Source organism: Dama dama, chromosome 13 (assembly GCF_033118175.1).
Source record: "Dama dama isolate Ldn47 chromosome 13, ASM3311817v1, whole genome shotgun sequence".
Lineage (NCBI taxonomy): Eukaryota > Metazoa > Chordata > Mammalia > Artiodactyla > Cervidae > Dama > Dama dama.
Genome location: NC_083693.1, coordinates 74597786 through 74668001, shown reverse-complemented (window position 1 = coordinate 74668001; position 70216 = coordinate 74597786). Strand labels below are relative to the sequence as shown.

General features: G+C 51.4%; 1 protein-coding gene across 4 annotated transcripts; it reads left to right on the top strand.

Annotated features, from left to right (window-relative positions):
* The first annotated feature begins 43448 nt into the window (after nucleotides 1–43448).
* On the top strand, nucleotides 43449–63974 carry LOC133068521 (uncharacterized). Of its 4 annotated transcripts, none has more exons than XM_061159734.1 (13): nucleotides 43449–43746; nucleotides 49128–49689; nucleotides 50091–50190; nucleotides 51754–51846; nucleotides 52965–53065; nucleotides 54599–54694; nucleotides 55109–55232; nucleotides 56095–56208; nucleotides 56611–56766; nucleotides 57072–57199; nucleotides 60090–60251; nucleotides 60419–60541; nucleotides 63924–63974. In XM_061159734.1, exons 1-12 carry the CDS (start codon nucleotides 43590–43592, stop codon nucleotides 60498–60500), a joined length of 1875 nt encoding a protein of 624 aa, XP_061015717.1. In that variant the 5' UTR covers nucleotides 43449–43589; the 3' UTR covers nucleotides 60501–60541; nucleotides 63924–63974. The 4 variants fall into 4 exon arrangements, with proteins under 4 accessions (XP_061015717.1, XP_061015718.1, XP_061015716.1 ...); XM_061159735.1 differs by lacking the exon at nucleotides 63924–63974 and adding an exon at nucleotides 60908–61716 and having other exon boundaries at nucleotides 57099–57199; XM_061159733.1 differs by lacking the exon at nucleotides 63924–63974 and adding an exon at nucleotides 60974–61716.
* The last annotated feature ends 6242 nt before the right edge of the window (nucleotides 63975–70216 follow it).

Genomic DNA, 70216 nt, shown 5'->3' with positions numbered 1-70216 from the left:
AAGCCAGCTTTTTCACTGTCCTCTTTCACACTTACCAACATATATCTAACATATCTGTATATATACCAAATATATAAAACCTCACATTGCCACAATTAAATATGATATACATCATAAATATTGTTAACAATTACATGTATAGTTTTATAAAATTTGTTCACTGTTTTATGCTTTTCTGTATTTTTTAAGTTAAAAAGTTCCTTGGCAAATATAAATAATTTTAGCTCTGACTTTCTGTGTGACTTGGTGCTAGTCTTTTTAGCATTCTGAGCTATTATTATCCTGTAAAATAGGGACACTAACTCTACAGGGCTACCAAAGAGGGAGGGAGAGTTAAAGACATGAAATAGACTCTGCAACACAAGTGGAAACCAAAGTAAATTGAGATCACCCCTTAGTGGGGTTTACAGTGTAAAGGAATCAGTGTGATTCTGGAAATTTCTTAGTCCCCTAGAGCAAGAGTGACAGCAAGGTATGAGTCAGGTAGTAAGGAATGGCCGGGACTGTAGATACTGTGGCTGCCATGTGTGCTCAGTCGTGTCCAACGCTTTGCTACCCCATGGACTGCAGCCCGCCAGGCTCTTCTGTCCATGGGATTTTTCAGGTAAGAGTACTAGAGTGAGTTGTCATTCCCTTCTCCAGGTAATCTTCCCGACCCAGGGATCGAACCCTAGTCTTCTGCGTTGCAGGCAGAGTCTTTACCGTCTGAGCCACAGGGAGCAACCTTATTTTTTTTAAACATAGAAAAATTTATTTAATTTCATCTTACTGCCCAGATCAAGTCATCCCATAGTAAAAAATTTTTTTTATTTTAATAATAGCTGCCAGTTCCCAACAAAATCCAATGCTCAATGGTAGGCAGAAAATTTTATATACTTACTTTATGCCAGTAGCTTTTAAAATTGCAGTTATCTGGGGCTTTCCTGGTGGTTCAGTGGTTAAAATCCATCTTGCAATGCAGGGGGCACTGACTCGGTCCCTGGTCAGGGAAGACCCCACATGCTACAGGGCAACCACGCCTGTGTGCCACAACTACTGAGCCCGCGTGCCTCAACGTGAAGCCTTCCAGCCACAGAGCCCATGCTCTGCAACAAGAGAAGCCACTTCAATGAGAAGTCTACACACGGCAGCTGGAGGGTAACCCTGCTCTCCGCTACCAGAGAAAGCCTGTGTGCTGCAATGAAGACCCAGTTCAGCCAAAAATAAACAAGTATTTTTTAAAAGCTTAAAGAATTGCAATTATCTGTATCTGGTTGTTTGCATTAAAATGCCAAAAGGAGTTCATTGGACATCTTCAGGTCTCTGCTTCTGCTGGCCTTCTGAGAGATTTTAACATGTCTTGCAAAAGACAGATTTTTCTCTGGCTCTTCGGTTATTAACATCTGTTGTGAGAATTTGGATTATTCTAAGAAAACTCTGAACCAGCGCGAGCTAGCCTACCTAGAATGCATATGGCCCCTGCAGGTGTGTTGAGCTTGGCGAGGAGGGGAGGAGGGGAATGAAATGCCTGAGGCCATCACGTGCTCTGGGAAGACCAACACACTCCTCCACTCCCCACTAATGACTTTCTGTTTATTTACTTATGGCAGTGTTGGGTCTTAGTTGCAGCACATGGGATCTTCGCTGGGGCACCTGGACTTCACTGACCCTTGGTATGTGGGATCTTAGTTCCCCAACCAAGGATCAAACCCAAGTTTGAAACTCCTGCATTGGAAGGTGATTCTTAAGCACTGGACCACCAGGCAAGGTCGTGATCTGTCTCACTAAAGCAAGATCACAGTGCCGTGCTGTGAAATTGAGATTCTCTAGAAGGAGAGTTCAGAGGTCAAACGTGTCATCTGACCATGTCTGGACAACACCACGTGCGGTCATTGGACCTGGCCCCCTGGACAGGGAACAGATCCATTTATTGCTCTGCCTCTGGCCGTGTGGCTCTTTAGCCAGAGCTTTGGAAGTTGTGTCCTCATGGAAGTGGTGAGCGCCGAGGAGACTCAAAGGAGACCCTCATTTAGGAATGGAATTTAAAACCATTCTGATCCCATGCAGCCCAGTCAGCATTTATGGAAGACATCCCCAGGGTCAGGCACTGTGGGGGCCATCAACATGAATAATCTTCCTAAAACAGTGGCCCATGGCTATTCAACTCCTGCAGATTCTGAGCAAGGTTCTTTTCAAGGGTTAGAAGTCAGACTCTGTGGTGCTAACGGAGCTTTGGCTGCGAGGGGAACTCCGGGGAACAACTCGTCCCAGTTTGCTCAGGACTTTCCTGGTCTTTCCACTCCTCTCTCTGTCCCAGCAAACCCCAGCAGTGAGCCACCCTGGGGAGGGCACTCGTTTTATCTAAATTATCTGGTATGGCATCAAGTGGAATAATAATAAAAAAGAGGGCCAAAAGTATGATCAAGATCAAGTTCTCTAGGACGTACACTGCAGGTGATGGCCAGGGGTAAAAGCCGTGTAGTGAGGCCAGAAGAGTGTTTGTTAAAATGCTTATTTTTAATTATTTTAGAGCAGCTTTGGGCCCATGGTAAACTGAGCAGAAAGTACAGAGAGCTCCCCTCTACCCCTCGCCTGCCATAGGCTCCCCACAACCCACCCCACACGCACACCCCCACCAGGCGGGACTTCTGTTCCAGTCGATGAACCTCCAACGACACATACTTAGCCCCCAAAGTCCATAGATTGCTTTGGGTGTCACTCTTGGTGGACATTTTATGTGGAAGAGCATCTCAAAGAAACTGGAAGGACGTAAACTGGATCACTGGTCCCTTATCAAGCACACCTGTGCCGGGCGGTCACCTAAGATTCTTTCTAACTGGGTTGTGGTGACAGGTGGTCGAGATGCGCTGCTTAGAGTTGAGGGGCCAGGGACACATCAGGCTGGGGAGAACCTGGAAGGCTCCCTGGGGTAGGGAGGAATCCCCGAGAAGCCCCCGGGGAAGGGACTGAAGAGACAGCTGGGAACGTGGAGGGAGGAAGGCAGGACGGGGCTGGAGGACTCGGAATCTTGGGGCCTTGGAAGTCGGGGGTGGTGGTGTCAGGGTTTGACGCCTGCTCTGTGGCTCACTGATGTGTGACCCCAGCGCATACTGTACCTCTGGGGACCCCTGCTTGTCAGCCGTGAGACGGGGGTGGTCATGGCGCCTCCAGGGCAGGTGGCGTTAGTGTCAGGTGACGCAGTGCCTGGAGTGTGGGAAGAAGCTGTAATATACCTGCTGTTACAGTCAGGCTTTGTTTCGGAAGGTTTGGGGGCAGCCACTCCTAGAAGAGCTGAGGGAGGTCAGAGATGGTGTCTGACCAGGTGGCCGGCAGGTGTGGGGTGCGGGTGGGGATGCCGAGGGCCCAGATTGAAAGATCTGAGCTGGGGGAAAATTTGTTTTGGCCATTCTTTCATGTTCTGCTTCAAGGGGCAGAGATCGCCCTGAGGTCACCGTGTTTGTTATATTGACTTGTCCATGGAGTGGAGGTTTGACCTCAGGGCCAGGGAGGGATGTAGATTTTGGGGGCTCCGAGGAGACTCCTGCGGGACCCCAGGCCTCCCACTGTGACATGCCTGGCTCTTTGCTCGCGTAGCTGGAGTTCCCCAGGGGGGGCCCAGCACAGGTCAGGATGCCTTCAGCAGTCAGATGCCATCTTTGGCCACTTTCTCTTTTAAACCAAGTGACCAGGGATGTTGCTTCTTGGCCAGTTCAGCTTGGTCGCCTTGGATGGAGCCTGTGCTGAATTGAGGGTCCCTGCCGCCCCTGGACTGGAATGGGTACCACGTCTTCTTCCAGATGACGCTGTGTGCCTTCTCTCTGCCCTGACAACCCCTCTAGCTCTCGCCAGGCCCCTCCTGGAGAACGCCCGTGTTCCCTCCTCCACCTTGGCAAGCCCGTTTTTGTGCCTGTTTATGGACTGTTATCCCCTTCATGGATCACAGCCTTGTCCTTGTGAAGGGGCTTGCACAACTCAGTGAAGCTATGAGCAATGCCAGGCAGGGCAACCCAAGACGGACGGGTCATAGTGAAGAGTTCTGACACAATGTGGCCCGCTGGAGAAGGGAATGGCAGCCCACTCCAGGATCCAGGACGGTTACGGCTATTTAGGGAGCCCCACATCCACCCAATAGCTTCCTACTGCTCTTTTGAGAAACGCCATGGCCAGTGACTTCCCAGGCTGAACAACCGAATCTGCTACTTTGAGAGATCTAGACTTTGAAACAAAAAGATTTATTTATCATGCTTCATCCTCCCAAGGGCCATCAGGGGACCAAAGGTTTCTCTGATCTTCTTTGGGACACTCCATTGCTTTCCAGCCAGTTTCCTGGTGACCGGATGCTACAATTGGCGTCCAGGTCACTGTGGCACCCAGAAGGTGTCCTGCCGCATCAGCTACTGGGTGCTGAGTATCAGGGTCAGTGATGAGACTCCATCGCCTCAGGGGACAGGGTATAGTGATACTTACTACTCAAACAGCTGCGAAAGAGTCATCCTCAGCTGAGGGGCAATGGGCCTGAGACAGCATCTAATGCTAACCTTCAAGGATCTCCCCCAGTGGCCCTGACTTTCCATTCATCCAGCAACACACCTTGAGTACCTCCTCTGTGCCTCCAAGAACACCGACTTTCTATGTCTGATGCAACGTGACAACTGCTAAATCCAGAATACCTCGCGTTCAGAGAAGCACCGCGGGCTGGGGTGGGCAGGAAAGGAGACCCAGCCTCGGAGGGAGAAGGAGGGGTGTTGGCATCTGTCCTGGGGTGGTGAATAGCAGGAGCCAACCACTGGGGTGGAGGTGTGGAAGCAGAGACCGCGTTTGGAAAGAACGTGAGTAGCCCCAGCAGTGGCAGGCAGGGCTTAGAGTGTGCTGGGGAGGAGGGTGGAGCCAGATGCTTGTGGGGCGTGCAGTGTTGTAGCCACCGCTTTTGATGGGCTAAGAAATCGATGTTTATCAGCCACCTCCTGAATACAGGCCATGCGTGAGGCCCCAGGATACGGCGATGACCCGACGGCTGTGGTCCTTCCTCTCGGGTATGGACAGACCTAAGCCAGAAACAGTGGGAACCTGATGAGCTGAGCGCAAAGCGGAACGCAGCTGACTTGGGAAGTGACAGATTCCACAAAGCCGCACATTCTGAGCAGCAAGTGGCCAGAGGAACAGAGAGGGGGGCGTTCCAGGCAGGGAACAGCAGGTGTAAGGGCTCACAATGAAACAGGGACACGGGCTCGTGGAGGATGAAGAAGCGGTGACGTGAAGTGTGAAGGGTGACCGCAGGTGTGTGCCTGAAAGCGGTGGAGGGAGAGCTCCCCGACGCGCCTAGCAGGGCGGTGGCCGCAGGGGAGCTAATGCTGGGCAGCGTCTGCCCTTCTGAGGCCTGTGGCGGGGCGAGAGGAAATGGGCCTTGGTCTGGGTGTGGTGAGGGACCAGGAGGGTGGATGAGGGGAAGGCGGGGTGCAGGGTGACAGGTCCTCTGGTGTCAGGCTCTGGGAAATCCCAGCAAACTGGCCGCTGTCCCCACTCTTGGGACCTGGGGCCCGTGGGGGACTCCGAAGCCCCCAGGGGCCGCCCTGGACCTTGTACAGGGCAGGTGGAGGACAGCTGGGCCCAAGGCAGATTTTTTTTTTTTAATATTTATTTATTTGGCTGCCCTGGATCCTTCAGTTGTGGCAAACTCTAGTGGGATCACTACGGGACCACTTAGTGTGAACTCAGGCTGGATCTGAGTTCCCTGGGCCCCTGCATTGGGGGTGTGGAGTCTTAGCCACTGGGCCACAGGGAAGGCCCATGACAGGTTTTTATAAAGGGCACCTGTGTGCATTCCTTCCTTACAGGCCACAAAACTCTCTGTGTGTTACCCACTGGGCTCCAGATCTTTTACCTCCATGTTGTTTTTTTTTCTGTCAGTATCTGAAGGATCGATATCTGAAGGATGAGTTGAAATCTCTTCCTAAGACAGTGGCTCTGTGCCTTTCTCTCTTAAGTTCTCTCAGCCTTCACTTTAGAGATCTTGAGGCCGTGTTATCACTTACACATTTTATTTTCATTGAAGTCTGGTTGGTTTACAACATTGCTGGTTTCTGCTGTATAGCAAAGTGACTCTGTTATGCACACAGACACACACACATATATATATATATTCTTTTTTAAAATATTCTTTTCCATTATGGTTTATCACAGAACATTGTTCCCTGCGCTCTACAGTAAGACCTTGTTGTCTGGTACACACTTGTTTAAAGTCACATCACTGTCTTGGTGACTTGGTTGTTTTTCTGTCATTTACTGACCATGTCTATTCCTGGCAAAGCTGAATAATAATATCTGTGTGTGTGTTAGTCGTTCAGTCATGTCTGGCTCTTTGCGACCCCATAGACTGTAGCCCGCCAGGCTCCTCTGTCCATAGAGAATCTCCAGGCAAGAACACTGGAGTGGGTTGCCATGTCCTCCTCCAGGGGATCTTCCCAACCCAGGGATCGAACCCAGGTCTCTTGCATCACAGGCAGATGCTTTACCGTCTGAGCCAGCCAGGGGAGCCCAGAGCCACCAGGAAAGCCCAGTATTAAGGTGTAACTAAATACAGTAAACTGCACATGTTTAAAATGTATAATATGATAAGTTTTGACATATGTCTGTGCCTGTGAACACATCCAAGATGACAGAGCAGAAGGACGTACACTCATCCTCTCCTTCGAGAACACCAGAATCACAACTAGAGGCTCACAGCCATCGACAGGAGAACGTTGGAACCCGCCAAGAAAGATTCCCCATGTCTCAGGACAGAGGAGATGCTGCAACGAGATGGTAGGAGGGGCGCAATCACGTTAAAATCAAACCCCATACCCGCCAGAGACTCTTGGAAGGCACAAACAAAACCTTGTGCTCAGCAGGACCCAGGGGAGAGTAGTAACACAGGAGACCGAGGCAGACCTGCCTGTGAGTGTCTGAGGGTCTCCTGCGGAGGCGTGGGTCAGCAGAGGCCTGCTGCGGGGTCAGGCGCACTTACAGCACCAGTCAGGGGAGGTGTGGCATGTTAGCTTCAGTTCTCATGGTGTGGGTTGCCGTTAGCCTTATCATGGAGGCTGTAATGCTACCACAGAGACTGCGGACTGGGCCACCTCAGGCCAAGCTACAGGGAGGGAGCACAGCCCCACCCATCAGCAGAAAACTGGATTAAAGATTTACTGAGCTTGGGCCTGCCCACCAGAGCAAGACCTAGTTTTCCCCAGAGTAACTCCCTCCCATCAGGAAACTTACACAAGCCTCTTATTCTCATCTGTCAGAGGGCAGACAGAAGAAGGAGGAACTGGTATCCCATGGCCTTCAGAATGAAAACCACAGAAAACTAAGCAAAATGATCACATGGATCACAGCCTTGTGTAACTCAATGAAACTACGACCCACGCATGCAGGGCCATCCAGGACAGACAGGATCACGGTGGAGCGTTCTGACAAAACGTGGTCCACTGGAGAAGGGAATGGCAAACCACTTCAGTATTCTTGCCATGAGAACCCCATGAACAGAATGAAAAGTCAAGAAGATATGAAACTGGAAGATGAGCCCCCCAGGTTGGTAGGTATCCAATATGTTGCTGGGGAAGAGCAGAGAAATAGCTCCAGAAGGAGTGAAGAGGCTGAGTCAAAGCGGAAACGACGCCCAGTTGTGGATGTGTCTGGTGGTGAATTAAAGTCTGATGCTGTAAAGAACAGTATTGAATAGGAACCTGGAGTGTTAGGTAAATTGGAAGTGGTCAAACAGGAGATGGCAAGAGTGAACATTGACATTTGAGGAATCAGTGAACTAAAATGGATGGGAATGGGTGAATTTAATTCAGATGACCTTTATATATACTACTGTGGGCAAGAATCCCTTAGAATGAATGGAATAGCCCTGATAGTCAACAAAACAGTCCGAAATGTGGTACTTGGGAGCAGTCTCAAAAACGACAGAATGATCTCCATTCGTTTCCAAGGCAAACCATTCAACATCATAGTAATCCAGATCTACACCCCAATCACTAAGGCCAAAGAAGCCAAAGTTGAACAATTATATGAAGACCTACAAGACCTTCTAGACCTAACACCAGAAAAAAGTGTCCTTTTCATTATACGGGATTGGAATGCAAAAGTAGGAAGTCAAGAGATACCTGGAGTAGCAGGCAAGTTAGGCCTTGGAGTACAGAAAAAGCATGGCAAAGGCTAACAGAGTTTTGCTGAAAGAATGCACTGGTAAGAGCAAATACCCTCTTCCAATAACACAAGAGATGACTCTACACATGGACATCACCAGATGATCAATATAAAAATCAGATTGACTATATTCTTTGCAGCCGAAGATGGAGAAACTCTATACAGTCAGCAAAACCAAGACCTGGGTCTGACTGTGGCTAAGATCATGAGCTCCTTATTGCAAAATTCAGACTTAAATTGAAGAAAGTAGGGAAAACCACTAGGCCATTCAGGTGTGATCTAGATCTTTTCCCTTATGATTATGCAGTGGAAGTGACAAGTAAATTCAAGGGATTAGATCTGATGGACAGAGTACCTGAAGAGCTATGGACAGAGGTTTTTAACTTTGTACAGAAGTGGTGACCAAAACTATCCTCAAGAAAAAGAAATGAAAGAAAGGCAAAAGAGTTGCCTGAGGAGGCCTTACAAATAGCTAAGAAAAGAAGAGAAGTGAAAAACAAAGGAGAAAGGAAAAGACATACCCAACTGAATGCTGAGTTCCAAAGAATAGCAAGGAGAGATAAGATAGCCTTCTTAACTGATCAATGCAAAGAAATAAAGGAAACAATAGAATGGGAAAGACTAGAGATCTCTCAAGAAAATTAGAGACACCAAGGGAACACTTCATGCAAAACTGGGCACAGTAAAGGACAGAAATGGTATGGACCTAACAGAAGCAGAAGAGATTAAGAAGAGGTGGCAAGACTACACAGAACTGTGCAAAACAGGCCTTAGTGTCTCGGATAACTATGAGGGTGTGGTCACCCACCTAGAGCCAGACATCCTGAAATGTGAAGTCAATTGGGTCTTAAGAAGCATTGCAATGAAAGCTAGTGGAGGTGATGGGATTCCAGCTGAGCTATTTCAAATCCTAAAAGATGATGCTGTGAAAGTGCTGCACTCAATATGCCAGCAAATTTGGAAAACTCAACAGTGGCCACAGGACTGAAAAAGGTCAGTTGTCACCCCAATCCCAAAGAAGAGCAATGCTGAAGAATGTTCAAACTAATGGACAATTGAGCTTATTTCGCATGCTAGCAAGGTAATGCTCAAAATCCTTCAAGTTGGTCTGCAATCGTATGTGAACCAAGAACTTCCAGATGTATAAGCTGGATTTAGAAAAGGCAGAAGAAACAGAGATCAAATTGCCAACATCTGTTAGATCATAGATAAAGCAAGAAATTTCCAGGAAAACATCTATTTCTGCTTCATTAGCTATGCTAAAGCCTTTGACTGTGTGGATCACAACAAACTGGAAAATTCTTAAAGAGATGAGAATCCCGGACCACCTTACCTGTCTCCCGAGAAACCCGCAGGCCAAGAAGCAACACTTAGAACCGGATGTGAAACAATGAACTGGTTCCAAATTGGGAAAGGAGTACGTCAAGCCTGTATACTGGCACCCTGTCTATTTATGTTATATGCAGAGTACATCATGAGACATGCTGGGCTGGATACATCACAAGCTGAAATCAAGATTTCCAGGAGAAATATCCACAACCTCAGATACAGAGGTTCCTTGGTGGTTTCAGATGGTAAAAAATCTGCCTATGATGCAGGAGACCTGTGTTCTATCCCTTGGTTGGGAAGATTCCCTGGAGAAGGAAGTGGTAACCCATGACAGTATTCTTTCCTGGAGAATTCCATGGACAGAGGAAGCTTGGAGGGCTCCAGTCCGTGGGGCTGCAAAGAGTCAGACACGACTGAGTGACTAACACACACTTCAGATATGCTGATGATACCACCCTAATGACAGAAAGCAAAGAGGAACTAAAGAGCCTCTTGATGAAGGTGAAAGAGGAGAGTGAAAAAGCTGGCATAAAACTCAACTTTCAGAGAACTAAGATCATGGCATCTGGTTCCATCACTTCACAGAAAATCAGTTCAGTTCAGTCTCTCAGTCTTGTCCGACTCTTTGGGACCCCATGAACCACAGCACGCCAGGCCTCCCTGTCCATCACCACCTCCCGGAGTCCACCCAAATTCATGTCCATCGAGTCGGTGATGCCATCCAACCATCTCATCTTCTGTCGTCCCCTTCTCCTCCTGCCCTCAATCTTTCCCAGCATCAGGGTCTTTTCCAATGAGTCAGGTCTTCACATCAGGCCAAAGTATTGGAGTTTCAGCTTCAACATCAGTCCTTCCAATGAGCACCCAGGACTGATCTCCTTTAGGGTGGAGCATATCTGAGGTTATTGGTATTTCTTCCCCAATCTTGATTCCAGCTTGTGCTTCATCCAGTCCGGTATTTCTCATGATGTACTCTGCATATAAGTTAAATAAGCAGGGTGACAATATATAGCCTTGATGCACTCCTTCCCCAATTTGGAACCAGTCTGTTGTTCCATGTCCGATTCTAACTGTTACTTCTTGACCTGCATACAGATTTCTCAGGAGGCGGGTAAGGCTGTCTGGTATTCCTATCTCTTGAAGAATTTCCCACAGTTTGTTGTGATCCACATAGTCAAAGACTTTAGCATAATTAATTAGGCAAAAACAGATGTTTTTCTGAAATTCTCTTGCTTTTTCTATGATCCAACAGATGTTGGCAATTTGATCTCTGGTTCCTCTGCCTTTTCTAAATCCAGCTTGAACATCTGGAAGTTCACAGTTCACGTACTATTGAAGCCTGGCTTGGAGAATATTGAGCATTACTTTGCTAGTGTGTGAGAGAACTCAATTGTGCAGTAGTTTGAGCATTCTTTGGCATTTCCCTTCTTTGAGATTGGGATGAAAACTGACCTTTTCCAGTCCTGTGGCCACGGCTGAGTTTTCCAAATTTGCTGGCATACTGAGTGTAGCACTTTCACAGCATCATCTTTTAGGATTTGAAATAGCTCAGCTGGAATTCCATCACCTCCACTAGCTCATGGCAAATAGATGGGAAAACAGTGGGAATAGTGACAGACTTTATTTTCTGGGGCTCCAAAATCACTGAGGATGGTGACTGCAGTCATGAAATTAAAAGATGCTTGCTTCTTGGAAGAAAAGCTATGACAAACCTAGATAACGTATTAACAGGCAGAGACATCACTTTGCTGACAAAGGTCCTTTTTTGATTTGTAATTTCCAGTCATGGCTGCAATAGGTGTGTCATTCAATACATTAAAATCAGGGTATAATGGACTCAGGGTCTCCTGGTGGTCAGATTCAAGGCCATATTGATTCCAATTTGTGCCATCTGGTTTTTGTTTGTCTCTCTCTAGAGCTTCCTTTCTTATCTCTAGAATCTGTGGCTTAAAGATTTATTAACTCATGGTAAAGGTGGGGGATGGTAGGTTTTGAGCAAGGGCCTGGCACAGCTCTGGCAACAAAATTGGCCATATTTAAAATTTATTTTCCTTTAAACAGAACACCATTTAATTAATTAATTTATTTTAAAAATATTTTACTTATTTATTTGTGTGTACTGGGTCTTAGCTGTTGCATGTGGGATCTTCCATCTTCGTTGTGGCACGCGGGACAGTTTTCTGTTCTCTTTTCTTTTTTTTAGTTGTGGCATGTGAGATCTAGTTTCTTGACCAGGGATTGAACCTGGGCCCCCTGCATTGGGAGTGTGGAGTCTTAGCCACTGGACCACCAGGGAAGTCCTTTGTCCATCTTTTTAATTTCAGCCTTTCTAATAAGTGTTTAGCAGCACCTCATTGTGGCCTTAATTTGCAGCTCCTTAATGACTAATGACGTTGTGCCTCTTTTTATATGCTTTTTGCCATTTGTGTGTCTTCTTTGGTGAAGCGTCAGTTCAAATTTGTTGGCCTTTTAAAAAATTGTGATGTTTGTTTTCTAAGTTTCAAGAGTTCTTTATATATTCTGAACAGAATTCATTTTTATTTTATTTTACTTTCGTCCCTCTCAGGACTCGGCTTATTCTTTCACCGTGAAGACTTGAATCTCTTTTCTGCTCTGAAAAGTTTTATCGTTTCTCCCCTTTATTTTCCTCTTCTGAAAAGTCCTAGGAGATGACGGTGTAAAGATGCTTAGGTTTTCCCTCCTCTGCTCCATCGTCCCCTTGTTGAATGCAGGCACCCTTTCTGGTTCCTGGGGTTTCGCTGGTAAGCAAACTGATACCCAGCCCACCTTGTTCTTGTGGAGTGGGGAGGCGGCGTGAGTGATGCTGTGAACTGTATCCTTGTCGCGGAGGAAACTGGAGCAGAGGGAGGGGGAGGGGAGGCTGCCCCAGGAGCTATTGGTCAGGGCCAGGCATCTGGGAAGAGCTGCCGGTGGAGGGAACAGCCGTGCAGAGAGACGGGGGCCGGGGGCCAGGGCAGAGGGAGCAAAGGAGCTGTAGACAATGTCTGGCCAGACAGGAGCAGGGTCAGGCCACAGGTGGAGGTCAGTCTGGTTGCAGCATTGAAGGACAGACTCTGGGGGTGGGGAGCAGGGAGGAAGGGCTTGGCCACTGTCCGGTGAAGGATGGGGTCAGCTAAGGAGGCATGAGGCCTGGCAGATGGTCTCTTTGTTTTGCTTCCCTGATAGCTCAGTTGGTAAAACATCCACCTGCAATGCAGGAGACCCCAGTTCGATTCCTGGGTTGGGAAGATGCCCTGGAGAAGGGATAGGCTTCCCACTCCAGTATTCTTGGGCTTCTCTGGTGGCTCAGCTGGTAAAGAATCTGCCTGCAATGCTGGAGACCTGGGTTCGATCCCTGAGTTGGGAAGATCCCCTGGAGAAAGGAAAGGCTACCCACTCCAATATTCTGGCCTGGAGAATTCCATGGACTGTATATAGTCTATGGGGTCTCAAAGAGACTGAGAGACTTTCACTTTCTAAGAAGCAAGGGAATTAAAAGTTTGAACATGAGCATGTCTGTGGGAGGGAACATGAGGAGGTGGGCAGCCATGCAGGTCTGACCCCAGGGAAGGAGGGGAGGCTGATGGCATTCTGGGAGGTCTGCAGCCTAGGAGAGGTCCTGCCAGGCCATCAGAGGAGCTGGCTCCTAGGAGCAGGCCTGCTTTCTCCACCTTGCTGCTCTAGGTCCCTGGCTGGGAGGAGCATGAATTTCAGACTCAGCGGCTGGGACCCTGGGTTGATTACCATTTTTGGATCTGTGGGGTCCACATTCCCTCGCCCACAACTGGCCTGGACTGGGCCCCTCCCCTCCACCCCTGTGATCCCAGGTGCGGTGGTCCAGGGGAACAGTGGCGCTAATCAATGCGTTCATTTGTCACCAGTTCCTGCTTGCTGCCTGTTGTGCATGTCCTTTGCTTGGAGGGTCAAAGTCCCTGTTTGATGGGTATGGGGGTTAAAATGGAACGTGATTCTATTGCTACATGGAGGTCCCAGCAGAGAAAGAATGGAAAATCAGGTCAGGAGATCTAGGAAAGAATGTGGGTTAATTAAAATTTAAAACACAGATGTCTCTGCAGTGGTTCCGTGAGTCAGCGTGGAGCGTGGGGAAGGAGGCCCAAGATGCAGGAACCGTGATGAGGTCCCGCCTGGGGGTCGCGGCCGCTGGCTGGTGCCCACACCGCTGTCCCCGCTGGGGAGGGCAGCCCGAGTTTGCTTTTAAGAAACATTTAAATTCATCCCTGTACGTCCTGGCCTGCCTGGGAAACATCCTAATTCAAGCCGAGAATCTGGGTCAGCTGCTTGTAAGAGCAGTCTTTGCTGGATGGAGCTAGCAGCTCGGACAGCGGGTGACTTCTTGGGGAGAAGGAGGGGCTGGACGGAGGAGGGATTTGGCCTCTGCTCTGTGCTTTGCTGTTGTTTCTGCTCTCCGGGCCTTGATCTGAGTGCCGAGGCTGCTGGGTGCCGCCGGAAAAATGGCTCCCTGGGGCTTCCCTGGGGATGCGGATGTGGTGGAAGCCACCGGTATCTGCAGCACAGGTGACATAGCGTCTGTGACCTGGTACACACACACACACACACACACACACGGCTCACTGGGGCCGGGTGGGGTTTCTCCACAGTGGTTTTGGGTGAGGCGAGCCCCCGCTCGAGCACCCCGCTTCTGGGCTCCTGCCTTGATGGTCCTGTCTGGATTTGAGCTCTTCTCTGGGTGGGGCTGTAGTCACATCTCCTGGATTCTGATGGGTCCCGGGACTCTGTTTTCTTTGTCTTTTTTAAGATTCAACATCCATCTTATGGACCGAATTGTGTCCACCCAAAATTGGCCGGTTGAGGTCCGAACCCCCAGTGTCCCAGAACAGGGCTGTATTTGGAGACGAGTCTTGACAGATGCTGTCAGGTCAAGAAGAGATCACTAGGGGGGTCCTGATGGGCTACGACTGGTGTCCTTACAGGCAGAGGGGATGAGGACTCAGCTGCACTCAGAGGGAGGACCATGGGAGGTCGCCGAGAGAAGACGGGTGTCCCCAAGGCGAGGAGAGAGGCCTCGGGAGAAACCAGCCTTGCTGACACCTTGATCTTGAACTTTCCAGCCTCTGAGACTGTGAGAAAATTCTTTTGTTTAAGACCCCCCAGTCTGGGGTAAAAGTACCATCCTAGAAAACAGTGCCTGGTGTATTTGGGTAACTTAATAAACATTTGTGGAATAAGTATAGGTGGGAGCAAACTTTTAAAAAAATCTCTTATTTACTTATTTTTGGCTGCGCTGGGTCTTTGCTGCTGTGGGGGCTCTGTCTAGTTGCGGCAAGCCGGAGCTGCTCCGTAGTTGTGGTGTGTTGACGTCTCACTGCGGTGTCTTCTCTTGTTGTGGAGCACAGCCTCTAGGCATGCGGGCTCAGTGGTTGAGGCATGCGGGCTCTAGAGCTCGGGCTCGGTAGCTGCGGCACGGAGGCTTAGCTGCTCCGCGGCGTGTGGAATCTTCCTGGACCAGGGATCGAACCTGTGTCTCAAGCACTGGCAGGTGGATTCCCATCCACTGGGCCACCAGGGAAGTCTGAAACAATTGACATATAGCTAATGCACCATGTCGTGTTAGTTTCAGGTCTACTACAGAATGATTTGACATGCGTGCATTGTGATCATCAGGGTCAGTCTGGTAACCATCTGTCCCCGCGCAGTTATTACAAGATCATTGACCATATTCTTTATCCTGTATGTTGCATCCCAGGACTTATTTACTTCCTAACTGGAGGGTTCTCCCTCTTGATCCTCTTCTTCAATTCACTTCCCTCCACCCTCCAGCACACAGCCCTTGTTCTCTGTGTCTGTGAGTCTGTTTTCATAAGGCAGGAGTCATCTTTAGCAAAATCACCAAGTGACGTGAAAGTTGCTCAGTCTCTTTGGGACCCCATGGACTATACAGTCCATGGAATTCTCCAGGTCAGAATACTGGAGTGGGTAGCCATTCCCTCCTCCAGGGGTTCTTCCCAACCCAGGATTCGAACCTGGGTCTCCTGCCTTGCAGGCAGATTCTTTACCAACTGAGCCATCACCAAATCCTGGTGTTACTCTGCAGCGGAGGCAGGTGAGGTCCTGGGGAGGAATCCACGGCTGAACTGGATGTTCTGGTTGGAGCTCAAGTCCCAGGCCTCGCGTCCCCCCCGAGAGTTCTTTCTTTCTGAGTGAGGAAAGGAGGGGCCGCGGTCCTTGCTCTCCACACTTCCCACTGAGCTTGGGGGCGGGGGGGGGGGGGGCGGCTGCCCCGGAGTGGGGGCAGGGGTGAGGGTCACACCTGGGCCTGAGGGTGTGTGTGCTTAATCACTCAGTCGTGTCCAGCTCTTTGCGACTTCGTGGACTGTAACCCACCAGGCCCCTCTGTTCGTGGGATTCTCCAGGCAAGAGGACTGCAGTGGGTTGCCATTTCCTCTCCAGGGAATCTTCCCTACCCAGGGATTCAGCCCTCATCTCTTATGTCTCTTGCAATGGCAGCCAGGTTCTTTACCACTGAGCCGTCTGGGAAGAAGCCCTAGGCCTGATCACTTGAGCTCAAAGCCGTGTCTCCTGTTGTCAGGCCTCGAGGGCCCAGTGCTGACCCCTGAGTGCTCTGGGTAATAATGGAGGCGGGTTACTTTCCGTGGGTCCCAGTTGAAAGTGATGAACTTGCAGAGGGGCTCTGCCTTGGACTCCATTTCTGTGTGGGTGTGCTCCCCATCTCCTTAAGGCAGAGAACTTTCCAGCAGTTCCCTAGGATGATGAGGGAAAAGCCAGAAGAGCACTGGGAAGACTCACTCACAGGTCTGTAAGGTCTCTATGTCTCAAACTCTCATCAGCACCCTCCCCCGTAGTGTAAGGCTGTTGACGTTTAAGAAGGTGTCCAGCAGCGTGGCCCACACTTTGAACCTGACGGATCACTTGCTTGGGGGCCGTGGACTTGCCTCGGTGTTCCTGGTGACCAGCTTGGACCCAGGCTCAGTCTCTGCCTTTGGCAGTGCTGGGCACAGAGGCAGGAGCCCAGGCGAGGTTCCGGTTGGCCGGGCCTCAGTTGGTTTGAGTGTGGGGTTTTCTCTGGCTGGGAGTGACGGCTGCAGGATCAGGTCTGTAGGATAGCTCTCTATCCTGGTGCTGGCGTGACTGCTTCCTGGTTTGTGTTGGCCCTGTTGGCCTTGTGTACAACCTGGGACAATGTAGTAAGAGTTCTCGTAGGGAGGCAATGAGAAAATTGACTTGAATTTGGGAACTCTAAGGTGGCATTGAGAGTCCCCTGGACTGCAAGGAGATCCAACCAGTCCATCCTAAAGGAGATCAGTCCTGGGTGTTCATTGGAAGGACTGATGCTGAAGCTGAAGCTCCAATACTTTGGCCACCTGATGCGAAGAGCTGACTCATTTGAAAAGACCCCGATGCTGGGAGGGATTGGGGGCAGGAGGAGAAGGGGAAGACAGAGGAGGAGATGGCTGGATGGCATCACCGACTCGATGGGCATGAGTTTGAGTAAACTCCAGGAGTTTGTGATGGACAGGGAGGCCTGGTGTGCTGCGATTCATGGGGTTGCAAAGAGTCGGACACGACTGAGCAACTGAACTGAGCTGAACTGAACCAAGGTGGCATTTGGGCTTCCCTGATAGCTCACTTGGTAAAGAATCTGCCTGCAAAGCAGGAGACCCTGGTTTGATTCCTGGGCTGGGAAGATCCCCTGGAGAAGGGGAAGGCTACCCCACTCCAGTATTCTGGCCTGGAGAATTCCATGGACTAAGTCCTTGGAGTCGCCAAGTGTCGGACACGACTGAGCGACTTTGACTTTCACTTTCAAGGTGGCATTTAGGGTGTCAGTGATTCTCCCCCTGCTGCCTGGATGTTAGGACCCCCGCTCCTCCACCCCCTCCCCAGATGGCTCAACCCTGCATCTTCCCCTGCTCCCACTCCCCTTACACCAGCCCCCTCTGCCTGTCCTGGGCACCCTGTGCCTGGGTTCCCATCCACTCTGAGCTCAGCCCCGCCCCTCCCACCACCCCAGGCTGTCCTGGGGCCCAGCAGAGGGTCCAGAGCCTGGGCTGATGCCTGGTGGGAGAGCGGCTGGTTGACCTGAAATACCAGAGCAATGACTTAACATCGGGGTGCTTGCTGTGAGATTCATGCTTTGAGGTAAAACTCTTTGAACCCTATTGTAAAAAGTCTACTCTACTTGGGCCTGCAGAGAAGCGAACTTTTGGCTTATGAGTGTGGTATCCAGAGGAAGACAAGCTTGACTGACTTTCAAAGCAAACTTTGGAGCTTTTTACTGAAGTATTGAAGAAAACAACAGAAGGGGAAAAACTAGAGATCTTTTCAGAAAAATTGGAGATATCAAGGGATCATTTCACCTAAAGATGGGCACAATAAAGAACAGAAATGGTAGAGACTTAGTAGACACTGAAGAGATCAAGAAGAGATGGAAAGAATACACAGAAGAACTGAACAAAAAAGATCTTAATGAACTGGATAACTATGACGGTGTGGTCAGTCACCCAGAGCCAGGCATCCTGGAGAGCAAAGTCAAGTGGGCTTTAGGAAATACTTCTTTCAATAAAGCTAGTGGATGCGATGGAATTCCAGTAGAACTATTCAAAACCCTAATGGATGATGCCATCAAGGTGTTGTGTTCAATGTCAGCAAATCTGGAAGACACAGCAGTGGCTACAGGACTGGAAAAGGTCAATCCTCATCCCAGTTCCCAAGAAGGATAGTACCAAAGAATGTGCTAACCATAGGACAATTGCACTTATCTCCCATGCTAATAAGGTCATGCTTAAAATCCTGCATGCTAGGCTTCAGCATTATGCGAACCAAGAACTTCTGGAAGTCCAAGCTGGGTTTAGAAAAGAAAGAGGAAACAGAGATCAAATTTCTAACATTCGCTGGATCATAGAGAAGGCAGTGGAACTCCAGAAAAACATCTACCTCTGTTTCATCGACTACCCCAAAGCCTTTGACTGTGTGGATCATAGTAAACTGTAGAAAGCTCTTAAAGAGATGGGAATACCAGACCATCTTACCATCTCCTGAGAAACCTGTATGCGGGTCAAGAAACAACAGTTAGAATCCTGCATGGAACAACTGGTTCAAGATTGAGAAAGGAGTACAACAGGGCTGTCTGCCGTCACCCTGTTTATTTAACCTATACCCTGAGCACATCATGAGAAATGCCAGGCTGGATGAGTTACAAGCTGGAATCAAGATAGGTGGGAGAAACATCAACAACCTCAGATACGTGAATGATACCACTCTAATGGCTGAAAGCGAAGAGGAATTAAAGAGTCTCTTGATGAGGGTGAAGGAGGTGAAAGAGTCAGCTTAAATATTAAAAAAACTAAGATCATGGCATCCAGTCTCATTACTTCATGGCAAACAGAAGGGGAAAATGTGGAAGCAGTGACAAATTCCTCTTCTTGGGCTCTGAAATCACTGCGGATGGTGACTGCAGCCATGAATTCAGAAGACGATTGCTTCTTGGCAGGAAAGCGATGACAAACCTAGACAGTGTGTTGAAAAACAGAAACATTACCCTGTGAATAATAGTTTGTATAGTCAAGACTATGGTTTTCCCAGTGGTCACGTACAATTGTGAGAGTTGGACCATAAAGAAGGCAGAACACTTAAGGACTGATGCCTTTGAACTACGGTGCTGGAGAAGACTCCTGAAAGTCCCTTGGACAGCAAGGAGATCAAACCAGTCAATCTTAAGGGAAATCAGCTCTGAATAACTCGTTGGAAGGACTGATGCTGAAGCTGGAGCTGCAGTATTTTGGTCATCTGATGAGAACAGTTGACTCATTGGAAAGTCCCTGATGCTGGGAAAGACTGAGGGCAGAAGGAGGAGAGGGTGTCAGAGGATGAGATGGCTGAATGGCATCACTGATGCAATGGACATGAACTTGGGCAAACTCCAGGAGACAGTGAGGGACAGGGAGGCCTGGCGTGCTGCAGTCAATGGGGTTGCAAAGAGTTGGACATGACTGGGCAACTGACCAACAACAAAACTGAAGTATGATCTACACGCAGAGTGCATGGCCCCGTGACTGACTGACTGACCCCTGTGGGTACCAGTGCTCAGATCACGAAATAGAACCCTACATCTGCACTTCGAAACCCTGCTCTTGCCCGGCTCTGTCACCCCAAAGGTGATATCCCGAGGTGATATCAGGAAAGGCTGAATATCAGGAAGGCTGATTTTCTCTAACCGTAAAGATGGCTGGACTGTGCCCGAAGCAGACCAGTCCTCCTCCTCCCCAGCTGTGGACATGCCTCCCTGTCCTTCCCACTCAGCGCCACTGCTCCCCAAAGTGTTCATCTTCTTCAAAAGGGAGCCGGCAATGCTTTATCTGGAATGAATTATTTTCTACTGAGATTCAGGAGGCGGACAAGTGGTCACCGATAAGCGGTTCTTATGGACGGGTTTCTAAAGAGGGTAACACTTGCCCCCTCTAGGACATGGCTTGGTTCGTGGGTGTATGTATATGTGTCCATCTGTCTCTTTCTCCCTCCAGCATCTGCATCAGCACAGCCAGTGGTTGCAAAGAAGACACTTCTGTGCCAGGACTGAAGACCCACCATATTGCTAGGTAATGTTTTGTTCATTACTGAATTGAAGGGTTTGAAGCATTTAAATATGTAGTTTTAAAAGTTTAAGAGATTTTACTTAAACTGGCTTGTCAGGGAGACTGAACATCAATCAAAGAAGGCCCCTGGTAAATGACCGTTAAAATTGACTGGATTTATAAAGGGGCTTCCCTAGTGGTTCAGCTGGTAAAGAATCCGCCTGCAATGCAGGAGACCCCGGTTCGATTCCTGGTTGGGAAGATCCCCTGGAGAAGGGAGAGGCTACCCACTCCAGTTTTCTTGGGCTTCCCTGGTAGTTTAGACAGTAAAGAATCTGCCTGCAATGCAGGAGACCTGGGTTCGATCCCTGGCTTGGGAAGATCCCCTGGAGGAGGGCATGGCAACCCACTCTAGTATTCTTCTGGAGAATCCATGTGGATGGAGGAGCCTGGCAGACTACAGTCCGTGGGGTCTCAGAGTCAGACACAACTGAGCGACGAAGCACAGAATATAGAGTTTATAAACAGTAAAAGATTTTAAAGTTGGACGTCAGCGCTTAAGGAAAAGTTATGGTTTTAAATGTAGTATTTTAATAAATTGAATGTTTATTTAAAAAGCAAAGCGACTGCTACTAGTTGTTTCTACACACAAAAGTCATCTTAAAAAAAACTCCAGAGTGCGCGTGGCCACAGTGGCTGGTGTGGGGTTGAGTCAGTCATGAGACCCGGAGCTGTGGACCAGCAGATGGCCCGGCGAACTGGCGACAGAGTGGCGGGTGCGGGGTTCAGGAGGCCTGGCCATGCCTCTGCCACCCCCACCCGCAGCCAGCCACACGCCCTGGGCAGGCCCTGGCTCTGGGCTGTTTCCGATGGCATCCACCCCTGCGGCCACGGCAAAGCACAAGCAGATCCTGTCAAATTCAAAGGCCCCTTCACAGATGCAGTCACTACAAATCTTACTCTGAGAAATCCATCAGATCAAAGGGTGTGTTTCAAAGCGAAGACGACAGCACCTCGTGGGTCCTGTGTGAGGCCCAACAGCGGAATCACTGACCCAGGGTGGACGGTGACCCCAGTGAGATGAGTAAACACAAGTTAATGGTACAGACCATCTTTGCTCCACCAAGCGTTTCAGACATGGAAGCCATGTGGAAAGAGGCAAAACCCCATGAATTAATGGGTTCTCAATTGAGATTCTTGCCTGGAGAATCCCATGGACAGAGGAGCCTGGCAGGCTACAGTCCATGGGGTCGCAAGAGTCGGACACGACTTAGCGACTAAACCACCACCACCACAACTGAGATGTGTATTTGAGATGCCCAGTGCAAATGATAAATAGGAGGACATGGAACCCAGCAAAGCTGTTCCTCTGAACGCTGCGAAGCTGGACGACCCCTGCCAAAGCCGCACTGTGTTACCCTCAAAAAGACCGAGACGAGGAAGCTCATGGAAGAGTGCAGGAGGCTCCAAGGGGAGCTGGAAGAAGAAACCCAGCCCCTGAGGGAGGAGGCTGAGGCTCAGCAAGGGAGCACATCCGGATAAACCCGGATCCAGCTCAGCTGGGGTCTCCAGAGAGAACGTCACCAGTCTCCTGCCTTCACTTCTTGTTGTCACCGCAGCCATCGTCACTGGATTCTTTATAGGGAAGTTCACCTTGAAGAGTGACGTGTACAGAGTGCTATTTCTTTGTTTCCTTTTGACCAGAAAAGAGTCATTGCAAAGACTGAAGCTGAAACTCCAATACTTGGGCCACCCGATGCAAAGAACTGACTCATTGGAAAAGACCCTGATGCTGGGAAAGATTGAAGGCAGGAGGAGAAGGGGACAACAGAGGATGAGATGGTTGGACGGCATCACTGACTTGATGGACATGAGTTTGAGCAAACTCCGGAAGATAGTGGAGGACAGGGGAGGCTGGTATGCTGCAGTCCACGTGGTCACAAGGAATCGGACGCAACTGAACAACAGCTGCCTTACTGGTGCTGTGGTCCAGTGCCCATGCTCTGTGTGCAGCATCCTGTGGGCTTTGCCAGCAACGGTCCCGCGGTTAGAAAGAGACGTGGGCTTGCAGAGCCTGGGTTCCAGACAGCGCCATTGTCACCAGACCATCCCTACCGGGTGTCATTGCACATTCAGTCCTTTATGAAATTCACAAATAAAGAACTGTTCTTTCTTTGTGGTTTTAATAAGAGTCCAAGAATTGTCCAGAGTCTTGCAAATGTTATTTTAATGATCCCTTTGAATTTTATTTGTTGCTGTTAACACTTGAAATATGATCTATTTAGATTGCTAATCCCACTCATTCAGGAAATGCCAGGAGGTATTCTATGGGGAAATGGTGCCTTGTACAGTGTAAATTTTCTCCTTCACCTTTGCTCATATCATGGCAGGATTTTTCTCATCCCTTGTAAAGCGGTTGTTGACTGAGTTTTTCATTTTTCCAATCTGGCCCCATGGTATTTAACACAAAAATAATAAAATTGTTAACAGATTCTTGCTTGATAAAAAAAACCCTGCAAACCTTTTACTGCAGCAAGTGCAGGCCTTTGCAGGGGTAGGGGTGGGGGGGGAGGGGGAGGAGAGTGTGACTGCTGGGAGGGGTGGTGCCCACAGGCTTCAAATCTAGTTCCTGCACTTAACGTGCTTGCTAAGTCACTTCAGTCGTGTCCAACCCTGTGCGACCCCATAGACGGCAGCCCACCAGGCTCCCCTGGGATTCTCAAGGCAAGAACACTGGAGTGGGGTGCCATTTCCTTCTCCAATGTGTGAGAGTGAGAAGTGAAAGTGAAGTCTCTCAGTCGTGTCCAACTCGTAGCGACGCAATGGACTGCAGCCTACCAGGCTCCTCCATCCATGGGTTTTTCCAGGCAAGAGTACTGGAGTGGGGTGCCATTGCCTTCTCCAGCACTTAACTTGGTTTCCCCATAAAAAAGGAAGTGCTGCGGTCCTGTCACCTAAGGGGCCTGAGACTCACTAATGACATCAGGTTAGGGGATTGTGTCCAGCATTTTAAAGGGCTGTCAGGTAAAATACAGGAACTCTGTTAAATCTGAATTTCACACAATGAAGGCATTTTTTTTTTTTTTCCTGTATAAATATATCCCCAGTATTATACAGGGCTTACACATACTAATAAAAAGTCTTTGTTGTTTATCTTAAAGTCAGATTTGACTGGGAGTCCCATATTTTTATGGCTAAATCTGGCAACCCTAAGTGGTGTAGAAGTGAAAGCCTCAGAAAGGGCCTCACAGTGTGGGAGTAAATGTTACTTCAGGTGTCTGTGTGGGTGTGCACAGGGTCACACCTGAGATGCATCTCCTACCATGGACTGGGGTGTGAAAGCCGCTGTCCCGGGTGGCCCTGTTAGTGTCAGAGAACCACAGAGGAGGTGACAGTGCCTGGTGATAATAAGGGCACTGCTGCTGTAATAATCAGTGTTGCCCCATTCTCTGCCCTACTCCACGCTTTTGTTTTGGAGAACATTTCTCTCTTAAAAAAAAATTTTTATTTTAATTTGGTTGCACCAGGTCTTAGTTTTGGCATGTGTTGGCATGTGGGATCTTTTTTTTTTTTTAAGTTGTGGCATGTGAACTCTTCGTTGCAGCATGCAGGATCGAGTTCCCTGATCAGGGATGGGAACCCTGGCCCCCCTAGCATTGGAAGCTCGGAGTCTTAGCCACTGGACTACCAGAGAAGCCCCATGGAGAGGATTTTTCTTGAAAGAACGCTAAGCTTTCAAATGTTTACTGCAATAGTACTCCGAAAGTGTTCCCTGTTGATCACACTCTCAGCTCTCTTTGGAAGGAAAGGGACCAGTTCCACGCTCTGGGCTCACCCGGGAGCAGACGCCCCCATGTGGGCAATGCGCCCTTCCCATCGAACACCTGCACGCTGGACCGCGAGGTGGCGGCCCGAGGCTGCGATCTGGCCGAAGCGACTCCGCCCGTCAGGCGCCGGCACTGCGGCGACGCGCTTCCGGTCGTCCCCGCCAGCGCCCCCGGGCCGTGCCCTCTGCTCACCCGGAAGCTACGGCCCCGGGGGAAGAAGCCCTCGGGAGTCGGGAACCGCCCGGTGAGCCTGGCCCGAGGGCGCCAGGCCTGCGGGCACTCCAGGTGGCGCTCCGGGACGGCCCGCCCCAGGGCAGGGCGGCTGGGGCCGGGTTAGAAGCGAGCGAAGGGCCGCGTAGCCGAGAGGAGGCGCCCGGGGCAGCTCCCCGCCGTCGTCCCGGTGTAGTCCTCGCCTCGCAGCCGCGCCCCCTTCTCCTGGCGCTCCTGCTTCCCGCCACCGGCCCTGTCTTTTCGCTGCTGCTCGTTCCTGCAACGGATCTCCGGGCAGAGCAGCGGAAAGAGGAAAGAGCCCCCGAGGAAACCGGAACTCCAGTCTAGACGGAAAACCTTCAGAAGTCACTGCAATCTTCGCCGACTTAAAATGAAGCTTGCTGACTTTACCTTCGTTTTCCGTTACTCGGAAGTGTAATCATGACCGTGGATTATTGAGTCATCCGGTAGCAAGTCTGATGTTTCCACTTTCCACTTCTTTCACGTTGTCATTTCTCCTTTTGTCACTTAATTGGTTTGAATAAATCCGTGTGCGCGCGCACGTTTGTGTCATTCGCTGCAACTTTTGCATACAGTGGTTTTTTTGGTCTTAATTTAAAAATCTGGTGAGTTGAATCTTTTCTAACTTTCTGCTAAAATAGTTTCCAGATTTGATTCAGGTGACCAAATAACCAACAAAACACCAATATTGTGTTTGATTTATTTAACTCTGTTGAGATAACTAATGGCCCAGCTACTCAACACTGCTGGAAGGGGAGCCTCCTTGAGATATTCAGGTGTTTTGTTCTGGGAGGAGGCCTTTCCTCATTCTAGATCTGGGCTCCCAGCCTCCACACCCCAGCCCTGCACCCACATCTGCTCTACTGCCAGGCTTCTGGGAGTGGAGGCTGGGTGAAAGTCTGGGCCTGGAGGAGAGGCGGTGGCTTCCGGGCGTAGGGGGAGGTGGGGGTCAGTCAGGGTGCATTCACACTCTGACGGGCGTGGAGAGGGGGTGCTGGAGTGACTGCCCACCCAGTGGTGCCAGCCTGGGCCCACGTGGGCCCTCAAATGGGCTCCTCTGCAGACATGAGGGTGGACGAAGGCTGGAGCGTCCACCCCCACCCTCTGGGTGCGTGTTCTTTAGGGTCTGAGGATGGAGAGGGGTGTTTCCCGTGGCCTCAGTCTCTGGCCGTGGGAGCTGAGCTGGATTCCTCAGAGTCCGTTCTTACTTGGGCTGGACAGACTGACCCCGGGCACCTGAGGTCCGTGCTTACCCTGTGTTTCCCACCTGTGCCCACCCTCCACTACCCACGGCCTTGCCTCCACTGGGCCCTACTCAGCTGGCTGGGTGTCACTCTGCTCACAAGACGCCCGCCTGCCTCAGGCAGCAGACCCAGGCGGGGGTGGGGCCAGACAGTCAGGTTTCGGAAAGGAAAGTGGGTGTCAAGATGAACCTTGAAATCTGACAGTTCTGTGGCAGGCCTGTTGTACAATTTTGTTTCATGAGCATTTAAGATGTGGGAGAGATGATCCCAACATGGTTCCATCTTTCCCTTTCCTGGAGAGGCCCATCTCTGTGTCCTGCTGGCTGTTGTAACTGAGTGGACCCCACGGGCCTTCCCTGGACAGACCCCTCCCCCAGGCCCTCTGCTTTAGCTCCTCTTTGAAGTATCCAGGTAATAGTACCTGATGTACATTTCCTGAGTTGTTTTTACAGGTGCTAAAATCACCCCAATGGGTGAAATTAACTATTAATACTTGATGAGCATGAGCACATAAGCCCCCAGACCTCCTGGAGCCTGAGGATTGATAATGTTAACCCTTGTGACATCATCCTGTTCCTTCACCATCAACCAATCAGAACTGTGCATGAGCCATTCACATACCCTACAATTTCCTTCCCCTCTCTTGCCTTTTAAGAGGCCACTCTGGGACTTTCAGGGTGGTACCGTGGATAGGAATCTGCCTGCCAATGCAGGGGAAATGGGTTTAATCCCTGGTCCAGGAAGATTCCACATGCCATGGAGCAACTAAAACCCGTGGGCCACAGCTACTGAGCCGGAACGCTAGAGTCCACGAGCTGCAAGTACTAAGGCCTGCACGCCTGGAGCCTCTGCTCTGCGACAAGAAAAGCCACTGCAATGAGAAGCCTGCACGCTACAGTGGAGAGTAGCCCCTGCTTTCCGCGACTAGAGAAAGCCCCGCACACAGGGACGAAGACCCAGCGCAATAGAAAAGAAATACATAAATAAATTATTTTTTAAAATGACTTTTAGAAAAGGCTGCCTTGAAACTCATTGGGGAATTTGGGCTTTTTAGCATTATCTGTTCCCAGCTCCTTGTCGGGAGCCCTGCAATAAATGCTGTGCTTTCCTTCGCCTCCACCTGGCGTCAGTAGATGCTTTACTGCATGTGGTCAAGCAGACCAACACTGGTTCAAAAACAATTCTGTGTCCAGTGTGGAGCCTGAGTCCCAAGTGGACATCCCCCTGGTGGCACATTGGTTCCTGGGCACTGGTGGCTCCTCAAAGGGGAGCTGCATGAGTGTGTTTGTCTCCGGGACAGCCCCAAGGGCTGGCTGCCAATCAGGTGTAGCTGACCCTCAGCACCTTTGATTTTTTAAAATTAACTAATTAAATTTAATTGGACGATAATTGCTTTACAATATCGTGATGTTTTTTGCCATACAGCGACATGAATCAGCCATGGGTGCACATGTGTTCCCCCATCCTCAACCGCCCTCCCGCCTCTTTCCCCACCGCTTCCCTCTGGGTGGTCCCACAGCGCCGGCTTTGAGTGCCCTGTTTCATGCCTCGAACTTGGACTGGTCATCTGTTTTACATTTGGTAACATACATGTTTCAATGCTATTCTCTCAAATCATACCGCCCTCACCTTCTCCCACAGAGTCCAGAAGTCTGTTTTCTTTTGCTGCCTTGCATATAGGATCGTCACTACCGTCTTTCTAAATTCCATATGTATGTGTTAATATACAGTATTATTGTTTCTCTTTCTGACTTACTTCACTCTGTATAATAGGCTCCAGTTTCAACCGCCTCATTAGAACTGACTCAAATGCGTTCCTTTCTATAGCTGAGTAATTCCATGTACATATCCAACCGTTCCACTATGTATATGTACCACAACTTCCCTAACCTTCACCTCTGCTGATGGACATTTAGGTCGCTTCCACGTCCTGGCTATTGCAAACAGTGCTGCAGGGAACACTGGGGTACACGTGTCTCTTTCAGATCTGGTCTCCTCGGTGTGTATGCCCAGCAGTGGGATTGCTGGTTTGTATGGCAGTTCTATTTCCAGTGTTTTAAGGAATCTCCACACTGTTCTCCATAGCGGCTGTACCAGTTTGCAATCCCACCAGCGGTGTAAGAGGGTTTCCTTTTCTCCTCACCCTCTCCAGGATTTATTTTGTAGAGTTTTTGATGGTGGCCATTCTGACCAGCGTAAGATGGGACCTCATTGTGGTTTTGATGTGTATTTCTCTGATAATGAGTGATGTTGAGCATCTTCTCATGTGTGTATTAGCCATCTGTAGGTCTTCTTTGGAGAAATGTCTGTTCAGTTCTTTTGCCCACTTTTTGATTGGGTTGTTTGTTTTTCTGATATTGAGCTGCACGAGCTTCTTGTGTATTTTGGAGATTAATTCTTTGTCAGTTGATTCCTTTGGTATTGTTTTCTCCCATTCTGAAGGCTGCCTTTTCACCTTGCTTATAGTTTCTTTCATCATGCAAAAGCCTTTAAGTTTAATTAGGTCCTATTTGTATATTTTTGTTTTTATTTCCATTACTCTGGGAGGTGGGTCAAAGAGGATCTTGCTATGATTTATGTCAGAGAGTGTTTGCCTATGTTTTCCTATAAGAGTTTTATAGTTTCTGGCCTTATATTTAGATCTTTAATCCATCTTGAGTTTATTTTTGTGTGTGGTGTTAGAGAGTGTTCTAGTGTCATTCTTTTACATGTGGTTGGCCAGTTTTCCCAGCACCACTTGTTAAAGAGATTGTCTTTTCTCCATTGTATAGTTTTGCCTCCTTTGTCAAAGATAAGGTTTCCATAGGTGCATGGATTTGTCTCTGGGCTTCCTATTTTGTTCCACTGATCTGTATTTCTGTCTTAAACACATTTGGGTAACTCCTTTGGTCTTTACCTTTGGCAAAGCAGTAGAGGGAACAGGGCTCTCGCATGGGCTGACGGAGATGTCTGCGGGGCACTCACAGGTGATGACCCCAGGGTATCCTTCCCTATTGCGTTGGCTTCACCTCCCATAGAGCGCTGGCTGGGATTTTCCCTTTTGAACTTTTGTTCATTTGACTTGGCTGGGAATCTTTTCTGTGGCTGGAAAACTGTGCTCCTGAGAGACCGATTTGCATTGTGCTGGTTTGTTTGTTTGCTATTTGCCAACACCAGCCATGAATAATTAAAGCTCTGTTCCGTCTTGTAGTCCCCTTGGGGTGTATTTTGCAAAACTGGGAGATCTTCAGTTACACTCCCATAAATGAAAGAAAATGATCCTTTGGTTGTAATACTCTTTGGGTTTAGTACTCCCTGATACCTGGAGAACAAAGACCCCAAATAACTCTGCAGTTACAGCAAAGTGAGTCTTTCGGAATTGGCCTGGCTTTGTCTTGGGTACGTGTGTGTGTCTCTGTACCTGAGTCCATATCCTGTTCTCTCTTCCTGGCTAGACATTTGTTAAGTGTCTTGGTAGCTTGAATGCTGATTCATGTTCCTCTGAAAGTGAAGGATGTGAATGTGAGTGAATGATGTGTGTTATTGTTTATTACTGTTAGACAGTAATCGACATATTTGGAAAGTGAAAAAAAATCCCTGAAAATGGCCAAGGTGGCTGAGTTTTGCCCAGGCTGTTAGAAGAAGCCAGTTTTCTAGGATGAACCTACTTTTGGGATATAAATGGTCTACCTGGCTCTCAGGAACTTCTGTTTAATTATCTGTGATCCCTGAGACTGCAGAGAAAAATAAAGGGCTTTTAAAATTTAAGCAGGAAAATTTTGAGTTCTTTGTCTATATGGATGGATGTCAAATTAATTTGCAAATGAGCTCTTTTTAAGTGCCTTAAAGGAAACTGAGCACATATACAAATTCTCAGAAATACAAAAGAAACTGACCAGAATGAATCATTAATACCTTGTATGAAAGCTAGCTTAAGTTCATAGGTTTGATTAATATGAACATGTATTTAGACTCATTAATGTTAAATATAGTACTTCTGTTGTACCTAAGTTTGTGCTGTGCTGTTCTTGGTTGCGTCTGACTCTTTGTGACCCCATGGACTGTAACCTGCCAGGCTCCTCTGTCCGTGGGGATTCTCCAGGCAATAATACTGGAGTGGGTTGCCATGCCCTCCTCCAGTGGATCTTCCCAACCCAGGGATGGAACCCAGGTCTCCCACATTGCAGGCAGATTCTTTACCATCTGAGACACCAGGGAAGCCCAAGAATACTGAAATGGGTAGCCTGTCCCTTCTCCAGCGGAATCTGCCTGACCCAGGAATCAACCCAGGGTCTCCTGCACTGCAGGCAGATTCTTTACCAGCTGAGCTATCAGGGAAGCCCTGTACCTGGTTACTAGAGGTCAAATAAGACCTTATATCTGTTGCAAATTTGTCAGCAAGAAAAGTAATTTGATGTGATAAAACTCAAGAAAATTATATGTAAATAAGATAGTTTTTTTGGGTGAACTCTTTTGGAATAATTATGTCTTAGGAACGTCTACTCAAATATAGTCTCCCCAGATTTTGGCAACTTGCAAATAGCAAAATCTCATTGACTATGTGGATCTCTTCAAAGAGGACAAAATATTGGAACATCAATTACTGGGTGGTTCTAAGTTTACTTACCTTTGCCTTCTTATGAAAAGAAAACTAAGGATGTTTGGGTTTGTTAGACACATGTCTTATATCACATTGAAGAAAGAAATTCTTCTATGAGTAAAGACATATTTCAAGAAGTTAGGGAATATGTTCATAAGTTCCATTCAGGAAATGTTAATATGACAGACGGTTCACAGTTACTTGCTTCTTGTTTTTTCCTGAAGATTAAGGTTTTTAGGGGCTAAAATTGTAGTATATGTAAATAAAGCTACTAAAATAATAAGAGAAACGTTTCAGTATGCCAGCAAAGTAGGATTGAAAGAAAGCATGAAGAATGAAAAATACATTCAAAAAATGTCTTTATTTTTGGCTGCACTGGGTCTTTGTTACTGCGTGCGGGCTTCCTCTAGCTGTGGAGGGTGGGGGCTGCCCTCGAGGTGCGGTGCTCGGGCTTCTCGCTTTGGTTGCATCTCTTGTAGCGCACAGGCTGTGGGCACGCAGGCCTCAGTGGTTGCTGCCCGTGGGCTCAGTAGTTGTGGACTCCAGAGCCCAGGAGATGTGGCGCACAGGCTTAGTTGCCCTGCGGCATGTGGGATCTTCCCGGACCAGGGATTGAGCCCGTGTCCCTTGCATTGCGTGGTGAATTCTTAACCATTGGACCACCAAGGAAGCCCGAAAATACATTGTTCTCAAAGGAAAAAGGGTAATTTTATCCTAGAGCTAGTTGCTTCTGGAAGGAAGAATAAGGGCCAATTGATATGGACACAGAAAGTTGTAAAAGGTTTATAGAAAGGGGAGCCCTGCAAAAGGAGTTTCATGTATGGACAGGCTGAGATTAGATGGAATTTAACTAGGTAAATTGATTTTGTTATTAACAGTAGGCCTATGCAGGACTTGGTTCAAAGTTTTCTTGGAATGCTGCCTTTGATAACAGATCATGTGAACTTCTTTGCCTTTAAGTGATCTGTATTTGCTTTTTAAATCTTTTGTCACTTTGATTAAGTGAATAAATATTCCCAGTGACCCCTGATCTTATTTGACCAAGTGTTTTGAAACTTTGATATTGTTTGACAAACTTCCTATTAAATTCTAATTAAAGTTCTTTTGACCTCCAGCTAACTTTGGAATGCTTCAGAGGGCCCCTAAGGCATGGCAGAGAGAAATATTAAACTAACTAGGATTGGTTGGTATGTTAAATTCAACGGGAAGCTTTGTAAAGGAGTGACAAGCCTCCGTAGATTATACTATATTGGTAAATGCATTAAGATAGACATTCTAGACACTGTGTACATTTCTGAAATTCGGATATGTCCTGGTATAGTGTTACCAGTCATAATTCTAGTTGTTATCTTAAAATATTGTATGTCATAGCATCTTGGTTAAGCTTCTTTGTCAAAAACGTAATCAAATCTTTAGCCTTGTTGTTTTTTAAACACTTAAAAACACGTATTTATTATTTCTTTTGGCTGCGCTGGGTCTTCGTCTTCACTGCTGCTCGAGGCCTCTCTCTCTCTGGTTGCAGCAAGTGGGGCTCCTCTCTAGCTGCGGTGCGCGAGCTCCTCGTTGCGGTGGCCTCTCGTTGCAGAGCGCGGGCTCTGGGCGCGCGGGCTTCGGTCGTTGCCGCGTGTGCTCAGGAATTGTGGCTCACGGGCTCCAGAGCACAGGCTCAGTAGTCGTGGCACACAGGCTTAGGTGCCCCATGGCAGGTGGGACCTTCTCGGACCAGGTGTCAGACTGGTGTCCCCTGCATTGCAAGGCAGATTCATAACCCCTGGACCACCAGAGACGCCCTAAACAATTTTTTAATTGAAGTATAATTGCTTTACAATTATGTTAGTTTCTGCTAATTATGTTAGTTATGTTAGTTTCTGCTGTACAGCAGTGTGAATCGGTCTGACTTTTCAGAGGCTCTCTGCCCTTTCATCGATTTAGATTTAACCTCTCAGAAAGACAAGACTCTCTTGGAGATGTATTTCATCTCTCAGTCAGCCCTGATATCCATTGCAAACTCCAGAAATTGAAAAAGGGCCCTCAGACTCTCCAGTCCAAACTCACTAGACTTTAAGGTCTTTAACAACTGAGGTGAGGATGTACGAAAGGAAAAGAGGGAAGGACTTGAGAACTGAGATAATCTTTCCGAAAGATTGCCACTGCTATCGATCAGTGAGGCCTTCAGGATAAGACTGATCCAAGGCCCCCTAGTCAGCGAGAAGGAAAACAGCCACTGAGCCCCAATGCTGGCTTCTACTTCAGCTGCAAGCAAGTGGGGCACTGGAGTTGAGCTTACCTGGGAAAGCTACCCCCAGGACTGTGCCCACTTTGTAAACTAGCAGGGCGCCGGAAGCGAGATTGCTTCTCCTTGATTCGAGGGGACAAAATCTGCTTCTGGAACCAGCGATGCCCCTGAGGTGACCTCCTCTACCCCCATGACTCTTTGAGGACTTCTACAACCTTCTACCCATCCGGCCCCGATGCTGGTCCTGGCTCCACGACGTCAGATTGACTTGGCCAAGCCTCCGGTAACTCTCTTCATAGCAGGTGAGAAAATCAATTTCTTAACTGATACAGAAGCCCCTCACTCTGCTCTTCTTGAGCTTTCGGGTCCCTTGATTCCCTCGCCTATCACCGTTATCAGAGTAGAAAGCAAAACTCAACCTATGTTCCAAACCTTTGACTTAGTATGCTCACTGGAGGTCAGATCTTCTGGCATCCTTTCCTTGTCTTTCCCAATTGTCCCACCCTACTCCTAGCTGGGAGCCTTATGATCAAATGAAGGACCCAGCTAATTCTCCAGCCACAAGCCTCCTTCCCTGGAATCTTAGGAGGCTCGTCCTCTGATGCTCAGCACTCCCCTCTCCCACTAGAAATAAATAGATTCCCTCATTTGTGTGGGACATCAACCCCCTGGAGAGGGCCTCTCATCTAACTTCCTGTCACTATCACCATGAGGGACCTCTCTCACCCTCAACATCCTATGAAAGTGGAAGATCTGAGGGGGTCTTAGATCTCAAAGACCCCTCGATAACAAATTTCTAAACACTGGACTCCTTGGACCTACCAACTCCCCTTATAGCTCCCTATTCTCCCCGTCAAAAAGGCAGGTGGCACCTATGGCCCAGCCCAGCATCTACTCGTAGTTAACGAGGAGGTGGTCCTTCTCCACTCTGCAGTCCCAAATCCCAATACCATCCTTGGTTCAGTTCCTCCTAACACGCGGGTCTTTACTGTCCTCCCTCTAAAAGATGCTTTCTTCACTATCCCTCTCTCCTGAGAGTCTCAGGATATATGTGCTTTTACATGGACGGACTCTGACACTCTCAACAACTCACCTGGCCTTCCCTCCTTCAGGGATTTAGAGAGCCCCGCCTCTTTGGTCAAGCCCGAGCCTCTGATTCATCCGCCCTGGTGCTTCCAGGCAGCACTCTTATTCAGTATTTTTTTTTTATCAGCAGACTTTATTTTTGCGCACTTAAATTTACAGAAAAAATTGAGCACATCATACAGATAGTACCAATATATTACCCCCCACCTCTGCCCACATTGCTTCTATTAGTGACATTTTACATTAGTGTGGCATATTTGTGACAATTAATGAGCCAATATTAAAGCATTATTATTAACTTGGGGCTTCATTGGTGGCTCAGATGGTAAAGAATCTGCCTGCAATGCAGGAGACCCATGTTTAATCCCTGGGTCAGAAAGATGCCCCTGGAGAAGAAAATGGCAACCCACTCCAGTATTCTTGACTGGGAAATTCCATGGACAGAGGAGCCTGGTGGGTTACTGTCCTGGGGTTGCAAAGAGTCGGACATGCCTGAGCGAATTAGTACATATATATATTATTAAATTAAGCCCACACTCTATTCAGATTTCTTTTGTTTTTCCCTGATGTCCATTTTCCATTCCAGTACATCATCTAAGACACTACAGCTAATTGTGATGCCTCCTTAGGCTCTTCCTGGCTGTGACAGTTTCTTAGACTTTCCTTGTCTTCAAAGACCTTGACGTTTTGAGGAGTACAGGTGAGGTATTTTGTAGAATGTCCCTCAATTTGAATTTGCCTGTTCCTTTTGTAGTTGGAAGACAATTGCTTTACAATGTTGTGTTGGTTCCTGCCATATAACAATGTGAATCAACCATATATATATATATATACACCCTCCCCCGTGAGCCTCCCCCCAGCCACCCGCCATCCTATCCCTCTAGGTCATCCCAGAGCGCTGGGCTGAGCTCCCTTGTTATCCAGCAGCTTCCCACTAGCTATCTATTTCACACATGCCTCGTGTTTTTTATTATGATAACTAGGGTTTTGGGTTCCGGGAGGAAGAGCTCAGAGGTGAAGTGTCATTTTCCTTACGCTGTATCAACAGTATAGATGATCACCATGAGCCGTAACCACCGATCTTGACCTTCCTCACCTAGCTGAAGCAGTATTTGTCAGGTTTCTCCAGCGGGAAGTGACCTTCTTTCCTCCCTTTTCATAGTGTTCTATTTGGAAGGGAGTCACTATTCACAGCCCACACTCAAGGGATGGGTCATCACATCCTCCTCCTTTAGGTGAAGTGTCCACACAAATTATTTAGAATTCTTCATGGGAGATTTGTCCAGCTTATTGATTTGCTCAATCATTTATTTATACCAATACAGATTCATGGATAGTGATTGTATACTTTGGGTCATAATTAAGTATTATTTGCTGATCTTGTTCAATTTCCCCAGCTCTGGCCATTGAGAACACTCTCAGTTGGCTCCTTTGCCACTTTGAAATACTCCCATAAATGTGTTGTTATTGTTGTCATTTGAGAAGACACTAGAAGGCTTGTATATATACTACCCTAGTTGTAGAAGCAGCCATTGATCCAAAGAGCCCCAGTTGCTTCTATTGGATCATGGACTTAGAAACCAAAGTTTGCACAATGGACCTACTTGTTGCCAATAGGTGGTGTTTGCTTAGGCCCTCTCAGCTGACAGGGACAAGAAATATGAGTGTGTACTAACCTGTGTGTGGTGGGCTGAAAATTCTCCCCCACCTCCAAAAAGAAGATATTTACCTTAAATCCCTGGATCCTCTGAATGTACATTATTTGGGAAAATGATCTTTGCAATTGTGATTAACTTAAGGATCTTGCAAATGTGGAGATAACCCTGGATGATCTGGGTGGGCCCTAAGTGCCACAGCATATGTCCTTATAAAAGAGACAGAGAGGAGAGATGCTCAGAGAGGAGGAGGTGATGTGATCCTGGAGGTGAGACTGGGGTGAGGCAGCCACAAGCTAAGGAATGCATGAAGCCACCAGAACCTGGAAGAAGCAAGGAACAGACTCTCCAGAATCTCCAGAAAGAGGGCAGCCCTGCTGACATGTTGACCTTGGACTTCTGGCCCCTGGCATTTTGCTTGCTTTAAGCAACTGTGGTAACAGTTACACAGCCACAGCAATCCAAATCACATATTTCTATCATTTATATCTACATTAAGTTAAACATGAGTTCTTACTGATATCTCCAACTCTAATGCATTACATGGGTCATTCTCGCCTCCTACCCTTGCTGATTTGTAAATTCCCACTTGCTTGGAGAGAAACCTGGCTCCTGCATTGTCATCCATTCATTAAACCGTTCAAATCCTCTATGCATGTAGAGCAAATCTTCTCTGGTAGCTCAGTCGGTAAAGAATCTGCCTGCAGTGCAGGAGACCTGGGTTTGATCCATGGGTTGGGAAGATCCCCTGCAGAAGGAAATGGCAACCCACTCCAGCATCCTTGCCTGGGAAATTCCGTGGACAGAAGAGCCTGGCAGGCTACAGTTCATAGGGCCACGAAAGTCAGACACAACTGAGCGACTAAACTGCCACCGTGCACGTACAGCCGCATCGCAATCCCCATTCTTCCGAAGGAAACAGTTTTGTCAACCGTGGTATGCTACCACGTGCAGTTTCTTTTGCCCTTCACCTTACAGACTCTTCACTTCAAAGGTTAAGTCAGCAAATTCCCCCTGCCCCAATTTCTTCACTGAGGTTATTTCACATATTTGTAATACAGTTAGAGTCTCTTGATTCTGCATTAGAGTCTGCATTTTTCATGATATTTCCTGATCTCTCCAATTTTTAAAAAAATTTGCTTACATTACAGTTCACTCTTTGTGTTGTTAGGGCCTGTCAGTTTTGACAAATAAATGCTGTCACATATGCACCATTGCAGTGCCATGAGAATAGTCTCATTGCTCTAAAAAATCCCCTGTATTCTCCCTGTCTAGTCCACTCCCTCCCCAGACCCCCGGAAAACCACTTATCTTTTTGCTGCTCTCTCTCTAGTTTTGCCTTTTCCAGAATGCCATATAGTTGGAATCCTACCGTATATAACCTTTTTAGACTGGATTCCTTCACATAGCAATATGCATTTAAGATTTCTCCATTCCTTGTTGTGGCTAAGTCATTTATTTCTTTAAAACATTTTTTAATTGAAGGATAATTGCTTTACAGAGCCGTGTTAGTTTCTGCCGTACAACAACGTGAATCTGCTGTGGGTACACGTATATCCCCTCCCTCTTGAGTCTCCCTCTCCCCATCCCACCCCTCTAGGTCATCACAGTGCCTTGAGTTGAACTTCCTGTTCCATACAGCTGTCTGTCTTACAAAGGGCTGTGTCTACATGACAATGCTACCCTCTCAATCTGTCCCATCCTCTCCCCGCTCTCTGGCCACAGTGTTGAGTCGTGCCCCAAGGCCACAGGTGTGAATCTTGTACCAAGGCCACAGAAGTGGAGCCAGAACCAAGGTCACCTCCAAAGCTGACTGAGCCCCTCTGTAACCATTGCCAAGAGCCTCCTGATCATCACTAGCAGGCTTCCTGACTCCAAAGTAGGCAAAGATGCCCACTCCTGTAAACACACTATCCTAACTGATCATCTTACGGCAACCTTCCAGCAGAAATTTTCTTTGTCTTGAGGCTGTAAAAATTGACTATTAACTCACAGTACCTGTCAACTCTCCCGGTCTGTCAGGAGGTTGGCCCGCAGTGCTCACATTATCTCTCCTCTTTGTTCTTATAAACTCACTCCCTTCTGAAATGCTCTCTGTCTAGAAATTCTTTTCCGACCTGCATTCACTGCCTCACACACAGGCCCATTCTCTGTGTCTGCATCTTTCTTCCTGCCCTGCCAATAGTTCATCAGAACCATTGTTCTAGATTCCAAATATATACACTAACGTACAATATTTGTTTTTCTCTTTCTGACGTACTTCACTCTATATGACAGACTCTAGGTTCATCTGCCTCACTACAACTGACTCAAATTTGCTCTTTTTTGTGGCTGAGTAATATTCCATTGTATATATGTAGCATATCTTCATTATCCATTTATCTGTCAATGAACAGCTATGTTGCTTCCATGTCCTGACTATTGTAAATAGTGCTGCAATGAACATTGGCGCACATTTGTTTTTTTGAATTATCATTTTTCTCAGGGTATATGCCCAGTAGTGGGATTACTGGGTCATATGGTAGTTTAATTCCTAGTTTCTTAAGGAATACGCTTCTCTACAGGGGCTGTATCAGTTTACATTCCCACCAACAGTGCAAGAGGATTCCCTTGTCTCTGCATCCTCTCCAGCATTTATTATTTGTAGATTTTTTTGATGATGGCCATCCTGACCTGCACAAGGTGATATCTCATTTTAGTTTTGATTTGCATTTCTCTAATAATGAGCATTTTTATGCATCTTTTCATGTGTTTGTTGGCCAACTGTATGTCTTCTTTGGAGAAATATCTGTGTAGGTCTTCTGCCCATTTTTCGATTGAGTTGTTTGTTTTCCTAACATTGAACTGCTTGTATATTTTAGATGTTAATCCTTTGTTGGTTTCTTCCTTCGCAATTATTTTCTCCTATTCAGAGGGTTGTCTTTTCATCTTATTTTTAGTTTTCTTTGCTGTGCAAAAGCTTCTAAGTTTAATTAGGTCCCACTTGGTCATCTTAGTTTTTATTTCTGTTACTCTAGGAGGTGGGTCAAAGATCTTGCTGTGATTTATGTCAGAGAGTGTTCTGCCTGTGTTTGCCTTTAAGAGTTTTATAGTCTCTGGCCTTATGCTTAGGTCTTTAATCCGTTTTGAGTTTATTTTTGCGTTCCGTGTTGGGAGTGTTCTAACCTCTTTCTCACACATCTTCTGTACTCCGCTGACAGCCTCCGTCTCTGTCGCCCAGACCACCCTTAGCGACACCACCGCCCTCCTCGCCCACTCAGCTCTGCGGGGCTCCTTCCAGAGCACAAACTAACCAAGTCCCAGTCAAACATCTAGAATTTCTCTTGTCCCCAGGACAGCAAGCAATCATTATTCAACACAAAGAGCTTATAGCCTCTCTCCTGCCTCATAACGAAAAGGAGTTAAGGGTGGTTCTGGGCCTCACTGGTTCCTTTTGCGTCTGGATATCCCATTGTGGCCTGATAAAGGAACTTCTTTCTGAGGCCCTCCAGGGACTTGAAAATGAACCCCTGGAAGGGAACTCTTCTCTCCCGTCAGCCTTTTCCTCCCTCCAGACAGCTCTCACCTCTGCTCCGGCCCTGGCCCTCCCAGACTCAGAGAAGCCCTTCTTTTTTTTTTTTTTTTTAAAGGTATCATTCTTTTTTTTTTTTTTTTTTTAATAATTTTATTTATTTATGATTTGTCTGCACTGGGTCTTAGCTGTGGCACGTGGGATCTAGTTCCCTGACCAGGGACTGAACCCTGGCCCCCTTCATTGGGAGCTTGGAGTCTTAGCCACTGGACCACCAGGGAAGTCCCCAGAGAAGCCCTTCTTAACGATACAACTGTGAGAAGAGGGATCACCCTAGGGGTCTCAGCACAAACATATCACCCCGGTTTCACCTCTCAAATTACCCAACAGGTGTCTCAAGCTCTAGACATTAAGAGGGCGTCCGAGGTGGCTCTAGTGGTAAAGAACCCACTGTCAATGCAGGAGACATAAGAGACAAGGGTTCGATCCCTGGGTTGGGAAGACCCCCTGGAGGAGGAAATGGCAACCCACTCCAGTATTCTTGCCCGGAGAATCCCATGGACAGAGGAGCCTGGCGGGCTACAGTCGTGGGGTCGCAGAGTCGGACACGACCGAGCGACTAAGCACGCATAACGACATTCTCTTTGAACGAGCGACCCTCGTGGGACTTCCGTTTGTCCTCCTGGCAGATGGGCCACCTGCTGCCTGGCCTCACCTATAGATAACCCGTGGCACTTTCCCTACCCAGGTGAAAGTAGGACCTGTCCCAAGTACATCGGCTCTTTCTTTCCCCCAAAAGCTTGAAGCTTTGATTTTCAATAATAGCTTCTCACATAGGAAAATAACACCTCCAGCCTTCCCAAAGTGTCTGCCTGCTCAAACCCTTTGGCGGGACTTGCTCCAACTATCATCTGCCCCCTGCTAGAAGGCTCAGGTACAAGCTTCCTGAACATGACTCTTAGAGCCTGCATACCCTCCTTCCGGACCTTGGCGTATCTCTGTACGCCTCCTACCTGGATCCAAACCCGCACCACCATACTCCTGTGACCCCGATGCACCCCCACACCAGGCCTGGGCCTCTCCCCACCTTTTCCGATACTGGACTAAACGAGAACCTCTGTCAGTCCTGGTAACTGAGGCCACAGCTCTGGCTTCAGGCGCCAGCCCTGCAGCCGTCGTGCACTCAGCCATAACTGCCAGACTCTGCTCCTCCATTTGGGCTCCTGTCTTTTTCTTTCTTAAATCCTTACTTCTTTGTTTGGCCATGTCGGATCTTAGCTGCAGCATGGGGACCCTCGTTGCCATGCGGGATCTTTCCTGGTGGGGCCCAGACCTCTAGTTGCTGAGCACGGGCACTCAAGTGCAGGTTCAGTAGTTGTGGAGCGTGGGCTTATTGCCCCTTTGCATGTGGGATCTTAGTTCCCCAACCAGGGATGAACGTGCATTTCCTGCATTGCAAGGAGGAGTCTTAACCACTGGACCACCAGGTAAGTGCCCCAGCCCCTGTGTTATCAGGTTTCTCCTCTCTTTTCTAGAAAAAACATCTCACTGCCCTTACCAAACCTTTCTTCAGGGGTCTTGCCTTTCAGATCATTCACCTCCAAGACAACCCACCTGGCCTCCCAAGGAAAATAGCTCTATTCCCAGCTCAACAGGAAGAAGTTATGGAAAAGGAGACCTCAGCCTCAGTTCTGCAAAAATGGGTCAGCTGGGTTCCATGTAACGCTGCGGTACATGCATGCTCAGCTGCCTCAGTCGTGTCAGACTCTGACCCCACGGACGGCAGCCCACCAGGCTCCTCTGTCCATGGGATTTTCCCAGCAAGAATACTGAAGAGAGTTGCCATTTCCTCCTCCAGGGGATCTTCCTGACCAGGGATCGAACCCAGGTCTCCAGAATCTCTAGAACTGTAGGCGGATTCTTTACCATTGAGCCATCAAGGAAGCGCATGTAACACAAGAATAAGTTACTATTCAGAGGGGGGAAATGAAAACTCATCTAACACTGTTCAAAATAGAGTAACATCTGTCAAGGGCCACTATCTAGTCTCATTCAGACACCCAAGGACTGGAAAATTACTGAAGACAAGAAGTTACAGATTCCAAGAAAAACCACATCTTATAGAGAGTAGCCCGCCCGGATACTGCTAGAGACCAGAATAGACGTGAGCGCACCCCCTCTTTCCTGAAACTTGCTCCTTAAACTCAATAAAAGACTCAAACCCCCCACCTCCAAGGCCAGAGCCACTCCATGCCTCTGCCCCTTTCCTCCCTGGAAAAGTGAATAAAAACTTTCTTTTCTTCTCTTGTTAACACGTCTATGAATTCTTTCACAACCCACCTTGATTCACCTAACAGTTAAAATGGTAAATGAGGGCTCTTGGTCCGCTGGTTAAGAATCTACCTGCCAGTCACATTGAGCAGCTTCAGCTAATGCAACATATTCTGATAAATTCTGTTTTCATTTTTATTCTGTTACAAATATCTTCAAATTTCCCTTGTTATGGCTTTTTAGATAGAACTATCATTTAAAAATGGACATTTAAATTCCAAATACCTGGGGTTTTTAAAGTATCTTTGGTAGTAACTTCTCATTTTGATGTTAATTTCTCATTTAAATGCTTTCTTCTCTGCAATCATCCTCTCTCTTTTTTCAGTCTTATGACTTTGTTGAGGCTTTCAATGGCTAAGTTAAAGATCTCTCTTGGTAAACATCACATTGCACTTGAAAATAAGTGAGTTATTTTCGAATATCTTTTGATGTTGATTTCTAACATAATGCTACAGTGATAAGAGAACAGACTATGGTTTCAATGCCTTTGGGCAATGAAATTTTTGCACCTTTGTTTTTTATGTACCTGGATATGTTCTGATGTCTCCTGGTTTATAGCCTATGGGAACTAGAATAGAATTGTTATCCTACTGTTGTGTGAAAATTGTATGAATCTTACTTATGTTGATTTGGTTCAGAGTGCTTTTCAGGTCTACTCTAGCCTTCTACTTTTCTGCCTATTCATTGTTTATTTTTGAGAGTTTGATATTGAAAGTATTAGTCGCTCAGTTGTGTCCAACTCTTTATGACCCTATTGACTGTAGCCCACCAGGCTCCTCTGTCCATGGGATTCTCCAGGCAAGAATACTGGAGTGGATAGCCATTCCCTTCTCCAGGGGGATCTTCCTGACCCAGAGATCAAAGCTGGGTCTCCTGCGCTGCAGGCAGATTCTTTACCGTCTGAACCACCAGGGAATCCCTCTAATTACATTGAATCGGTTCATAGGCTTTTCAGGTGGCTCAGCTGATAAAGAATCCACCTGCAATGCGGGAGACCTGGGCTCGATCACTGGGTTGGGAAGATCCCCTGGAGAAGGGAAAGGCTACCCACTCCAGTATTCTGGTCTGGAGAACTCCATGGACTGTATAGTCCACGGAGTCGCAAAGAGTTGGACTGAGCAATTTTCACTTCTTCCCCCTTTCCACCTTGGCTCCGACTGATGGGCTTCCCTGGTGGCTCAGAGGTTAAAGCGTCTGCCCACAATTCGGGAGACCTGGGTTTGATCCCTGGGTTGGGAAGATCCCCTTGGAGAAGGAACTGGCAACCCACTCCAGTATTCTTGCCTGGAGAATTCCATGGACGGAGGAGCCTGGTGGGCTACAGTCCATGGGGTCGCAAAGAGTCGGACACAATGGAGTGACTTCACTTTCTATCTTTCTACTTTTCTATCAACACATTCTATTTATTTTTGAGAGTTTGATTTTGAAACTCCAACTAAAAGCTTAATTTACTTACTTAAAGGAGTAATTGTAATAGGGAACCCGCCTGCCAATGCAGGGGACACGTGTTAGCGTGCAGGTCTGGGAGGATTCCACATGCTCCCAGGCAGCTAAGCCTGTGCGCTAGGGCTTGTGAGCCGCCGCTCCTGAAGCCAGCGCCCCGAGAGCCTGTTCTCCGCCACAGAGGGAGACCCCCGCGGTGAGCAGCCCTGCACCCCACCTAGAGAGGAGCAACCTAGAGCGGCGGCAACCGAGAAAGCCCTCGGGCAGTGACGACGAAAGGGCACAGCCAAAAATAAACACATAAAACTTTAAAAAATCAGCTCCTTATTAGAGAAGATGGTAAAAGATATGTGTGTTGTGACACAAATAATTTTTAAAAGTGAATTGACAATAAAGTTTCGTATATTTTAGAAAATATTTATTTGTTTGGCTGAGCCGGGTCTTGGCTGTGGCACACGGGATCGATCTTTGTTGACACATGCGTCTAGTTCCCTGAGCAGGGATAGAACCCAGGCCCCCTCGCTTGGGACTGCAGAATCTTAGCAGGCGGTCCACAGGGAATGGTCATAGCGCTTATATATATATATATATATATATATGTATGTATTTTTTTTTTTCACAAGGAAGGCAAGTCCAACACATGCTATAACATATATGAACCTGGAGGACTTTAAGCTGAGTGAAGTAAATCATCACTGAAGAACAAATACTGTTTGGTTCCACTTACACGAAGTTCCTAGAATACGCAAATGCATGGAGATAGAAAAAAGCAGAGGGGTTGGCAGGGCCCGGGGGAGGGAGTGTGGGGAGTTAGTATGGAGACAGTTTCAGTTTTGCAAGAGAAGAGTTTTGGAGGGGCTGGTGGTGGTGGTTTTGCCCAAAAATGTGTATTAGTTAATGCGGTTCAACTGTACACTTAAAAATGATTGAAATAGAAATTTTGTGTTGTATATATTTTACCACAATTTGTTTTAAAAGGAAAGAAATCACAGCTATAAGTAATTTCTCATTAGTGACAGATTAAAAAAAAACAACCTAAACAAAAGTGCGTTCTTACTACTGACAGGGATGGGGTGGAAGGATGGTGGTGGCGTGGTCCGCTGTGAGCACAGGATTCGTGTGGCCTGCCCAGTTACATGGCCTTTGCTCCATCCTCGGCTTGACCCAAGACACCAGGGAAATGTTCATGGGTTAATGAATGGACCTGCCACTCCCGGGGTGCTCATAAGGGAGCTAGAAAGTTGCAGAGGAAGCTTCTCAGGCTATCATGCAACGTCCCGCCCTTAATTTCTTTTGTTTGATAGAGACTGACTGGGAAAGTCTGTGACTCAGAAGCCTCGGCGAGTCTGTCTGCCCAGCTGGACGGATCAAGGGAGTGAGATGGGTCGGCGGAAAAAGAAATCAAGGGAGGAAAGAGAAGGAGCAGACAGAAAATTCAAAGGCCAACCCAGAAACAAAAGGTGGAAGATTCTGGCCTGGTTCCGCAGGCATCGATACCCCCAGACTGCTGCTGTTCCTCTGGCAGAGAGCTCTGAAGGTACCCGGGTCACTCTCACCTTTTCCATCTGGCAGAAAGTGGCGTCTGCCCCTTCCTTCTTTTGTTCCTCATCCATCCCTTCCTTCAGTATTTATTGCACGCCCCCCTTGAGGCTGTTATGTGGAGGGTTTGTGGGGACCTGGCAGAGTGATGAGACTCCTCCTTCCCAAGCCTGGAGGACCGCACAAGATGCGGGGGTGCTGGCTTGTTGATGATAGCTGTGATGGGGGTGGGATGGAGCTGAGCCCCGGGCCGGGGGCAGGGCGGGGGGGACTCGAGCTCACACGGAGGGGCAGGAATGGTGCCCACAGAGTCCATCAGCCAAGAGTCGTCCCTCTCCTGAGACCTCACCGTGGATCTCACGTGAAGCTCGTTTCAAAGCTGAGGCAACGCAGGTTCCGAGGGGCTGAGTCACTTGCCCAGCAAGTGAGGGGGTCAGTGTTCCAATCCAGACAACCAGAAGTGGGTACGGGGTTGCGCCCCCGGCTCTGGGGCACAGGAGTGAGAGAAGAGGAGCAGGGGCTGGGCATGGGGCTGGGTGTGTCTGGTCTGTGGGGACCCACGTGTGTGTACCCACAGCCCCGCTCGGGTCTGCGTCCAGGGAAGCTCACTGGATGGCCTTAGTGGGGGAGTGGGGCTGGACTGCCCTGTTAATTAAGGCTCTGGTCTTGGGGGGTGTTTGGGGAAAGGCTAGGGGGGGTTTTTTTGGAGGAGCTGGTGTTTTTAAAAGCTAGAGAGAGTTCTCTTGAAGAGAAAAGGCTTCATGCTTTCTGTGTGGGCAGTGGAAAGTTGCAGAATTGCAGTGGGAGCCCAGGGTCGTGGGGGCCGCTGTCTTTATGTCTCTGATATCTGGACGGTGACCAGCATCACGGTCACCTAAGGGACAAGCATTTTTCAGTCGACTCACAGGAGGTGGGATCTCGGAGGGAGTCTCCCGGGTCCTAGCCTGGTGACGTTGGGGCACTTTTGCCAGGACAGTCACTGTGTCAGGGTCATTCCCCTTCCTTTCCCAACTGTGCTGGCCAGTGTGTGGCTGGTGGGGAAACCGGGAGATGGTCAGGCGGTCGGGGGCAGCCGAACTGTCCTCGGGTGTCTGGCCGGTGGAGGGCCTGGTGGGTGCTGGCCAGGCCCATCTGCCTTCACCCAATCGCTCGGGTGTGTGTGGAGACAGCAGGGGCCACCACCCCATGTCTGACCTTCGTCAGCCTCACCCTGTCCCCGCCAGTGTTCCTGCTGACAGATAGCATCAACACAGCCGTGTTCGTCGGAAGCCTGAGGGACCTCAGGACTTTGTAAGGGTGGCTGGCCTGTCTGGGGAGGGGGATCGGTGCTCCCACCCAGAGGGGGACCAGGGTGGGGTGGGATCAACAGGGGTTTCCTCTCTGAGGTTCAGGGTGGGGGGCATGCATGAGCTCCAGGAGGGGACTGTCCTGTGGAGACACAGCGTGAACCACACACAGGAAGCTTTCGTAGTCACGGGAGCAAATAAAAACAGAAATAGGTGAAATTATTTTACTGATATAGTTTACTAGGCTAAAGCAGTATGTTAGCATGCTTCAGCATTCAATCAGCATTATCACTATTAAGATGTTTTAGAGATTTCCCTGGTGGTCCAGTGGTTAAAGACACTGCCTTTTCCCATGCAGGGAGCCTGGGTTCCATCCGGGGCCGGGGAACTAAGATCCCATGTACTGCGAAGCATGGCCATTCAGACAAACAAACAAAACCTTGTGAGATATTTTGCATTCCTTCTTTCCCACTCAGTCTGTGAAAACTGATGTGGGTTTCGCACGGACAGCACAGCCCAGCTGGACAGTTCAAGTGCCCAGCGGCCACGTGTGGCTTGTGGCTGCTCCCTGCACAATGCCTCTCTGGAAAGAAGGGCAGTGATGCCGGGGTGGCCCTGAGGCTGCTAACATCACAGAGACGCCAGGGGCTAGATTTCCTGTTTTCGAATCTCACCTAATTCATTATCATAAAGGAGCCAAGTGGGCGAATGAGTGGGATAGATTGAGAGAGTAGCATTCGCATAAATACGCTACCATGCGCGTAAAATAGACAGCTGGTGGGAAGCTGTGTAGCCAGAGAGCCCTGCCTGATGCTCTGTGATGACCTAGATGGGTGGGACGGCGGGTGGGTGGGAGGCTCTAGAGGAGAGGATATATATGTAGTTATGACCGATTCATGTTTCTTTTTTTTTTCTGCAAAACCCAACACAACAGTGAAAAGCAATTGTCCTCCAGTAAAGTTAATTAATTAAAAAAAAAAAAAAAAAAACGGAGCTATTTACTAGGAGTACGTAGGGGCTCTTCACCCCTGCCAACGTAGTCAAATTGGAGGCTGTCCTCATCCAATATGTCCTGGTTCAAAGGTTTTCGTTATTATGATGTACATTCACCTGCTTTCACTGAGAGCCCCAACAAAACAGTGGTTTAAGCAAGATAAAATTTACATTTTTTAGGGCTTGCCAGGTGGTTCAGTGATAAAGGATCCGCCTGTCAATGCAAGAGACTCAGATGCTGGTTCGATCCCTGGGTCAGGAAGATCCCTTGGAGGAGGGCTGGCAATCCACTCCAGCATTCTTGCCTGGAGAGTCCATGAACAGAGGAGTCTGGTGGGCTACCGTCCACAGGGCCGCAAAGAGTTGGACATGACTGAAGCGACTTAGTGCGCACACACCAGTGCTCCAGAGAGCTCACTTCAGTGCGGTTCAGTCGCAGCACACCAGTCTTCCCTGTCCATCACCAGCTCCTGGAACTTGCTCAAACTCATGTCCATCAAGTCAGTGATGCCATCCAACCATCTCATCCTCTGTTGTCCGCTTCTCCTCCTGCCTTCAATCTTTCCCAGCATCAGGGTCTTTTCCAAAGAGTCAACTTTTCGTATCAGGTGGCCAAAGTATTGGAGTTTCAGCTTCAACATCAGTCCTTCCAATGAACATTCAGGACTGATTTCCTTTAGGATGGACTGGTTTGCTCTCCTTGCAGTCCAAGGGACTCTCCAGAGTCTTCTCCAACACCAGCAGTTCAAAAGCATCAATTCTGCGCTCAGCTTTCTTTATAGTCCATCTCTCACATCCATACATGACTACTGGAAAAACCATAGCTTTGACTAGATGGACCTTTGTCGGCAAAGTAATATGCTGTCTAGGTTGGTCATAGCTCAGCGCCCATAGAGCTCAGGGACCCAGACTTTGACCTTGAGGTCTGCTGCCAGATGCTGCGAGGGGGGGCTCCTGCCTCGTAGCTCAGGGGGGCTGCCCTGCTCCTGTTTTCATAGGTGCGTCCAGTAGTCAGGAAGCAGGACTGGGGAAGAGAAGAACATGCCTTTGCCCTTGACGACGGAAAGGCCCAGGACCCAACTTGAAATACAGCTCCCTTCCCACTTGGAAATTCAGGAGTTAAAGTGAACGCCCTTTCAGGCTAAAGTCCCTGAGAACGGATGCTGAGGTGTTCAGGTGCCTTTGAATTGCCCTCCTCCCACCGCTACTCCTTTCGGCTGGAGTCTGATCAGAACCTCTTCCTGTGGCTGCAGGCTGGGCTGTGTCGCTGAGGACCTTTGGAATCCAGAGCGGGTTTCTGCCCTTCTGGTCTCTCCCTGCCTGGAGGGGTCCTTGGACCATCCCTTCCCTGCCGGACACCCACAGCATTTAGGAAATAAGGTCATCCCTAGCCCCTAAGTGCTTTGCCCTGGAACTTCAAGGTGTCATCCTTTTTCCCTCCAGCATTTTCAAAACCTCTCTTCCTTTCATTCTTTTCTCCAAGCCGATTCTTGGCACCTTTGTGCTTACTGAGGGTGAGCTGAGAGGCAGCATGGCCGCCACCTTCATCATGAGCTGCTGCCCCCCACCCTACGTACTGAGACACTGAGGCCTTTGAGGCCGTCAGCTGCTGGACCGTCCAGATGCTCCTGGGCCCTGGGTGGCTGCCCGCTGGGGGGTAGCCTCTCTGGCCCTCCGGGTCCCCAGTCCAGGGTGTGGCACCCATGGGCCCAGCAGGACAGTGGGTGACCCTTCTTGTCCATTATTGCCCCAGCTGGCTCCATGCTGGTGGGCAATCCTGACCCACTCCCTGGGGTCTAAGGGCCTCCCATCCTGTGCCCCCATCACACACCCCTTAGTCCTGGAGAGAGCCACCCCCTGGGCCACGTAACTACGGGTCTGGGTGCCTGCTTGGGTGAAGTGGTCTCTGAACAGCCCAGGGTGGCCAGGTCACAGGTGGTACTTGGGCTCCCGAGAATGGGGTGCTTAGATGGGGAGGGGCAGGCAGGGCAGTGGGCAGAGGTGAGAATGGAGATGAGGGGGCCACGGGGAGGCCACCCTGTGTCCAAGGGCTCGAGTGGGCACCAGCCCCAGCAGAGGGACTCTCCTGTCCATCCACCTGTCCGTCGCTAGACTGGCCTGATGTGGCCAAGGTCACTCTTTTTCTCTGAACTTTTGGGGAGAAGACCAAGCACCTCATCTCGGAGGCTTTGCCTCTAGCTGCTGCTCAGGCCTGGGCTGCTTCCTTGTCTGGAGAAGGGGCTGAACCTGGGGAGGCCCAGGCACCCGGGGAGGGGAATGGAAGGCACAAGCTGCACCCCACCCTGCCCCTCCGGGGATGGTTCTATGACAGCTGGATCTCTGTCTGTCTCTATCCTCTGTCATTTGTCTGTCATCCATCCATTGTCGATCCATCATCTATCACCTCCCTGTCGTCTATGTTTCTATCTGCTATCTTTTATCTGTATCTGTCATCTGTTTCTTCTCTCTGTATCGATCAATCATCTCTCTCTCTACCTGTCCCGCGTCTCTCTACCTGTCCCATGTGTGGAGGGAAGCGGGGTTTGGTTGCCCTTGGATACTGTTGAGAAGCAGGTCTCAAGTGCGATTCCGGGCCCAGCACCTCCTGCCCCACCTTGAAACCTGGCAGGAAAGCAGACTCCCTACCTGGGTGCGGATGGCCCCAGGGGGTCCCGATGGGCCTTCATGTGGAGAACCCCTGTGCTGGAGTATTTGTTACCTCCTGGCCGCCTCTGTGTTCTGGCAGGGTGCTAATAACCATTCAGTCATCTGATGGGGACTCAGATCTTGATCCGCCCTGGAGCGTAGAGGCTCACAGATGTCATGGCGGGCTCTGAAGGGGACCACATGAAAAGTTCACCGGGAAAAACCCTGTGCCCTTCTGCTCCTGTCTGGTCCCTAGACCTGGGCCCCAAAGGCTCTTCAAGCAGGCCGCCTTGTCTTCTTGCCGGTACCTCTGATGGATAGGCGAGTTCAGCACAGGCACCCCCAGGCAAACGAGGTCGCTCCGAGGAGCCCAGCAGCAGCCCCCTGCCCCCTCACCCACCGTCCTCTCCTGCAGCCCCCACTGAGCCACTGGCCTCGGGTTCCTTTCTTCCAGGATTCTCACAGCTGGTCTTGGAGGGCTGCTTCCTGGAAGCCTGCCGGAGCATCTCATCCTTGGCAGAGGATGGGCAGGACCGTGGCTCCCAGTACCAGATCGTGGCCCAGGGCATGTGGCAGGTCATCCGGGAGGCACTGGAGGGCGGCGGGGGCAGCCGGGAGCTGCAGAGGAAGCTCAGGTCTGTGGCGGCCGCAGTGGAGTGGGCCCGGGGCTCCTCACGGGAGCTGGGTGGTGACCTGGCCTCCTGGGACTGCCAGCTGAGAACACAGCTGAGGAATGACGCCGAGAACCGGGTGCCCCCGAGCCCCAGAGACCGAGTGCCCCTGAGCCCGGGGGACCAGCTGGGTGGGTACCTGGCGGAGCTGGCCGAGGCCGTGGATTGTGGCCTGGACCCCCGGAGGGCAGGCTGGCTGGGAGCCCGCCTCTCGGCAACCTACAGAGAGTGCTTCCAGGAGGTACTCCTGGACCGTCTCTCCGTGCTCCTGATCCGCAGCGGAGACCCGGACAGCTGCCGGGAGCTCTACACCTGGGCCAGGAAGACCTTGTTTGGGCAGCTGGCGTGAGTCCGCCTCGGGGCCTTGGGGTCTTGGGCCAGGACACTGCCACGGCGTGACGATCCTCGGGCCGGGGCGGTCAGAAGGGCCTCCTGGGGCGGGAGCGAACTCAGGGGACAGCATGAGCACACACGTGCGTGTCTGTGGGTGTGTGTGTCAGTGTGCTCCTGGTGCGGCATGGGCACGGACGGGTGTGCGAGCCTGTTGGTGAGTGTGTGGGAGCTCACGTCACGAGCTCACGCTCAGAGACGGCCGCGGAGACTTTAGTTCCCACGCGTGGCCCCCAGCCGTCCTCTCCCTGAGCAGGGGTGGGTGCGGCCCGGAGTGCACGGCCCTTGGCTCGGAGCCAGCCCTCCCCGCTCCGCAGCTGGGCCTGTGCCCCTCACAGCTGCTTCCAATCCTGCAGGAAGACGCCGGAGCCTGCTGCCACCAGGAAACTCTTGGACCCGCTGATGTTTGTCACCTGGATGTCCCAGGTGCAGAGCCGGCTGGTGGAGCTGATCCAGGTAACTGGCTTCTGGGAGTGTCCACCACTGGGCCTCCTTGTCCTGCATCTGGGGATTGAGCTGGAGCCCAAGTCCACCCCTAGGACGGATCCAGGCCCTTGACCACCGCCCCGTGGGTCTGCGTCGCAGGACATGTTACAAAACGGCCTGTGGGGACTCCACCCCAGGTCCTGTTGTGGCTTTGACCAGCAGTGCAGTTTGGCTCTCCAGGCCCCGGAGCCTGGGAGGCTTAGATGGGCAGTTGGTTGTCCCCAGAGGGCGCAGGCAGTTAATCCATGGCAGACACGGTAAGCCTGTAGCCCAATGGGCTCCTCTGTCCATGGAGTTTTCTGGACAAGGATACTGGAGTAGGTTGCCATTTCCTCCTCCAATTCATTCTCCTCTCTTTCAAACACGGTGAGCACTTATAGCGCCATCACAACTTTCTACCGCAACCATTTTTTAAAAAACGTGATTTGCTGTCACAAACGAGACACAGGACATGTATACATTGAGACTGCAGTTTTCCAGTCACTGATAGAAATGTCCGGCCCTCTCCTCAGCGCGCACAGACGTGCTGGCCTAACTCAAGGCTCCGTCCCCTTGAAGCACCCGGGTCAGAGTCTCCTGTTCTTGGAGTCTCTGCCTGAGAATCCGGGCCTTGTCGTCCTCTGCCTTCCACGCTCGTCCACTGAGCTGAGCTGAGCAGAGCTGCTGGGTGTCAGTTCAGACCCCCAGGCAGGATGAAGGGATCCCGCTGCTGGGTCCCCACGCCGCCCCCCGCTCCAGCCGCCCCCCCCCCGGGAAGGGTACCAAGGGCTGGGGCAGGTCTCCCTGCCCTACACCACCAGCCCTATAAAGTTCCTGCTGTTTTAGGGACGTGGGGGTGTGGGGGCGTGAGGGGCGCAGGGCTAAGAGTGGAGAAGTACTGAGTGCTGGGCAGGCGTGGGGCAAAGTGTCCTCTGCCAGGGCCCCGTAAGCCGGCTCTGGCCGACGGTGTGGGAGGGGGCTTCCTCCTGAGCGTTTGTCCTCGCCTTGGACCCGCCTGAGGGGTCACCCCGAGCTTTTCAGAGGGGCGCCATCGGCCTGAGGATCCCCAGCCCAGCCAGGCCTCTATAGGCTGTGGCAACCTCCCAGCTGTGGCCCAGGCCTTGTCAGTCCTGGCGTCCCGTGTCCTCTTAACCCCCAGTCCATTGGTATCTGGGCACCCCTGTCTGACCTGGTCACTGCAGGGACCCTGGACCCCGACGAGGGTAGCTGTTCATCCCCCCGCCCCCGACTGAGTGGTGATGACAGAAGCGGTTGTCTTCTCAGGGCTAGGGGTGGGATCCAGAAGGTGTCAGGCCTCCCGTGATGGGTTGATGGATGTGGGCTGTGGAAGAAGGGCTTTACTCAGGAAACCGGGTCCCCAGGTGGGGGCATTTCAGGCTGCTGGTTGGTGGGGATCCCTGGGCTGGTCAAAGACTTGCCCCTCACTCCTGTCCCCAGTCGGGGTACCCCAGCCTCAGCTGTAGGGTGGCTGGACCTGGCTGTGCCCCAGAGAGAACACAGGGATGGGAGTTGCTTTTATTGTGTTCCGAGCAGAAAGAGTTGGAAAAACAACTAGAAGATGTCCTGACCTGTGATCAGAAAGAGTCGGCCACCTCTTCCTGCCAGGCATTCCTCAAAATCTTCCAGGTATGTCCACCACGAGGGCCGCTGGCACCTTCCTGAGTGGCTGGCCTGGAGGAGGAGGGGCCTGGAAGGACGGGGGTGCTGGGAGGGGCGTGGGTGTGGCACAGACAGGAGGGGCTGAGCGGGGGTGGTGCCGGGGGGTACGCGGTGCCCAAGGCCAGGCGAGGTGCGGAGCAGACAGCACTCAGCCCAGGCCTGTCTCTTGGGTGGTGGGGTCCCAGTCCTGGGGTGCAGGAGCCTCTGCGGGGAACCTCTCATCTCATGAGGACCCACTCCTGGGTTTCACTTAGGACCTGGAAGAAACGGGTGTCTCGGGAGGGTGGGGCTTCAGTGGGGAGGGCCCTGAGGCTCCAGGAGACATTGTGCAGTCCACCTGGTGTAAAATGTTTGGTCCATGAGCATGAGTGTGAACATGTGTGTGCATGTACACGAATGTGTGCACATGTATGTATATGTGCATGTGTGCATGCATGCACATGTGCATATGCACGTGTGCCTGTATATATGTATAAGCACATGTATGTATATGAGTGCATGTATACACAGGTGTACATACATGTGTGAGCATGTGTGTGCATACCCATGTCTGCAAGCATATGTGTGTATGCCTCTGTGTGTGCGCCTATGTATATGTGTAAGTGCGTGTTTGTATGTGTGTGTGTGTGCATGTGTTTGGCTTTCTTCGTAGGGGTGAGTTGGTGTTTCTGTTGATTTTTGTGACTGCTGGGGCTGGAGAGAGAGAAGATGATGAGACACTAAGAATCCTCAATGCCTTTATCAGAGACGCCCTGTTGAGAGCATCGGGAGGGAGTTGAGCTGGGGCATGGGCTGGGGGAGAGTTGGCAGCCCCTGTTGAGGAGGCTGGTGTAGCCTCAGGGTGTGTGTCAAATAGGAGAAACTCCAGGTGTGTGAGGCTGAGGGCAGGACCCAGTCTAGGTGCGAGTGGGGAGGCCTGAGGAAACGGGGAACATGGTGGGAGGGGTCTGCCCCTTGCCATCTGCAGCAGGCAGGTTGGAAGGGGGCAAGGTGTGGGGACAGCTGGGACAGGCGCGGAGTTGGGGGGCCGCATCCTCCCAGTGGTCTGCCCCGTCCCCCGAGAGTCCACTTGCTTTGACTGACAGCTGTTGAAAGGAACCATAGATTCGGTGCAAGACATCGGGCCTCCCATCACCAGCCGGGTTCAAGCCATGGTTCTGAACACGTTTTTAGAGTTTCTGAAACGGTAAGTGAAAAGGCAGCCCTGCCAGGTGGGGAGGCCTGTCCTGGGTTCAGCTAACCCATGTCAGAGCGTTCACCTCGCCACCAGCTGCCAGGCAGGGGCCAGTTCACAAAATGCAGGGGAAGGGCTGGTTGGCTCCGGGTGACCCCCGTCCTGCCCACTCCGAATCTCGCCTTGGCTTTGGAGGCAGCCCTGTGTGACCGCAGAAATGTCCAGCCTGGAGGCCCCGGTCCGGCAGCTGTCCAGCTAGTTCTAAGGGGGCATGAGGTTTAAATTTTATTTAATTTCACCTAACTGACATTTGAACAGCGTGTGGGGTGTGGGGCTCGTGACTCTCTGTTGCACGGCAGTGTGAGCTTAGGGGGAACCCGGGTTCGGTTCCCGTCCTTCTTTAAAATTTGTGCATCCTGGATTTTGTTACGCTGATGTTGAGGGTTTTTTTGTTTGTTTCATCTTCTTTTTTGGCCAAATACGGCTTGTGGGATGTTGTTTCCCAGCCAGGGATCGAACCGCTGCCTCGGAGCAGTAGAAGCACAGAGTCCCAACCACCAGGGAATTGCCATCGAGCTTTAAAAACTGCGATAAAGTACCATTTCTCTTGGTTACTGGATTTCAGGGCGTTCCTTTAAACCTTGCAGCTGAGCTGAGAGCCTCACTCCCTGCTCTGGTTATCGCAGCAGGATTTGCTGTCAGTCTCCTTGGTCCACGCCCAGCTCTGCCCTGGCCCCAGATTTGGGGGGTGGGGGGGCGGGGGGCCTCCCTCTCTCCCAGGGGGCTGGGGTGAGGGTGGCTGTGGCCAGGGTTGCCCGGACTTAGTGAGAATCAAGTTTGGGGCGCAGCACTGTGTACCGGGGTGTCACGGGGCCCCCTTTTCCGGGATTTCCAGTGTGGCTGTGTTCACCAAGCACGAGGCTCTCTGAAGGGCCTGGCACCAGGCAGGTTCCTCATGAGAAGCCGGAGATGTGAATCTTTAGATGAAATCAGCCAGGTTTTAAATGTTTACCCAAACACCACGGGGTGGCTAGTTGATCGTGATTTATATTCTAGGAATTTAAAGGCACTCCTTCTTTCCTGCCTTTGGGAAGCGGGGGTGTACGTGCCTCTCCTGGCTCCTCTCTCCCCACTCTGCTGCGGGGGGTGTTGCAACGGCCCAGGCAGGGTGTGGGGTGCCCCCTTCCCTCCCCGTGGACCCCCCCATCACTCCCAGGAGGACTTGTTTCCTACTTCTTCCTTCACCTGTCGGGAGAGCGCAGCATTAGCCGTGACTGCAGACCACAGGAGAAACCCAGTCCTGTTCCGTTCTAGAAGCATTTACCACAAAGGGCCGGGGACAGCATTACAGGAAAAGAGCCTTGGGAAGCGTCCGCTCCAGCGCCTGGCACAGAGCTGGCCCCAGTTGTCCACACGTTGACCACGACCCCCCACACCTGCTGTTTCACGGAAGAAGCAGCAGTCAGGCTGAGAAGGGGGCCGGCTCGCACTGCTGGATGGGGCCGACTCACGGGGCGGCGCCTGCATCTCCGCCTTCACACGCAGATACCGGGGTGAGGGTGCCCCCCACTTCCTCCAGCAGCAGGCTGGTGCCGGACCCGCCCCCCAGCTGCACGTGCTGCAGAACTGCTGCGTCCTCAGGTGGGTCCTGGTGTGACCCAGGTGTGGGCAGGGTGGGCAGCCTCGGACCCAGCGGGCCACTCTGCATGGATGGCAGACTGGGTGCCTGTGTGAGAAGTGGGGGATGACCCCCCCTAAGCTGGATACCCAGTGGCAGGAATTTCATACAGGAAACGCCAGATGCCAGGAACACTGGCTACCGCTGGCAGGAGTTTTCCTCTTGTACCTTTTGCATTTCATGCTATAGGAATATAACACTTATTCCATAAATAAAAAAGAGTGGGATGAAATAGACAACCAGGCGCAGAAACGAGTCTTTCTGTCCGAGGGTACACAGAGGGTCAGCAGCAAGAGGGGTGCGCACGGCTCAGGACTGTGGATGGGCCTGCAGGGCTCCCGGCCAGGCCCCAGGGCCCTGTGGGTTTCCTCCAACAGGAAAACGTGGCAGGATCTGGGCCAGGCCCGCACTCCCCTGGCGGACGTGGTGCTGCGTACCATCAGCGCCATCGAGGACCGGAGCCAGGACGACCTTGTGTCTGTGGTCAGAAGCCAGTACCGGGTGATGTACCCCCAACTCCAGCCCTTGCGCGGGCCCTCTGCTGCTCTCAATGGTGTGGCCAGAGGGTGCCTTTGTCTCCCCGGCTCCCTCCAGCCCAGGGCAATGAGAGGGATACAGCAAAGCCCAGGCACAGCTAGCTTCGAGTTGCCTGCATCCAGCCTCCCCCATGCCCGAGCCTGGGCCTGGGTCTGCAGTGGGAGGACAGCTCAGCTTCTCGTCTGGCCAGAGACGGGCCCTGTGCAGCTGAGGGGGCTGGGGCTAGCCTTGCCTCCACTCAGGAGGCCAGGCTCCACCCTCACAGAGGGCAGCTGCCTGGGAAGGGTCCACGTTTGCAGTCTGTCCACGGGCAGACCCGCTCCTGGCTCTGTCTACCTGTGGAGCCACCTGTCCTGCCAGGCCAGTGGAGGCCTGACACCCTGCCCCCTGCCCCGATCCCACTCTGCCCCACGTGCCTCACAGGCGGGGAAGCCTAGCTGTGACCCCGCCCCAGGTCTCTGGAGCTGAGACTAGGCAGGGAAGCCTCCCTCAGACTTCGTGCCATGCTGTGGTTTACTGGGGACCCAGAGGAGAGTGAGGGACTCCAGGAAGACTCGGGGGGGCTCCGGGGAGGACCCGGCATCAAAGGTTACAGATGGAATCTGGGAGGCTTCCAGGAGTCGGCAGGAGAATGTGGACTGAGGTTGGGGGCAGACGGTGGGCAAGCCTCTGGCTCCTGGGATGCAGGCCCTTCTGGTCCAGGGCTGTGGGCCTAGTGGGGAGCAGGGCTGGGGAGGTGGGGCCTGTAGGGCTGGAGGAGAGAAAGGGCAAGGACGGGAGACAGGCTGGGTTCAGGCCTCAGTGACCGTGACGCTCCTGTGCTCAGAGCCTACTGGGACATCACTTCGGGAGGGAAGACGAGGAGCTGGCCCAAGCTCTGCGATCCCTCAGGCGGGGCCTGGAGCACTATCCCACCCTGCTTCCTCCTCCCACGTATAAGGTAGGAAGGAGCAGAAGGGGGCTCCCGGGGGCTCAGCTCTGCGTGGCTGCTGGCATCTCCCCCGGCCCCAGGGCTGTGGGCACTGTCCTGCCAACAGGGCAGCCCAGGGCCAGAGACAGGCAGGGCTGCATGGCCCTGGTCGTCAGTTTGGCTCTTGGTCTCCCAGGGGAGGTGCGGGGCCAGCTGGCAGTCACCCCAGGAAGGAGCAGCTTTGTCGTGGAAGCCCAGTGGTCAGGGGTTAGGCCTGCCGAGTTGGGGGCCAGGCCCCACAGACCCAGCTAGAGGGGCATTGTGGACCATTCTGCTGCCCCCACCCCCAAGGCTGAGCCCCTGAGGCCAGGAGACCTTGTCCTGGGACAGCTTCGCTCCACCCTTTACATCCTCTTTCTTTTGGGGGGGCAGAGCCTTGTGCAAAGCCTGTACAAAGCAGTCTTCACTGAGTACCTCCAGGCCTTGGTCACCCATCTCAAGAGGCTGAAGCCCCGGAAGTGGGAAGACCACCGGGGTCAGGTGGAAACGGACTTCCAGGAGCTGCACGAGGCTTTCGGGAGGCAGGAGGTGAGCCCGGGACCCTCGGGGGGTTCCGAGGGGCCGCCTTCCCCTTTCTGGTGTGTCTCTCTTCTCCCCTGACCGGCCTGGACCCGGCTGTCCCCTCCTGGCCCGTCTGTGCCAGGCTGGTCTCTCAGGGCGGCCCTGGAGCCCTGGGCAGAGGGGAGGCAGGGCCTGGGGGGGCACCCTGGGGGGCTCAGGGGGTGACACGAGCAGGTATACCCTGCTCTCCCCGGCAGGGCCAGCCCGGGGGTCTGTGCGGTGACTCCGGGGTGAGGCCCGTGCTGGGTGAGGCTGGGAGCTCCTCTCCGCAGGGCCTCGGTGATGGAGCCCCTGGCCAGGAGGCCTTCATGGAGGTCTTCCAGCTCAGCGGGAAGCAGGGTAACCCATGTCTGGATGAATGGCTGGACTCCTTCAGGGACAGGTTCCCAGACTACGTGAGGTGAGAGGCAGAAGCAGGGCAGGTAGATGGGGGAGACTGCAGGGGGCTCAGCCCGGGCCTGGGTGGGGGCGGGACTGAGCTAAGGGCGCCAGGTGTGTGAAGGGTGAGTATGAAGGGTGTGAAGGGTGAGTATGAAGGGTGTGAAGGGCGTGAAGGGTGAGTATGAAGGGGGTGAAGGGTGTGAAGGGTGAGTATGAAGGGTGTGAAGGGTGTGAAGGGTGAGTATGAAGGGTATGAAGGGTGTGAAGGGTATGAAGGGTGAATATGAAGGGTGTGAAGGGCGTGAAGGGTGAGTATGAAGGGTGTGAAGGGCGTGAAGGGTGAGTATGAAGGGTGTGAAGGGCGTGAAGGGTGAGTATGAAGGGTGTGAAGGGCGTAAAGGGTGAGTATGAAGGGTATGAAGGGTGTGAAGGGTGAGTATGAAGGGTGTGAAGGGTGAGTATGAAGGGTATGAAGGGTGTGAAGGGTGAGTATGAAGGGGGTGAAGGGTGTGAAGGGTGAGTATGAAGGGTGTGAAGGGTGTGAAGGGTGAGTATGAAGGGGGTGAAGGGTGTGAAGGGTGAATATGAAGGGGGTGAAGGGCGTGAAGGGTGAGTATGAAGGGGGTGAAGGGTGTGAAGGGTGAGTATGAAGGGGGTGAAGGGTGTGAAGGGTGAATATGAAGGGGGTGAAGGGCGTGAAGGGTGAGTATGAAGGGGGTGAAGGGTGTGAAGGGTGAGTATGAAGGGGGTGAAGGGCGTGAAGGGTGAGTATGAAGGGTGTGAAGGGTATGAAGGGTGAGTATGAAGGGTGTGAAGGGCGTGAAGCGTGAGTATGAAGGGTGTGAAGGGTATGAAGGGTGTGAAGGGTGAGTATGAAGGGTGTGAAGGGTATGAAGGGTGAATATGAAGGGTGTGAAGGGCGTGAAGGGTGAGTATGAAGGGTATGAAGGGTGTGAAGGGTGAGTATGAAGGGTGTGAAGGGTGAGTATGAATGGTGTGAAGGGTATGAAGGGTGAGTATGAAGGGTGTGAAGGGTATGAAGGGGAGTATGAAGGGTGTGAAGGGTGAGTATGAAGGGGGTGAAGGGTGTGAAGGGTGAGTATGAAGGGCGTGAAGGGTGAGTATGAAGGGGGTGAAGGGTGTGAAGGGTGAGTATGAAGGGTGTGAAGGGTGAGTATGAAGGGTGTGAAGGGTGAGTATGAAGGGTGTGAAGGGTGTGAAGGGTGAGTATGAAGGGGGTGAAGGGTGTGAAGGGTGAATATGAAGGGGTTGAAGGGCGTGAAGGGTGAGTATGAAGGGTGTGAAGGGTGTGAAGGGTGAGTATGAAGGGGGTGAAGGGCGTGAAGGGTGAGTATGAAGGGTGTGAAGGGCGTGAAGGGTGAGTATGAAGGGTGTGAAGGGCGTGAAGGGTGAGTATGAAGGGTGTGAAGGGTGTGAAGGGTGAGTATGAAGGGTGTGAAGGGTATGAAGGGTGAGTATGAAGGGTGTGAAGGGCGTGAAGCGTGAGTATGAAGGGTGTGAAGGGTATGAAGGGTGTGAAGGGTGAGTATGAAGGGTGTGAAGGGTATGAAGGGTGAATATGAAGGGTGTGAAGGGCGTGAAGGGTGAGTATGAAGGGTATGAAGGGTGTGAAGGGTGAGTATGAAGGGTGTGAAGGGTGAATATGAATGGTGTGAAGGGTATGAAGGGTGAGTATGAAGGGTGTGAAGGGTATGAAGGGGAGTATGAAGGGTGTGAAGGGTGAGTATGAAGGGGGTGAAGGGTGTGAAGGGTGAGTATGAAGGGCGTGAAGGGTGAGTATGAAGGGGGTGAAGGGTGTGAAGGGTGAGTATGAAGGGTGTGAAGGGTGAGTATGAAGGGCGTGAAGGGTGAGTATGAAGGGTGTGAAGGGTATGAAGGGTGAGTATGAAGGGTGTGAAGGGTGTGAAGGGTGTGAATGGTGAGTATGAAGGGTGTGAAGAGTGAGTATGAAGGGTGTGAAGGGTGTGAAGGGTGTGAATGGTGAGTATGAAGGGTGTGAAGGGTGAGTATGAAGGGTGTGAAGGATGAGTATGAAGGGTGTGAAGGGCGTGAAGGGTGAGTATGAAGGGGGTGAAGGGTGTGAAGGGTGAGTATGAAGTGTGTGAAGGGTGAGTATGAAGGGTGTGAAGGGGGTGAAGGGTGTGAAGAGTGAGTATGAAGGGAGTGAAGGGTGTGAAGGGTGAGTATGAAGGGTGTGAAGGGTGAGTATGAAGGGTGTGAAGGGGGTGAAGGGTGTGAAGAGTGAGTATGAAGGGTGTGAAGGGTGTGAAGGGTGTGAAGGGTGAGTATGAAGGGGGTGAAGGGTGTGAAGGGTGAGTATGAAGGGTGTGAAGGGTGAGTATGAAGGGTGTGAAGGGTGAGTATGAAGGGTGTGAAGGGCGTGAAGGGTGAGTATGAAGGGGGTGAAGGGTGTGAAGGGTGAGTATGAAGGGTGTGAAGGGTGAGTATGAAGGGTGTGAAGGGTGAGTATGAAGGGTGTGAAGGGTGTGAAGGGCGTGAAGGGTGAGTATGAAGGGGGTGAAGGGTGTGAAGGGTGAGTATGAAGGGTGTGAAGGGTGAGTATGAAGGGTGTGAAGGGTGAGTATGAAGGGTGTGAAGGGGGTGAAGGGTGTGAAGAGTGAGTATGAAGGGAGTGAAGGGTGTGAAGGGTGAGTATGAAGGGTGTGAAGGGTGAGTATGAAGGGTGTGAAGGGGGTGAAGGGTGTGAAGAGTGAGTATGAAGGGTGTGAAGGGTGTGAAGGGTGTGAAGGGTGTGAAGGGTGTGAAGGGTGTGAAGGGTGAGCATGAAGGGGGTGAAGGGTGTGAAGGGTGAGTATGAAGGGTGAGTTGCCGGCAGAGACTGGGAGCCCTGGGGCGGAAACACATATCTCAGTGCCTCCTATCCTCAGGAGGGAATCCAAGGCCAGAGATGGGCAAGGATTTGCCCAGGGTCCCCCACAGGCCGGTGCAGGCCCCTCACTGGTCTCTCTGCTTCCTGACACTGAGATCTACCCAGCTGGACCCTCGGAGTGGCCCAGTCCAGATCCCTTCCCGGTGACCAGGACTCCCGGGTAGGCTGTCTAAGTGTCCTGGGGGTCGTGGTTGGTGGTGGTGGTGGGGTTGGGGACTGGGGGAACCACCTGCTGTCCCAGCTGCACCGGAAGACGTTGCTCTAGACCCCACTCTCGTCTTCCTTTGCGTGCCCGTGGGTGCACAGAGCCCTCTTCCTGTTGCTCAGCACACAGGGCCAGTCCGAGGAGTCTGAGCTCAGGAGCTGCTGCCCTTGCTCCTGGGGCTTCCTCATGCCTTTCACAATGTGACCAAGGGTGTGAGGGCTCCAGGGCCTTCTCCAGAGACGCCGGTAGGTCAGGGTCCAGCCCTGGGCGGAGTGGCTGGGGCAGGGGCTTGGGGGTCTTGGAGGGGACCAGGCTGAGGGGCTGGACTGGAGTGAGGGCCCAGTGACTCAAAGCAGACACTGCACCGCCCGCCTGCAGGCAGCTCCCTGGGCCCCGAGTCAGCGGTTCTTGAATATTTTGGTTGCAAGACTCCTTTAGTCTGAACAATTATTGAGCTGAAAAACTGTAGCTTACATGGTTATATTGATTGATAGTTCCATTATTTGAAATTAAAACTGAGAAATATTAATTCATTTTATAAGATGTTTGGAAAAAATAATAGAAATTCACTGGAATGCCCTTCCCACCTGCTGGGATTCTCCTCCCTCTAGGTCTGGCTCCTAGACGCCCCACCCCCCACCCCACCCCAGTCTATTTTATTCGCTTCCTTTCCTGAGATGCCCATCACCATTGTCTTGGCCGAGAGCTGTCCTGTCTGGTCCCTGGCAAACGTCTTCATGGCGGAGGACCAGCCTCATATCTGGAGGATCAGACAGATGTTTGTCTCCATCCCCTCGGCGCCTGGTGGCCCGCTGGCTGCCCCAAGTGGAGGTGGAAGTGAGCACTCATTTCCGGGAGCCTCTCCCCCTGGGGCTGTGGACATCGTGTGGCTCCGGGACCCGGTTAAGGTGGAAGATGTGTGTGCCCCTGGCCACTTCACAGGTGGCAGTCTGAAATCCAGAAGGAAGCCATCCTTCTCAAGCCTGGACTCCTCCACCAGAAGGAATCCTGAGTCAGACACCTGGCAATGAAAGGCCGGCTTCCTCCACGGTCCACCCAGAAGAACCAGAGGGCCAGGGTGGGGCAGGGAGAGGCAAGGCAAGGAGCGTCTCAGCAGCCTGGCTGCGTGTCCTCTCCTGGTGGACAGCAGCTTTACTGAGATGCAATTCACAAGCCATGTGGTTCACCCACACAGGTTTCACGTACCATTCAGTGGTTTTTAGCATATTCACAGTTGTGCAGCCATCACCACAGTCAATGTTAGGACATTTTCACCTACCCTAGAAAGAGACCCTGTAACCTTGTTGGCATGACCCCAAACGCCTCTTCCCAGTGTGCCCCCAGCCCTGGGCGGTCACTGCTCTGCTTTCTGGCCGCATAAACGTGTCTGTTCCAGACACGTCACATAAAGTGAATCACATAGTACGTTGCCTTTTGTGATTGGCTTCTTTCACTTAACATTGTGCTTCAAGGTTCATCAGTATTGTGGTTCATCCATGTTCCGCTCATTTTTTAAATTTTCTCCTTCTTTGTTTGGCTGTGCTGGGCCTTTGTTGTGGCACCCAGTGTCTTTTCAGTTGTGGCACTTAGTTGCAAAATGTCGGACCTCGTTCCCTGACGAGGCATCGAGCCCAGGCCCCCTGCACTGGGAGCGTGGAGTCATTCATAGCCATTGGCCTGCCCAGGAAGTTAGCTCCCCATTCATTTTTATAGTCGAGTGACACTCTGTTTTATATTTGGTTCCGTCATACATTTGTTGATGGGCATTTGAGTTGTTTCCAGTTTGGGGCTGCTGTGAATAATGCTGCTGTGAGCACGTGTGTACAAGTTTTTGTGTGGACATGTGTTTTTAGTCCTCCCGTGTTCCACCTAGGAGTGGAATTTCTGGGTCAAATGGTGACTCCGCGTTTAATGTTTTGAGACACTTTACAGTATTTCTCCGAAGTAGCTGCACCATTCTGCGTTCCCACCAGCGATGCATGAGGGGCCCAGTGCCTCCATATCCTCATCAACATTCCTTATGTCCGACTTTCTGATGATACCCACCCTGGCGGGTGTGACGTGGTCTCCCACAGTGGTTTTACTTACTCACTTATTTATTTAATTTCGTCTGCCCTGGGTCTTTGTTGCTGAGCAGCCTCGGCTGCAGTTGCGGAGAGCAGGGTCTCCTCTCTTGTTGAGGAGCACAGGCTCCGTGCGCCTGGGCTCACTCAGCAGCTGCAGTGTGTGAGTTCAGTGGCTGTGGCTCAGGAGCCGTGGCCTTTGGGCTTGGTTGCTCCGCGGCACGTGGGGTCTTCCCAGATCAGGGTTGGAACCTGTGTCCCCTGCGTTGGCAGGTGGATTCTTTACCACTGAGTCACCAGGGAAGCCCCTCACTGTGGTTTTGATTTGCATTCTCTCTGATGAATAACTTGGAAAAGACCCTGATGCTGGGAAAGATTGAGGGCAGGAAGAGAAGGGGACGGCAGAGGATGAGATGGTTGGATGGCATCATAGACTCGATGGACATGGGTTTGGGTGGACTCCGGGAGTTGGTGATGGACAGGGAGGCCTGGCGTGCTGCGGTTCATGGGATCTCAAAGAGTCAGACACAAGTGAGTGACTGAACTGAACTGAACTGATGAATAACAATGTTGAGCATCTTTCTGTGTGCTTATGGGCCGTATGTATATCTTCTTTGAGAAATATCTATTCAAAAACTACTGCTTATAAGTTAGGTTGTTCGGCCTTTTGTTACTGAGCTGTAAGAGTTTTTTTAAAAAAATATCCTAGATTCAACTCCCTTACGAAGCCCCCCCACCCCAAGCCCATGGCTTCAATGGGATGGACACTGGCCGCCCAGAAACAGGCTGGCTGTTGGTGGGGGCAGCGTGGGGGCAGCTGAGGGGACCGCCTGCAAGCGACCCTGGGCCGCCCTGCCCCGCTGCTGAGGCTGCCCCGGGTGGGCCGAGGGTGCAGCACCCGTGTCCAGGTCCCCTCGGCCCCGGCGAAAACCAAGACCTGGAGGATCTTGATCGGGAAGCCTGACAGGGGAAGACACACAAATGGACAGGGTACGGGAGGGAGACGGCGCAGGGCCTGTGCCCCGAGGGAGGAGGGCTGAGCCCGCAGGAGGCGCCGTGTTTGCCACAGGGCAGTGGGTGGGCTGGGCTGCGGTGGGTTGGGGGGGAGGCGGGATGCCGCCCCCTAGCCAGGGTTAGGAGGAGGGTGGGAGTTTGTGAGCGCACATGGGGAGGGTGGGAGAGGAGAGACAGACGGGCGGGAGCCGGGGCGGGTGCACGGCTGAGGCAGGTGCAGGGGCGGCCGGAAATGTTGGGGGGCAGGCAGGCGACCCAGGAGCGCTTGTGCCAGGCCAGCGCACTCAGGCCTGTGGGCAGCGGTAGCTGAAGGGCTTCCATCAGGGGGTGACCCCGTGTGGCCTGTTGGCCCAGCAGCTGCTGGCAGAGGGTAGGGGGCTGGGCAAGATGCCATGACCCTATGTTTGAGGGGCCCAGCGCCTCTGTCCCCTGGGAGGGGAGGAGGGACTGGGCGCTGTGGGGCATCTTGTGGGTGCTTGCACCATCTTGTCTGCACTGCCTCATCTCTGACAACATTTTGACATAGACCCGACTGCTACCGATTTTACAGATGAGAAGACCGAGGCTCAGAGTGGAGTGCAGCTTGTTCGGGGCCAGCCTGCTCTTCAGTGTGGGTGTGGGGACAAACCCAGGACTGCCTGCCCCTCAGTCCTTGAGAGCGGTCCACGGATGGTACAGGTCCCTGCAGAGGGTACCAGTGCCCACCAGAGGGCGCCAAAGCCCAGCCTTTGTGGGCAACCCCTCCCCCGGTGACGAGGGTCCCAGAGGCAGCCCCTACTCCCAGGCCTTCTGCAGGCTGGCCGGCTCCAGGCTTGGAGAGCTGCAGTGCTCGGGTCTCGGGGGGTGAGGGGCACCCTGTCTGCTCCCGACAAGAGCAGGGATGAGAGCCTGGCCACCGGAGGGGGCAGTGTGAGAACCCGAGGTGACCATGAAGGAGCTCTGGGGCACCTTCACTGTCCTGAAACATGTGGCAAACTCTTCAAGCTCCTGGAGGGCCCTGGGTCTTTGCAGAGCCCCTGCACGGACCACTGTGATCTGAACCAGCGTTCCCCTGCCTGCAGAGGCCGCTCAGGAGGAATTCCCGCCTGTCCCCACGCCCGTCCCCTGGGCGGATTGTGACAAGAACACTTGGGTCCACAGGCCTGGGACTAGCCCCCCAGTTCCTCCCTCCCTCCAGCCGGGAGGATGGTGCAGAGCCAGCCGCAGCCCACCACCGCACACACCTCACAGTGAGCCGGGCTTGTGGGGAGAAGAGGAGGGCGGGACAGGACGGCCAGGCTGGGCGGCCTCCCCCTTCCTTGGGGCCTCCGCGGGCCCAGATGGGCAGCCAGGAGGTGATGGACTCAGGCCAGAGGAAGGACAGAAGGATGTCCCGGAGGGGGAGGTGGGGACATCTGGGAGCTACTTGACAGGGTCCCCAGAAGGCACGTGTGCTTCCTGCCCCTGGATGCAGTCGAAGGACCATGGAGAGGTTGGTCAACATCCTTTCACCGTGAGGGCAAAGCTGAGAGATTCGTGGAGGAAAGACCCGGAGCCTGGCTCCACTGGTCCCGTAATTAACCAACCCCAGGACCCCTGGGCTGGTCAGCTGCAGCCCAGAGCACCCAGAGGACGCTGGTCCTCACCCAGAGAGAGCGACCCCCCCCCCACACCTGTCCTGGCGGCTCACCCCACTGAGGGCATCTGGGTGATGGGTGTCACCTGCCTTGGATGGTTTGACAGAATTATGACAGTATCACCCATGTAAGCTGCAAATCCAGAGTCACCCCACCAAATGCCGCTGAGACCCCTGGGAGCTCAGGAAACACACTGAGGTTTGCTGAGGGGAGAGTGAGGGGGCAGGGACCTCCCTGGCGGGACGGTGGCTGAGACTCGGCGCTTCCACTGCCAGGCACGAGTCCAGTCCCAGGACAGGGAGCCAAGATCCCGCAAGCTGCACAGAGTGACCAGTGACATAAGATAAATACATAGTTTTTAAAAAGGGATGGACTACATCGCCAAATGGCCAAATCGGTGTAAAATTGGAGGATATCTGATGGGAGGACAAAGGCAAAGTCATGGTCAGAGAGGAGAGCAGGGAGTTGGGGAGTGGTAGGAGGAGACCCTTGCCACATACCCAGGGTCCCCGCCATCAGCAGAAAATAAAAACGGTCCTTACTTAACCCCACATACACAGAGGGACTCTATAGAGAACAAAGGTAAACATATGAAGTTAGAAGAAAATGCAGAAGACTCTTTCTAACATCTGGACAGGGAAGGACTTCTTACAGAAAGATCCAAAAGCATAATCAATATGATTTGAAAAAACAACGATAAATTTGACTACATCAGAGCTCAGGCTTTTTCTCAGTGGACACCATGCTGTTGTTGTTTAGTCAATCAGTCGTGTCCGACTTGGCAACTCCAGGGACTGCAGCACGCCAGGCTTCCGTGTCCTTCGCCATCTCCCAGAGCTTGCTCAAATTCATGTCCATTGAGTCTGTGATGCCATCCAACCATCTTGTCCTCTGTCATCCTCTGTCTAGGTTGGTTATAGCTTTTCTTCCAAGGAGCAAGCGTCTTTTAATTTCATGACTGCAGTCACCATCTGCAGTGGTTTTGGAACCCAAGAAAATAAAGTCTGCCACTGTTTCCATTGTTTCCCCATCTATTTGCCATGAAGTGATGGGACCAGATGCCATGGTGTTTTTTTCTTGAATGTTTAGTTTTAAGTCAACTTTTTCACTCTCCTCTTTCACTTTCATCAAGAGGCGCTTCAGTTCTTCTTCGCTTTCTGCCATAAGGGTGGTGTCATCTGTGTATCTGAAGTTATTGATATTTCTCCCGGCAATCTTGAGTCCAGCTTCTTTTTCATCCAGCCCAGCATTTCACATGATGTACTCTGCATGTAAGTTAAATAAGCAGGGTGACAATATACAGCCTTGACATACTCAATAACCTCAGATATGCACACTTGCTCCTTGGAAGAAAAGCTATGACCAACCTCAACAGCATATTAAAAAGCAAAGGCATCACTTTGCTGACAAAGTAAAAGTCCATCTGGTCAAAGCTATGGTTTTTCCAGTAGTCATGTATGGATGTGAGAGTTGGACCATAAACAAAGCTGAGCACCAAAGAATTGATGCTTTTGAACTGTGGTGTTGGAGACTCTTAAGAGTCCCTTGGACTGCAAGGCGATCAAACCAGCAAATCCTAAAGGAAATCAACCTTGAATATTCGTTGGAAGGACTGATGCTGAAGTTGAAACTCCAATACTTTGGCCACCTGATGCGAAGAAGAACTAACTCGTCGGAAAAGACCCTGACGCTGGGAAAGATTGAAGGCAGGAGGAGAAGGGGATGACAGAGGATGAGATAGTTGGATGGCATCACCAACTCAATGGACATGATGAGTTTGAGAAAGCTCTGGGTGTTGGTGATGGACAGGGAAGCCTGGTGTGTTGCAGTCCAGGGGGGTCACAGAGAGTCAGACATGACTGAGCTACTGAACTGAGCTCTTGGCTATTGGGAATAATGATCCAGTTAATTTAAAAAAATTTTTTAAATCTGTTTCTTATTTTGGCTGCACATTGCAGCATGTGGAATCTTAGTTCCCTGATCAGGGATCGAAGCCCTGCCCCCTAAAGTGGAAGCATGGAGTCTTAACCCCTGGACCACCAGGGAAGTCCCCTTCCAGTTAATTTTAAAGAAGCATGAGCAGAAGCTGCCTGCAGTCAAGTCATTTTTTATCTCCTTTTCCTTCTCCTCCTAGGAAATACAAGAGTAACTCTCATACAGCTGTTTTGGGGCTGAGACCTAGAATTGGTTTAAGAATTGAAACACTGTTTTAGCTGGTCCCATAGGCTCAGATATGTAGTATTTTAATATATTTTAAAAGAAATTTACAGTTCAGGACTATATTTCCTTTTTGAGCCTAGAGATGTCCAAGTGTTTTTATTTTAGTTTTTGTTTTCATTTTTGGTTGTGCTGGGTCTTCATTGCTGTATGTGGACTATCTCTAGTTTTGAGGATCAGGGGCTGCTGTCTTGTTACAGGGCATGGGCCTCTCACTGCGGTGGCTTCTCTTGTTTAGGAGCACAGGCTCCTGAGAGCTCAGGCTTCAGTAGCTGGGGCACACGGGCTTAGCTGCCCAGCAGCATGAGGGGTCTTCCCGGACCAGGGATCAAACCTGTGTCTCCTGCATTAACAGGTGGACCCTTAACCATGGACCACCAGGGAAGTCCTCAAAGTTTTTAAGTTTTTAAATTTAAACTTCCAGGTGAGAGGTTCTTTTTGTTTTCTGATTTGTTTTTATCTTTTGGTTTTACTGTGTGGTATCACAGAATGGTGTCTATATGGTTTTATTTCTTGGGATGTATTGGAGTTTGAGGGGAGAGCAGTATGTCAAGATGCTCACAGAGGTTCCCTGGGAAGGGTTGTGAGAGTGTGGGCCCGGCAGCTCTGGGCCGGCCCTGGCCCTGCTCCAGCTTGGGCTGGAGGGACAAGCCTGGCCTTCACATCATCCCCCTGTTCCCATGGAACTGTCCTGGGCCTGGGGCCCCAGCGCCACTGACACGGAAGATCTCTGGGAGCCCTGAGACTGGTGGAATGTGCCAGACCACCACCCCTGCTTCCCCCATCAGCCTGTAACCCTAGGGCCCCCTTCCCAGCAGGCTTTGCCTATAGACCACGACCCTGTCCCTCCCTGGGACCACGCTCGGGGTCAATCTGTGTCCTCAGACCCTCAGCTGAGTGGGGAGGGCATCACTTTGGGGGCCCAATACACAGGAACCCAGTCTCCTATCACCCACCTTTTCTCCAACCTTGGCCTCACTGGCCAGCAGAGGGTGCCCTGGCCCATCCCGGAGAGTCCCAGGAGTTCTCTGGGCTTCCTCCGTGAAGCAAGTGGTAAAAAAACCGGGCAACGCAGGAGATGCAAGAGAGGTGGACTCCATCCCCAGGTGGGGAAGACCCCGTGGAGGAGGAAATGGCAACCCACTCCAGAATTCTTGGACAGAGGAGCCTGGCGAGCTGCAGTCCGTGGGGTCGCAAAGAGTCGGACTGAGCGCGCGTACACACACACACAGACACAGCTGGACACACGCGCACACACACACACACACACAGACACACACGTCAGACTGAGCACACACACACACACATCCCGTCCAGACAGCTGGACACACACACACACACACACAGACACACACACGTCGGACTGAGCACACGTGCGCGCGCGCACACACACACACACACACCCCGTCCGGACAGCTGGTCTAGCCTGGGGAGTCCCGCTCAGAGGCCGAGGAGGGCCGGGCCATCCGGCCTGTGTGGTGGCCCGTCCTCCGCACAAGGTGTGAAGGGAGTCCCTGCCGCTTCCTTTTGCCTCCCGAGCCCTGCTCTAGAAGGGTGTGTGGCTGCGGGAGGCCGTGGGCAGACACCGGGAGACCCGTCCGTCCTGTTGAAGAAAGAAGCGGCTTGTCCACGTCCCCCTCTCCGCGTCCCGGTCCTCCTCCCTGATCACCTCGTGCCCACCTCCCATTGGGAGGAGTGGGCACTGGGGCTTCTAGGAGCCCTGCTTGTATCTCAGCATCCGGGGCCTAGAAGGGGCAGCAGAGGCGGGGGGCAGGGGGGGGGCGCAGGGACGGCGCGCAGGGACAGGCCGGCCCGCCACCTCCAGCGGCCCCTCGTCCAGGGCTGGACTCCCCGGAGGACGAGACCCCAGCGAGTGGCGCCCACGCGTCCTGCGGGGCCACGCGCGCGGGTGCTCTGCACCGGTGCCCACCCCCCGAGCAGCCCATCAGAGCCGCGGGGGACGCGCGGGCCACGCGGGGAGGGGCTCGCGGGGACGTGGCGGGGCGCCTCCCTTCCGGGGGCGAGGAGGAAGCGCGGTTCTGGTCGGGCAGGAAGAGAAGGGGCCGGGGTTGGGGGGCCGAGGTGGGTCTCAGAGGCCCCGGGAGCCCGCCCCGCCCCCTACGCGGGCTCAGCTCCGCCCGCGACAGCGCGGTCCCGGCCCGTCCCCCGCCTCGAAATGCCAAGTCCGCCCTCCCGGGACTCAGACCGCGCGCCGTGGGCCACCAGGCGGGGAGGTTGGCGGCGGGGGTGGGGTGGGGTGTGGAAGGCTGTGGAGAAGGGTGACCCCGACGCAGCGGGGAGAAAGGGGGTAGGGAATGGTGGGAGAGGGTCCCAGGGAGACCCCTCTCCCCCACCCCGGGCGGACTCCACGAGGGGTGGCTGGAGGAGCTGGAGGCGGGCTGGCGATCCCTGGCGAGTCCCCTCTCCAGCCTGGATGTCCCAGAACAGCCCGGATGAGCAAAAGGCTGCCGTGGGAGTCCTGGCCTCTGGCTCTGAAACTACACCGCGAGAGGTGCCCGATTATTGTTAGTTAACGGCTGGGTTGAATCGAGGAAGCCTTTGGAATCATTTCCTTCTCTTCCACTGGGAACCTGGATTTCGACCCAAGAATGTCTCTCCTCCCCTGCCCCACGCTAGCACACGTCTTCTCCAGCAGTCTTCACTCTGAGGAGTACCAGAACTTTCCAAGGACTGGCAGGGACCTGCAGCTCTAAAGGAACCCACTGCCAGTTTCTGGGCTTCCATATGATCTCTTTCCTGAAACCTACCTGCGCAAGAAAGCGCCGGGGACACTGGGGTCCCTTGCCCTCCTGTCCTTTCGCCAGGCACATTCTCCTTTCAGAGAAAGGCTCCCCTGGCAGTCTGGCCCAGGTCCAGTGCTCCTTGGTGACAGCGTTTCCAGGGAGACAAAGGAAAGGCAATTCACAATTTGCTTTAGAATAGATAAAGCTTCCTTTAAGCGAATCACTGCAAACCCAAGTAGCACTTCTGTCTGTTTTCTCTTACGCAT

Bases quoted from the DNA above. Each gene is read 5' to 3' on its own strand.
- LOC133068521 (XM_061159734.1), top strand. From the start codon at position 43,590: ATGGGTCGGCGGAAAAAGAAATCAAGGGAGGAAAGAGAAGGAGCAGAC. The intron at 51,847-52,964 runs GTATGTCCACCA...TTTGACTGACAG, and splicing joins CATTCCTCAAAATCTTCCAG to CTGTTGAAAGGAACCATAGA. The intron at 57,200-60,089 runs GTGAGAGGCAGA...TCCTATCCTCAG, and splicing joins AGGTTCCCAGACTACGTGAG to GAGGGAATCCAAGGCCAGAG.